Genomic DNA, 72089 nt, shown 5'->3' with positions numbered 1-72089 from the left:
AAAGCATCACCGTTAACCTCTTGAGAGATCCTCTTGTCCCAAAAAGCACGACTGAAATTAACAACACAATTTAGTTAACAGAATAACAAATCTTGTGAATAGAAACAACATAAAAAGTGAAATAGGGGAAGAAAGTATAGCTTCATGTCATCATAGATTTCCAGCTTCTTCTAGAATCCACTGGTGGGATTTGCAACGTTGAACTGCAAAAACGAATTGAATATGGTTCAGTGGAAATAGCAATAAATCAAAATAGGACGGAAATGTTAGGGTTTGAGAGAAGAACCTTCATGGTGAAGTGTGGATTTGGATCTCAGCGTCTTCGTTTCGCGTCACGGCGTCTGAGATAAAGGAAGACATAAATTAGGGTTTTTTTGAGTACTCCCTCATCAGAACCATAACAGGTCGGTGAAAAACATTCTTCATATCAAATCTCTATCATCTCGTCGCAATGAAACGAAACTAGAGTTTGATATTAAGTGGAGATTTTGATGCTAACCTTGTGTGACGGTGCAGTAGGATGATGTGTGGGACCTTCGTGCTCTTCTTCTTCTTCGACGACTGGATTGGCCAGAACCGCCATGCGCTTCGACGACTGGATTGCTACCTCGATTAGACTTCGCACACCAAAACTCTGCAACTTACTCGTTCTTCGCCTCCATTGATGAATGAGGGTCTAAGGTTACGATTGGATTTGGAGGAGAAGGAGGTAAATCTGACAAGTCTAGGTTTAGACGATAATGGAATCGAAGAATGTTGGGTTTTGTTTCCAGGTTTGTTTGAAGGTTGAACGATTGGGATTAGGGTTTTACGCTGGATTTTAGTTTCCTTTTCTTTGCTTGAAGTTAGTACTTGGGTCTCTTCTTTCATTTTAATTAATAAATTTTTATTTAATTTTTAATATAATAATAATAATAATAATAAAAGGAGGGAAACGAAAAATTTGAGGGAAACGAAAAGAGGAAAAATCTGGCGGGGTAAAATTTTTTAGGCTTGGGCCACAGTTTGTAGTCAAAATTATAAGGCCGCGGTTTTTCTTTTGCGGCTAAAAATATCTGCAGTTGTCTGACCGTGGAAATTGAAGGAAAAACCACAGTTTCACACTCCGGATTCAATATTTTATAATATAATTCTACGCTTTGAAAACCCTGGCCAAATCATATATGTGGCCACAGTTTCTGAGCTGTGGAAAATTTTAGCGTGGCCGTAGGCCAAAAATGTAGTAGTGGTTGTTTCACATGAGTAGTCATATGATCATATCACAAACGAGTTTTCGAAGCAAGAACAAACAAATATGGACCAAATCATATCAAAAGACAATTGTTTGACTATGTCCTAAGATCAATCTAGTCGATCCTGCGAGTAACCAAAATATATTTTATAGTTTGGAGGACTAGCAGTTGTTTACCGGAAATCACCGTAAACAAATTGGCACACCCAGTGGGATAGTGTCTAACAGATTGTTATTAATTGATTGTTTTGTTTTGTCTAGAAAATATCAAGACCTTGTATGAACCTTAGGAACGGTAAATTAACCAACAGCGCACAGCCGATTCCTAAACGAAGGTACAACAAGAAAATGGTCAATGTGGCCAGTGGAGGGAGAGATCAAGATCCCCCACATGGATCAGGAACAGTAGCGGCAAATTCTACGCATGTTTCGACTTCTACTCAAGGAGCGCAGGATATACTAGGTTCGACAGGATCTGCACCCATAGGTAGTTCCCAGGCTATGCCCGAAAATAATCAGGGACAACAGAGACTGTTCCAGTCTCGAGTTCGACTACCGTGCCTCCACTCACAGGCGCAAGCGAGATACCATCTTTCTCGACAAACGCTGCAAGTCAATTATTTACCCCAGGACCATCCTCATCTGCTTTATAAAGTTGGAGACCAAACAACCCATATGGAATGCCATATTCATACATGGTAGGATTACGAGGGGCAGGGCCCACATACACTGCACCTAACCCAACGGCGTTTTCGCCTAATGTCGGTTCGATAGGTCGAAGCGCACAAAACACAGGCTTCTCTGCCCAAATACCTCCCTTAACTAACAATAGTCAAGCGGCATTTCGACTGGAAATGGACGCAAGTAACCATGATATGTTAGGTGTCCTTGCTAGAGAATTAGGGTCAATTTTTAATCCATTAGCGACAAACATTGCCAGGACTAACCAGGAGAATGTAGAAACATTTCAAAAAATATCTTCGCAAATAGGACGAATGGCGGATTTCTTAGGAGTCCCGCAAAATAGGCGAAGAAACAACCAATCAACCTATCAAGAAGGGGACCCAGTTCTAGAACAAATTCGGAATGCAGTTCCACCACTTAGGCCGACGCCAGTCGAAAGAAATCAAGTGGTAGATTTAGAAACTCAAAATCAAACGACTAACGTTGGTCGACAAGCAGTTCCCCAACAACAGCCTAGAGTAGTGGTAGTGGGAAGAGACGAACATCCTGACGAAGTTGTACATAGGGTTAGGAGAGACAATTTGGCAACAGAAAACAATCTCACTGCATTGATAGAGAGAATAGTGGCTAATAATGGCCTTAATACTAGACTTCGACGTCCAAACTACACATCCCCCGTACCCGAATATATTATGCAAACAGAATTGCCAAGAGGTACCAAGGTACCCAAATTCACGAAATTTTCAGGGGACACTAGTGAATCAACGGTGGAACACATAGCCAGATATTTGACGGAAGCAGGGGATCTAGCAGGGAACGAGGATTTGAGAATTAAATATGTCCCTAGTTCGTTAACAAAAAATGCTTTTGTTTGGTTCACTACCTTACCCCCAAATTCCATAGACACATGGGCACACCTGGAGAGGTTGTTCCATGAACAATTCTACATGGGTCAAACCAAGATAAGTCTGAAAGAATTGGCTAGCATCAAGAGGAAGTTCACGGAGCCTATAGATGATTACTTGAACATGTTCCGTTTGTTGAAGTCAAGATGCTTCACAGTTGTCCCAGAACATGAATTAGTCGAAATGGCTGCGGGCGGCCTAGACTATTCAATCAGAAAGAAACTAGATACCCAATACCTAAGGGATATGGCCCAATTGGCAGACAGGGTTCGATAAGTCGAACGACTAAAAGCAGAAAAGGCCAGAGCAAATAAAAATTACAAGAAGGAGAGGGTAGCATATATTGAAGCTGAAGACGTTGACGACGAATCTTTCGAAGATTCATACAACGTGGAAGAGGTCGAAATAGACCTAGCTGAATTAAAAGAAGCACCACCTTATTCTTGCAAGTTGCTCACCCCTTCTAATGGAAAAAATCCAGTTGAGAATGATAAAAGCGATAGATTTCCTAAGAAAACTTATACATTTGACGTCACTAAATGTGACAAAATATTCGATTTGTTAGTAAAAGATGGCCAGATGATAGTGCCTCCTAATTCCAAAATTCCTCTGTTAGAGCAACGGAAGAAGCGAGGCTTTTGTAAATATCATGGTTTTTAAGGCCATAAAACCTCACAATGTTTTCTTTTCAGGGATCTAATTCAGAATGCTATCAAGGATGGATGTCTGAAATTCGCTGTAAAACAAAGAGTCATATGAAGGTTGACACAGACCCTTTGAATGTTGCTGACACTAACTTGTGTGAACCACTTGACGTCAACATGGTGGAAGTGTCTGAAACTGATGTTGCTGAATCGGAGATAATTTCAACTCGAAAGCAGGCTACTGAAAGCCTAAATGACAATACTGTCCTCAATGCTGATATTAAAGAATCCTTTGATGCAGAGATAACTGAAGATCTGAAAGGGAAAACTAGCGAGGCCACTGAAAACCTCAGGGCGAAACTTCAGCAGATACAGATTTCTGAAGCCCCTCCTGCAGTTGTTAACATGGTCAATGTTAGGAGACCTTTATCTGAAATAGAAGAACTAGAAAAATGGCTGATAAGGGAGAAAGGAAACATTGAAATCCCACCGAGAGGGGAGAGTCTCAAAGATTATCTCTGGAATTGTCATGAGAAAAATGGTGGAAAAATGCTAATGTGCCCAAGGTGTTCGATTATGCTGAATCGAAGGTTTCAAGCTAACATTGAGAGGGCCCTACGAGAAAGAATGGAACAACCCTGGAGAGGAGGAAACCTATTGCTGAAGGTATATCCAAAGACTAAAGAAAGTTTAGTAGGCTTTTTGGTCAGATGTCATAAAGAAAACACTGAGGTTGTATTGTGTCCCAGATGTGGAGCAGTCTATGACGAACTGCTAGCGCGATCATTCGAAAGAGTATATTTCTACATGGGTCGAGACACTCAGGGTCTCCGTCCCAACATGTATGTGTTCGACAACCGGACCTCATCGAAGAGGCCTGACAACCCCCACCCTAGAGCTCGAAGGGTCACATTCAAAATTCCTGCAGACATACCCAGGGGTAGATGGATGCAAGTTGGTGCCAGAACCAACAAATGGCGAAGCTGGGACCAAGGGGGAAGAACTGCAATGGCATATAGGAAGCAATTCCAGACATCAAATCGAGAGATGTACAGGTTGGAGAATTACAAAGGCAAAAATCCTATGTCTAGATCCCAATGGAGAAGACAGCAGAGGATGAAGAAGGCCCAGAGGGAATATAAACCAAAGGGGATTGGAGAGTCTAGTAGCAACCAAATCCCAACGCAGGGGGCAAGGACAAGTAAACCACCGGTGGAACGCAAGTTGTTCGACTCTGAAAACGAGAAGCAAGAAGAAAAGATGCATTCCACCCCTTGGAAAGAAGACGATAGGATGACAAATGATTTCGACTCAGACGGAGTATCGTCTATAAACTTCAATTGCAATGTTGTGTGAGTACTCCCTCATGAGGTTAATCAAGAGACAGAAGCTGAAGATTGTGAGGAAGCTGATGCAGAAGAGATGGCAGGAGACTGACCTGTGTGTTACTATGTTCTAAACAATGGGGCAGTCGAAGAGCAGAACGCCTTCTTCGAAAGGCGTGATGAAGGTATGAGAAACCACCTAAAACCACTATACATAAGGGCTAAGATTGAACCTAATGCCCCAGTACATGCTGAAGAGAATTGGTATGTTCGATACTGATATAAGGCCACATAACATGGTTTTGTCTAACTATGAAGGCAAAATAGGGCAAACTTTAGGAGTCATTCAAGTGAATTTGACTGTGGGTTCGGTCACAAGGCCGACGATGTTCATGGACGTGATACCAGCAAAGGCGAATTACAATCTTTTGCTAGGAAGAGAGTGGATCCATGGAGTTGCTGCAGTGCCTTCGACAATGCATCAAAGGTTAACCATTTGGAGGGAAGATGGTATAGTGGAAAACATTGAAGGATATCAGAGTTACTACATGGCTGAAGTTAATCAAGTCAACAAAACCAGTTTCGACAGGAACTTGGCAAAGATAGGGCCTTGCCATGCCGCAGAAGATATATACACCCCAAATAAGAATGCTTTATACTATTTGTCTTTACACCCAAATGGGTTCCAATGGAATAGAGAAATAATGGACGGTCCAGAAGATACCGCACCAATGGAGCATTTGCCAAAAATACGGCCAACAGGCTGGGATGACGACGCTGATGATGTCTGAGTCATCCTTCTTCGAAAGGATTTCGGCTTACATAGCCGAGAACAAAAGAAAAACGACTCTCGAAGCCAAATTATTAAACATGACTGTCGATGCAATTCAAAGAGAGGCAGAAACGACGGGTTCTGGAATACATTTGATCCCTCAATCTCTTGAAGACACAACTCAAGTTGAAAAGATCTCAGGTGAAGAGGCGAGTCAAAGGCTGGACGTGATCTATGATAAAGAACCCTTGGGATTCGAGAAAGACCCAATGGCGTCAAATATAAAGATGTTAGCCCAAGATCCACTCGAAGAAGTAAATCTTGGAGACGAAGACCAGAAGAGGGTAACATACGTCAGTGCAAAATTAGAGCCAGCTTTGAAATCTAGAGTCGTTGCGTTATTGAAGGAAAACAAATAATGCTTCGCATGGAATTACGACGAGCTGCCTGGTTTAGGGAGAGACTCGGTCGAATTAAAGCTGCCCATAAAGGAAGGAAAAAAGCCCATCAAGCAAACTCCTAGGAGGTTCGCACCAGAGATTCATTCGAAGATCACAGCAGAGGTCGAGAGACTTCTACGTTGCAAGTTCATCAGAACTACAAGGTATGTTGAATGGATTGCTAATATTGTGCCGGTTATTAAAAAGAACGGTTCATTAAGAATATGCATAGATTTTCGTGATCTGAATGCAGCAACTCCTAAGGATGAATATCCCATGCGAGTGGCAGAAATGCTAGTAGATTCAGCCGCAGGCTTCGAATATTTAAGTATGTTGGATGGATATTCTGGGTATAACCAGATCTTCATTGCAGAAGAAGATGTGTCCAAAACAGCTTTTTCGTTGCCCAGGGACAATAGGCACCTACGAATGGGTTGTAATGCTGTTTGGTCTGAAAAACGCTAGAGCAACTTATCAAAGAGCAATGAATTCTATATTCCATGATTTTATAGAAACTTTCATGCAAGTATACATAGATGACATTGTTGTAAAATCTGTTTCAGATCACAGTCATCTGGACCATCTGAGCCAATCATTCGAAAGAATGAGAAAACATGGCTTAAAGATGAACCCCCTTAAATGTGCTTTCTTTGTGAAGGCTGGAGACTTCCTAGGCTTTGTGGTCCACAAAAAGGGAATAGAAATTAATCAGAATAAAACAAAGGCTATTATGGAAACAAAACCTCCATCCACGAAGAAATAACTACAATCTTTACTAGGAAAGATAAACTTCTTAAGAAGATTTATCTCTAACTTGAGTGGACGCACGCAAGCTTTTTCCCCCTTACTTCGACTCAAGCAAGGAAGGTTTGAATGGCATGCTGAACATCAAGAAGCTTTCGAAAAAATCAAGCAATACTCGATGCATCCACCAATATTGTCTCCCCCAAATGGGAAGAAGCACATGCCCCTGTATATTTCAGCTTCAGATAATACAATAGGTAGCATGTTAGCTCAAGAAGACGACAATGGAGCCATTTATTACTTAAGTAGAGTACTCAATGATGCAGAAACTAGGTATAGCGCAATAGAAAAACTCTGCATTTGTTTATATTTCTCTTGTATCAAACTCAAGTATTATATAAAGCCAGTTGATGTTTATGTTTCGTCTCATTGTGATGTTATTAAAAATATGCTATCAAAACCAATATTGCATAGTCGAATTGGCAAGTGGGCTTTGGCACTTACTGAGTACTCTTTAATATTTCAACCCCTTAAGGCAATGAAAGGACAGATCGTATCAGATTTCATTGTTGACCATGCAGTGGTTGAGAACCCTCAACAATATGTAGAATTGAAGCCTTGGAAGTTATACTTCGATGGTTCGACCCATTAAGAAGGAAGTGGCGTTGGAATACTAATAATTTCTCCTGATGGAATTCCAACAAAGCTCAAGTACAAGATTGGAGGTCCCTTATGCTCCAACAACGAATCTGAATACGAAGCACTGATCGCTGGACTTGAAGCTTTGTTGGAATTGGGGGCAACCAGAGTCGAAATTAAAGGAGACTCCGAACTAGTGATTAAGCAACTGACGAAGGAATACAAATGTATCAAAGAGAACTTGATCATGTATTTTGTCATAGCAAATAGGCTCCTTAAAAAATTCGAGTATGTGGAGTTAAATCACGTTTCAAGGTTGAATAATTAAGAAGCGAATGATTTGGCACAATTAGCTTCAGGATACAGGGTATCAAAGGAAAAACTATAAGAACTGATCGAAGTAAGAGGCAAAGCAATGGCCACGAAGCTTTCTCCAAGTGATTTGGAGAACTCACAATTAGGTCTCGCTAACAAAGAGGAGTTTGAGGTTTTAAATGTAGACTCTTTGCTAAAATGCCTGGGTGAAGCGGAAGCATATTTGGCTCTCTCAAATGTACATAGTGGAGCATGTGGAGAACACCAAGCGGGGCACAAAATGAAATGGCTTTTGTTTCGGTATGGAATGTATTGGCCCTCTATGTTAAAAGATTGCATAGAATTTGCAAAAGGATGTCAAGAGTGTCAAGAACACGCAGGTATTCAACATGCTCCCGCAAATGAATTAAGTTCAATAATAAAACCATGGCCTTTCAGAGGTTGGGCACTAGACTTAATTGGCGAAATTCACCCCAAGTCTTCCAAAGGTCAAAGATATATCTTAGTAGGAATAGACTACTTCACAAAATGGGTCGAAGCGATACCACTTGCAAATGTGGATCAGGAGGCTGTGTTTGAGTTTATTCAAAGACACATTATATACAGATTCGGAATCCCAGAAAGTATAACCACAGATCAAGGATCGGTGTTTACTGGTAGAAAGATGCAAGAATTCGCCAAAGAAATGGGGTTCAAATTGTTTACTTCTACACCTTACTACGCTCAGGAAAATGGACAAGTTGAAGCAGCAAATAAGATAATAATTGGCCTCATAAAGAAACACGTAGGGAAAAAAACTAAGAGCTGGCATAAAACTTTGGACCAAGCACTTTGGGCCTGTCGAACGTTGCCAAAAGAAGCTACAAAACACTACACATTTCCAATTGACGTTCAGACACGATGCGGTGCTCCCAGTTGAGATATACTTGTAGTCAGTCCGGAACCAAAGACAGGCAGAAATTCCTCCAAACATGTATTGGGAATTGATGATGAACGAATTAGTGGATTTGGACAAAGACAGACTTCGAGCGTTGGAAATGATAAGAAGACAAAAAGAAAGGGTGTCGAGAGCATACAATAAAAAGGTGAAAGGTAAAAAATTTATTAATAATGACTTAGTTTGGAAAGTTATTTTGCCTATAGATCGAAAGAATCATGTTTTGGGCAAATGGTCCCCACACTGGGAAGGACCCTTTCGAATTTTAAAAGTATTCTCAAATAATGCTTATGAGATAGAAGAGTTGGCAGAAGATCGCAGGATCTTAAGAGTGAATGGGAAGTATCTAAAAAGATACAAACCAATCATGCACGAAGTAAAAATTGCAAAAATGTAGATATTTAAAGTATGTTACGTAGGCCAAAATGGTTAAACAAACACCAAAATTGCTTAGTGTCCAAGTGAGATATGTAGTAAATAAAATAAGAAGACAAAGCAATGTCAAAATATATTTCATTACGATTAGAAGAGTACATTCCCTTTTGGAAGGATGTGTTTCCATGAACAACAAAGGCTACAAAAATAGAAGCATACTAGAGGCTATCAAAAGGAACATTCAAAAGCATGAATAATAAAACTAAGACCTATAACGCCTCCATCAAAGCCTCAAACAACGCACCCTTTAGTTGATCCTTTGTTCCATACCTTCCAAGGACAGCAGGGGCAAGCTTTCTGCTTCGAAGAGATCTAGAGATCCTTCCTTACGCATTCTTTTCACTATACCTTTTTTGAGAAACATGTAGGACAACAATCTTCCATAAGGAAGACATGTCACTACGCCTTGACGAGAGGCAGCCATAGCAACAGCTTCGACAAGCTGCTTGAAGATCACCAATGGAAAGTTGATTTTCCTTCCCCGGAGAGCACAAAGTATGAACTCCAGATCTTCCACCATGATGCTGTCTTGGTCCTGGTTTCGTGGACGAAAGTTGCCCACTAAAAGTTGATGCCAAATCCTAATGATCTTAGCACTAAAAGGATCATTAGCCATGAGGGCCCTCAAGACATTAGAGGTAGTCATGTTAATGATGTTATCATCAAACGCTTCTCCAAGATTATCAAACCTCAGTAGTTCAAAGATAGTTGAGGGAGTAATGGTAATAGGAGCCCTTCGAACCTGAGACACAATGGTGGTTCTCCCTTCTGGATCTATGCGGAAGGACCCAAAAATCAAGAAGTCTGCCAGCATGTTAGGATAAACGGACCCCTCCAGGATTCCATGGTAAAACTGAAGTTGTTGGTTGGCAAAGAGTGCGTCAACATTGATGTGGTTCTCATCGAACTCTTCCACAGAGAGTTTGAATTCCTTTTTAATGGAGGACCTGATGGTAGCATAAGTCAAAGGTTGTGCCATTTTTAGGAAGAGAGTACAAGAAGTTCTTCAAACTCTGTCTTTAAAAGAGTATAAGGGAAGGAGAGGAAACTTTGATAAGAATTTGGTAAGAGAATGAAGAAATGAGTAGAATACTAAGCCTTATATAGAGAACATTGGCCATAAAAGAGTGGTTATTTTTTAAGTTTTGATTGGACCGCGTTTGGTTTCCCCAAGAGAAGTTATGGAGTTCGCCGTTTCCCGCCTTGGAAGTTGAAGTGTAATCATTTTAGAAACTGATACACGCACGTCCCAAAGTAGAAGTTTTGAAAAGTGATGTCATCATTTAATGACAGTTGCGGCTAAGGGAGTGGAAACGTCAAATCTAGGCTTAAAGAGGCTGCGAGGAGTAATTATGCCACATAGATACACTATCAAGGTCATTATGACAGCTAAAAAAATAAATAATAAGTAAATTTTTGACAATTTAAGAATTGTTAAAATATTGTTTATGATGGTTGCAAAATATAACATATAGATAATTGGAATGAAAAGTGTGCATATATTCCTGGACTAATTTTCAATACAAAAAGACAAAGTGCTAAACTCAAAAGATGTTACAAAAATTGGAACAATTAGTAAAAGTCCTGAGGAAGACTATCTTTCATTTTGGCATATTGAGAAGCCCACAATGTCAAACGACGTTCGATTAGTGCTTGTTGTTTGTTCAGTTCTTCGATCTCTGGCACTAACTTCTATACCATCTCGAGATGTTGAATTCCTGACTTCGCCACTTCGTTCAACTCATGTTGCTGAGATTGTTTGATCTCTTCTTGACGGGATTTAGCGTTGCTTATTTTTTCTTCGAGGCGTTTAATTTTCTGCTCCCAGGATTTGATGTTTGTCTCACAAGTTTTGTATTCTTCTTGGCGTTTTGTGTGCTCAAGCTCAAGGACACTAGCCTTGTCTGTGGCGTCGTTGGCAGCTTTCCACGAAGAATTGTGAGGAGTCATTTTCGCCTTGAGTTTTTCATCAACATCCCGTTTGCAAAGATTATTAGCCTGAAGTTGATCCAGAAGAGAACTTAGCGAGACAATTACGTCGGAGACTTCGTCCGAGACCTGGAGTAGATCCACTTTCTTCAAAAGGTTGATCAAACCAAAACAGCTGGTGGAGTCCTTGCGCAGAGTTTCAATAAGATTGGTCTCAAAGAGCTTTTCCTTTATTTGACGAAGGTGCGTTGGAATGTCATTCTCCTTACCACCATCCTTCAAAACAGTCGAAGAAGGCTCGAGTCGGATAGGCGAAATACCCTTAGCATTCATCATAGCCTTGAGAAAGCTTACGGGATTAGTATCTTTGAGTTGCTCCAGTTCTGTAGGAGTAAACACTGCAGTGGTCTGCTTCGAAGTAGCCACAGGAGTAACTATGTTCCCGAGAGTCGAAGTTTCATTATTGCCGGGAGGAGGCAAGTTGGAAGTTTCATCTACATCTCCATGTTCAGAGATAGTGTCTTCGCTCTCGATTGGCTGGTCGACTATGTTGCCACTATTTGAGTCTTGTGGGTTCTCTTCCATGTCCTTATCTCGGTGGGTAACTGGAGAAGCGTCATTCGAATGACTTTCCTCAACATGCACAGGAGAGACGTTGGTCGTGATAGGTTGAGCATCTTCGAGGATTTCAGAAAAGACAGGGGATTTACGTTGAGGGAAACCTGTTACATAAATCAAAGTTTGTTAGGACAAGAAGCCATCAAGGAGTTGCTTGTCAATCGAAGAGACAAATGCATACCTTGAAGGTTGCCAAGATCAATGATGAGGTTTGAATTGTTGAGATCAGAAGTAGCGGTGCCCACGTCATCCTGTATCGACAAGGTAAGAGATAAACTTGGTTGTTAAAGTTAAGTATGAAAAGTGATTATGTTATAAGGTCCAAATACCTTGTTTGGGACATTATCTGGGCTAGAGTTATGGCTTTCCACAACTGGAATAGCACAAGTGACCTTTAAAGGTGATTCATCAGAAGATATCTTATCACTCGATGAAGTGAGTTTCGAAGTTCCAGATTCCTTTTCTTTGGTTAAAGCATTAGTAGCCTTCTGTCTTTTCTTAGCTGCTTGTCTGGTACGAGGGGGAGATTTATCTTCATCATCTGAAACATTGGTAGGAGAAAATTTCCGCTTTGAAGGGGTCGGAGGCTTCGAACTCTGAAAATGCACAGTAATCAAAGTAAGCAATATTCATACAATTTCACAAGTCAGAATGTAAGGTATGAATATACCGTGAGTTTTTTTCCAGTAGTGACGGAGTCACTCCCACTTGTCTTGGTGCTTTTCGAAGCTCCAGCGCCTTTGTGTGCAGGGGCTTCCTTGATACTTTTCTTTCGAGTAACAGCTGTGAACAAAGATACAAATCAGTGTTTGAGTAAAGAAGGAAAGTTAGTCGAAGGATTGTCTAAACCCCAACCTTCGGGTATTGGAGTCAAGACACGAACGTGCTCAAGATCTATATGAAGATGTCCTTTGAAAGTATCCAGGGTATGCTTAGTCGGGACCACTCGTCCAGCGCGTTTTTTAGATTGTTCCTGAAGGATTTTAATGGCATTCCCACACACAAACCAATCTGGAAAACGAGGACTTAGAGCCACACCAAAATCAGCACTAGGTAGTGGAGGGAATTTTGGAGGATTAAGTTCAAGAGCCACTTCATAACGTAGTTCAGGTCGAACATACGTCGGCAATTTCAACTTATCCAGTTAAGCAGAAAACTTTTCACGTTAAGTGACTGCAGCTTCACGAACGGTCCGACTAAGGTCATCAGGCCTCTAGATAGTTTCAAAGAATTTTTGAAAGGCTTGGATTTCTTTAATATGAGTCGAAGTACCTTTATGGAAGTTCTCCTCCACATCAGCAAAAGCTTTAGTTAGTTCTTGAGTAAGGCTCTCAGCATCGAAGATTTGCGTAGTATAGTAATTTGTCCACCATTGATGAAAATCTATGGTAGAGTAAAAAGCAGGTTCGAAAGAGACGGGAGAGAGAGTGGTGATGCCAACATATTTGGAGATTTTGGACTCATATTCATCTTCCGCTAGATGCAAAGTGTGTAGACACGTGTGATTCCTTTTGTCGTACATACACTTTGGTTTCAGTTGAACCAATCCAAATTGTCTCGATACCAAATTTGGTTGGTAGCAAAGAAGACAACAATGACTTTTGGGAGATCGAAGTCGGTGGTATAACAGCTTTGGGGTAAGGAAAGCCTCCCAGATAACCATGGATTCGGCTTGTTGATCTGGAGACATTGCTGGAAATTCTCGAGTAAACCACTCAGGACCCACTTTCCTTTGCACAAATGGAGCCATGGAGGGGCTAAATTGATAACGTTTAGCGAACATCATCATGTATGCTAAGAAGGTTTCACGAAGCTTGCCCGTTTCTTCTTTTGGAGTCAAGAGAGCCAATCTAGTTCCTTCTACCGTTCGATTTTTTATATCCGGATCTTCTTCATTTACAACAGCTTTGTATGGGAGATGAGCTTCGAAAGTGGCATTGAGCCATAACTGCAACAACCAGAAGGGACCAGTAAAAAGAAGAGATCCTGTTTTGTAGTTCTTAACAAGGTCTGTTTCTTCACCAAGATTCTCGTAGAGAAATCCTAGAATTAATTGGCTTAGGTTTAAATTTTTCCTAGCATTTATCTGGTTAGCCATACAAAGATATCTCTTTGCTACTTGTATATATCTAGAACAAAAAACGCATCTCGAAAGCCAGAGTGCTAGAAATGCATTGTGTTCTTCATTTGTGACTTCTGTGGTCGTTTGGACATGGTATCTTTGGATAAAAGCAGTACAAGTGACTGTTGCTTCATTAAAGTGGATAGTGTATGTATCCATGAAGTTGGGATCGAAGGTTTCTCCAGTTGGTCGAAGCCCTGTGATAGCGGCTACGTCGAAGAGAGTAGGGGTAACCATTCCACATGGAAGGTGGAAAGTATTATGAGAAGCATCCCAGAAATTAACTGACGCTACTAGCATGGTTTGATTATATTCTAAACCTATTTTGGATAGCTGGATTAGGTCATAAATCCCTAGTTGTTTCCAGAAAGAAGCCTTTTGTTTTTCCACTTTAGTTAGCCAAGCGTAATACAGGTCGGGATCTTTTGCTAAAGGGATTGACCTAAAGACTTTCACGAAATTGGTTACATAGTTTAACCTAATTTTTTCTAAGGTCATAGTGGCTTCAATCAAAGTACCACCTACATTGTCAGTCTTAGCTAAGATTGGGTGGCCATCTTCATCTACATAGTAGCCCTTTCAAATCTTTTGGGTAAAGGTCAAAGGACACGCGGCAAGCGTTCATTTAATCTAACGGCGGTCGAACAGTTGTTAGCCTTACTCCTAGTATATAGGAGTAATGATCATAAAGTAATGATAGAACGTGGGAATGCAAGTTTCGAGGAGACGTTTTTGAGAATGACAAGCCTTTTTGAAAGTGGAGTCATAAATGATTATGACGTTAGTCAGTTGTCTAGGAACTTTAAAAAATGAGTAAAACGAAATCTCGTCATAACAAGAAACGCCTATTTCTCTTATTTTCAAAACAGGCATTTATTGGGGGCAATTTGTTGGCTGGAGATTTCGTTTAGAGAAAATATTCTTTTAAGAGTTAGAATTCGAAGAAAGATGGTTACTGATGACCATTTCGGAGATTGAATATGACTATTGATGGCCATGTTTCGAGGATGTTGTTTAAGTTGAAGTAAAGATGGTTAGAATCGGAGCTAATTCGAAGTGAATTATCTTTAAGACTTAAATGTTTTGTGAAATGCGAAGGGTACTGAAGCTTGACGGGTTTTCGTGGCATTCTCGGTTCTGATCACGTTGCCACATATCGAAAGAGGATTCAGGCGGGAGGATTTGAATTTCGAAGTAGTCTGTGTAACCGAACAAGGACAGATGGCATCCCAGGGATTCTTGTGAGCAACGTGGCATCAGATTAGTATAGGACCGTTAGGGTCGAAATTAGTATAAATAAGGGTCTTAATGTTAGGATTCCGTGTGTTCATTTTGTACAAATCACTCACAAATTACTCAAGTATCAAGTGTTAAGAGAACGAGTTCGCTGAGAAATGTACGTATGACACCAACACCATTTTAAATACATTTGTATCTTTCTTTAATCAAGTATCTTTCCAATTCCTTTATTATTTTCGTTTAACTTTCATTTCGAAGCATTTTACGTTTATGCATTTAACATTCTTGCACGTTATATTCTTGCACTTTATATTTCTGCATTTTACACGCTTTTTATGTTTTCTTTGTCGAAGTTATATTAACATGTATAACAAGTGTTGTTTCACATGAGTAGTCATATGATCATATCACAAACGAGTTTTCGAAGCAAGAACAAACAAATATGGACCAAATCATATCAAAAGACAATTGTTTGACTATGTCCTAGGATCAATCTAGTCGATCCTGCGAGTAACCAAAATATATTTTATAGTTTGGAGGACTAGCGGTTGTTTATCGGAAATCACCGTAAACACAAGGTAATTGTTCTTTTTTCCAAACTGAGTTTGGTGTAAGCACATATTAAACTCACATATATGACACTCTTTATGTCTCTTGACGTTTGATACAAGAAATTCTTCCAATACGTAGGGCTTAAAATCGTTGATAACTGAAAAATCCGTGGGTAATTATTTATTACCAAGGGATTACTGAAGAACCTAAAGCCCTCTATAAAAGTTGCCTTGGTAACAATCACCTACGGCCACGTCTTCCCACGATATTACAGGTGGATAAACCTTGGAAACATCATGGATAATTTAAACAAATAAGTGATCTTATATTACCCAAGGCTAAAGTTGTCACAATACCCAAAAATAGTAATTTATACAAAGCTTTACTATTATTACTATTTTTGCCCTCATTACTATGGTCCACCAAATTGTTATCTTTTGGAAGCATTCAATTCAAACAATTATGTAATACATTAACTGTCACCCACTTTTTCCTTTAGAATAAACAATTTTAACTCCACAAACAATTGTGTAAAATTTATGCACTCCTTATATAATTACACATCCTTGTCACTACATAAGTATCGTAAATATGGACCTTCATAAAAGAATATTCTCCAATATCACGAGTCATATCTTCTAGGCAATCATCCATATCTATGTCAACTTCATGTATTTATGACAAGGCATTATGGTTTTTATCTACTTCAGCATGCCACATTCATATTATATAATTTTGACAAATTACATCACAACATAGGTGATGAAATATTATGTTCTTTTCATTTTTTATATTCCCGCATATAGCACAAGAATAATAAAAGATTCCATTTTTGCCAAGAAGATCTTTTCCAAGAATTCAAGAAATTCCACAACTCCTTTTTCATACACCGAATCAAATCTATCGACTTTCATCCCACTGCAATCCATAATACATTCTGAAATTTATATCAAATGCTTTCAAAATCATTTAACAATAAAATAGTACAATAACACAACGACATCATTCTTAGAAACACAATAACAATCTCAATACAACAACTTACTAAGTCACTTTTCAACAATATGAAATAAAATAAAAAATAATATTAATACAACATACAACAACATACTCAACAACACAATAACAATCTCAATACAACAACATAATACAATTCATTTTTATACAATATGTAAAAATAATATATAACAATAATACAATATTAAAACAACAACAACAACAACATTGTCAATAACACACTAACAATGTAACAACTAAAACATCAATATATAACATTCGTAATAACATAAAAACTATCTCAATCTCACTCAATCACAACAACATATAACATTAAACAACAACAAAAACTATTACTATCTTGACAAAATATAACATTCAATCACAATCAAAATAATAACATCCATCATTAAAACTCAAGACGCCTTCTATCATGAATAGCAATGAAATATTTCATGTATCATAATTATGAAGAATGAGAAGAATCAAAGAAATGAACGTCACATTTCACTGCGGTTGGAAAACATGCACCATTTCAAAAAGACATATGACATCAGTTGTGATATACATATAATAACGGATGTACGTTTGTTGTTAGGTAGTGTGTGATTTTATGTATACTGGTTTCTACCACGGGCGTGTGACCGTGGTGATAAACTAGGTAGCACGGTACCTATAACTAAGGTTATTGTAAAGAACCATTGCGATATATATTTAGGTCATGGGTATGAAACCCAGCAGCCACAATTTTATTTAGAATAAAAATAACATTTCACTTCGATTACAAGAGAAAACCGTTGTAATCTAAAATTGATGTCTTTTCCTACACTTCACTAAGCATATACAACCATTAAAATTGATGTAGAAGATAATAATCTAAAACATTAAATTATTCTAGAAAAACAACTTAAGAGAACCACCATTTTTCAAATTACATGCATCTCGTAATTCATCTCTTGCAACTTAACACATTGAATTTGGTTCAATGCTCCAAAATTTTCAAATCTACAATTCATTCTCTGCTGGTTTATTAGCAAGAAATTTGATGTTTTGCAATATAATTATAAGAGAATGTATCGTTGCTTTGAAGAGTTTGGGACATTGAACCAAGTTATATGTGTTAAAGAACGATAGATGAATTACGAGATGCATGTAGGTTTAAAAACATTTATTGATCTAAGTTGATTTTCAAATATGATTTAATTTTTCAGATTATTATTTTATAAATTAATTTAAATGAATGCATATTCAGTGAAGGGATAGTGAAACAAGTAATTTGCATGTGATAAACTCAATTTTGAAATATTATAAACAGCTTTCAGAATGTTAACTTGATTTGGAAACATAAACTAGCATGACATTAACAACATATTAACAAGAACGAAAACATAGCCCAAGTACAGATAATCCAAAAAACAAGAAAATCATGCCAAATTAAAAAACCCTCTATAAGAACTAGTGTCATACATGGACAAATATGGACAACTTGGAAGAAATCTTAAGAAGAAGAAATATGAAGCGTATGAACTTGATTACCTTTTAGTTTGAAGAAGCTTAAGAGGATGAGTTTACTACATGTGGACGAGAGAGATGTTAGGGTTTTGTTTTGAGAAAATGGTAGAAAGCGTATGAATAACATGGAAGAAAACTTATAAAGAGAAGAAGAACGATAAAGCGTACAAACTTGATTACCTTTTAGTTTAAAGAAGCTTATGAGGATGAGTTCCCTGAATGTGGATGAGAGAGATGTTAGATTTATGTTTTGAGAGTGACATAAAATTTAGGTAAGATATTCCTTTTGGTCCCTTAATAATATCCTTGGGTTCAGATTGGTCCCATAATTTATTTTAGTGTCGCATTGATCCCTTAACTTTTAAAACGTCTCATTTTAGTCCTTTTTGACTAATTAGAGACAGATTTAGCGACAGATTTCAAAGTTTTTTCTATCGCTAATTAGACAAAAGGGCTAAAATGAAATATTTTGAAAGTTAAGCGACAAAAGTGGTACGAAAAAAATTGAGGGACCCGTATGAACCCAAGAATATAGTTAAGGGATCAAAATCAATATTTTGCCTAAAATTTAAGTACTACTTACAATGGCTTTTAGTAAGAATCATGGTAATAAGTATTTTAATTTTATTATATTTATAAGAGTATAAGGACAAACCCTATTTATAATGAAAATAGGAAAAAATTGTTGGTGTTGGGAATGGAAGCAAGTAACATTTCGTCTATCACAACGGTTTTTATTAAGGACTGTGATAAAATGTATTTTAATAAAATATTAAAAAATTCATGCATGTAAAAATTAGTTATTTTTACAGTTGTTAAAACGGATGTAGTAAAATTGTGTTATCGAACGTATATTTTGTAGTAGTGAAGACCTTGATAAAATGTTAATTTTAATCTTAAAATTGAAAAAAAGAAACACACAATATTTCACCACAGTCATATTTTTCAACGGTGATAAAATATAGCTTGTTTTTATTTTACTACGGTTTTCGAATGGTCGAAGTGAAAGTTATGAAATCTATAATTTTTAATAGTGAAAACTAAACAGATGCTGTAAGTGTTGAATATAGGGAGTGTTTTATAAGAGTCTCGATTATGCAAGATGGTGAATAATGTAAATTATATTTCTGAAGGAGATAAATGCAAAACGAGGGTCTCTCGAGAGCTGAGAGTGAAATTATGATTGATTAAATGAATGTATTAGATAGATGTTGATTATTAATGATTCTAATACATGAATGATACTGAATTTAACGATGAACATTGCACTGTGATCTAAAGATATGTAAGGTATTATATTGAAGAGTGCATGATGAAAATCAAAACCAAATCCAATATTTAATTTAATACTTGAATGAAAATCTTTTTTAATAACCATATATTCATAAATTCATAAACCTAGTGTAGATTCACTCCCCATCAATTTACACCATCGTTAATTTATGCCATTTCATTAATTAATAGGAAATTGAAATGCTTTATCATGAACAGGTTCTTCATTGGCTACATATGATCGATAGATCAAGTCACAACTATCATAATCACAGTATGCATCATACAAAGTGAATACCAAATAAATTGTTGTAAACCATTATACGAAATTAGCAAAAACAAGTACTACACACCAAAGTTATTAGGGAAAAAATTGTTCTATTAGGGAAAAAACCAAAGTTATTTTTTTATTGCAAACCAACCAAAGAGTACTATTAGGATTAACAGTACTGCGCACCTTTTCACCATTTCTATCACAGCTTTGAATATTAGTTTCACCATATTCACCAATTTCATGACTTGACAAAGTCTTACCATTTTAACTTACTTCATCATCCGAACATTCCATTTGATCTTTATCAAACTTTACTCCCTTGTTATCTCTTTCCCCGCTTGATTTCAATTGCTTCCTCCAATCATAGTATTTGGAGGAAACATTATCAGAAATGTCTTGATCCACACCAAATTGCATAGCGACACGATGTGGTAAATACTTCTCTCTACATCCGATACCAACCAACTCACATGCCTTCAAACACTGCGCAAACGACAGTAACTTTTCATCTAAACAAGGATTATAACATTTCCACATATCTCTTTCATTATAAACCTCAGCCGATGGTGAATTGTGGTATGGTTGCCACACAAACCCATTTCAAAAATCCTGCACAATCCAAGTCCTTTTCAAGTGTTTATTTTTTAATACTGTAACTCCACCCCATGTAACCACCATTGATAAACCATGTCCTATTTTATAAGGGCGTGGATTAAGAGAAAGAAACCTCTCAAAATCCCATATTTGAACCCATTGAAAAGGAGACCAAATAGTTTTTTCATACCTGTTGTTGCATATTTTGTAATGATGTTCTTAAGCAAACTCAAATCCATATAATTACTAGCTAAAATAGCATGTGCAAGAGATATTCTATTTTCATGGGCTAAATGTATTGAAATAGGAATAACACTTTTACAAATAGTGTCAAAAAAGAATCTGAAGGAAAAACAAACCTTGACAACCAAAAACTCCAACTAACAAGCTTCATGCTCCACTATGCTATTTTCAGCCCCCATAAAATACATCATCCTTGCCCTTTGATTTACTTTTTTAGCTTTAGAACTATTAAACTTTCTTCTTGCTTCCATTAATCCCAACCAAAATTCTTAATGAAAGACAGTATCGTCACGCATCTAAACTTTTGGATTAACCACAAACTCCAACTAACAAGCAACCAAAGAAAAGAATAAAAAGAAGGAAAAATGAAACAACAAAACCTTTAACCTTCAACAAAAAGTCAATCGGAAATAAAGCGTCCACCAAACGCCACCAACCTCAAAAGCCTCAACCATCACCACCCCCAACCAACGGAACACTGCCTGCCACACCGAACCAGAAAAACTGCAAGAAAAAAAGAAGCACATAAAGAACACAATTTATTCATTAAAGGAATAGACACACCTCTCAAACAAAGCTCACGTTTTGTAGGAAGACTATTCAACAACAACCTCCAACTAAAAAGTTTTACATGACTCGGAACACGCGCTTTCCAAACCTCTCCTAACTTAAGAAGACACCTATAAACTGCCACCAAATTATGAGCTTTTAACTCATAAATCCGCTTAAAACTATTCTTCACTAAAAAGCCATCCACATCCCTCCACGACACCCCTTTATCCAACTCCGTCACATAAGGATGAAAGTATCGTAACATAGATAACAAATCCAACCATTCATCCTTATGGTCCTCGGAAAGATGAAAATCAACCACCCCCACATCCTAATGCCAAAACCATCCAACCAAAACCCCTTCGGCCCCACTTTACTCTCACGAGAAACACAAACCTCATTGACATGAGGAAAAAGCCCATTCAAAGGCCTCGGGCCCAACCAACAATGATCCCAAAAAATAATCTCCACCCCATTTCCTATTTTACAAGAAATGCTAGTATGGAACCAAGCTTACTCTCCAACCCGAAGATTGCACACCTCTACCACATCCCTCGACCAAAGCGATGATTTTAAAACATTATGGTGAACCTCTCCTCCAAGAAGATTTACGAAACAACTTCCATATCAAAAATTAATAATCTTCGACCATAAAGCTTCCTTATCCAAAAAAATTTCCATCCCCACTTTCTCATCAAAGGAAGGTTAAGATCCACCAAACTTTTAACCCTCCAAACTACACTCATCTTTAGAAAAACACACGTTATCCCAACTAACCCAGCACATGTTTCTCGTACCATCAACAATCCCCCATAAAAATTTCTTTTAATACTCAGAATCTCCTCCAAAATACATAAAGGCACTTTGTTAAAGGGCAAAATAAAGTTGGGAATGTTGTTAAGATTAGAATTCAAAAGCGTTACCAGCTTCCCACCCGAAGAAATGTTATTTCCCCTCCATGAAGAGAGCATATTCTTAAATTTAGTAATCACTAAAGACAAAGTAGCTTTGTTTCTATGATTGGCCCCTACTTGAATACCAAGACAAAGAAACGACAATTTTCTAACTTCACAAGTCAAAAAATCGGAAGTGGCATTAAGACTGTAGATATTACTCTTGGTCAAATTAGTACATGAACTGGATGCCAACTCAAAACCTCAAAGACTTGCTTTAATGTACCATAAATTTAACAAAGAGCCATCACGAATAAGCATCGAATCATCAGCAAATTGTAACATTTCAATGTGAATAAGATCATTGAAATGAAAACCTCTAAAACTCCCAAACACACACGCATTCCTTATCAACCCCGCCAACCCCTTCGCCACTAAAAAGGATAAAAATGACGATAATAGATCCCATTGTCTAAGCCCTTTAGATGCCATGGAATCACCCGTATGATTACCATTCACTGAAATCTACAAAGAGCTAGAAAAAACGGTCGCTTCCAACAAAAACAACCACTTAAAACGAAAACCCATTCTATAAAGAATGTAATGTAAGTAATCCCAAGTCATAATCATAAGGCTTTTTGATGTCCAACTTCACCACTAAACACTCCTTGAACATTTTAGCATAATCCAACATCTCATTTAAAACCAAAACTCCATCCACCATTTGCCTCCCTTCAATGAATGTCGTTTGAGAAGGAGAAACTAACTTCTTAATAACCACTTTGAATATTGCCAACAAAAGCTTAAAAATGAGACAATACAAACAACCCACAAGTTAAACAGGTCATAACTCATCAATGCCTTTCGAATTATCCGTCTTAGGAATCCAAGCAACAAAGGAAGTCGTAACTGCTTTAGGAAGAATGTTAATGTTGATTCTCCCCAAGGGAAAATAAATGTATTTGTCTCGGAACACCATATATTAGTAAGTTCAAGAATCAAGTTTTCATCCACTACTAGAAATACACGTATTACCTGCGGAATTTGCTGCGGAAAGTATTCCGCAGGTTTATCTGCGGATTTTCCTGGGACTTTCTTAAACAAAATAAATTTTCCTACGGATCCAGAATTGGTAGAAAATTCCGCAGGATTACCTGCGGATTTTGCTGCGGTTTGTATATTACAAACAGTAAACGAAACAATAATGCAGAATCCGCAGGAAAGTTTCCTGCGAAGTTTGCTACAGATATCTATTTTATTAAAACCAAACTATTATACAGAATCTGCAGGTAATTCCGCAGGAAAGTTTCTTGCGGATTTTGCTGCAAAGTTAACTATTTTCTTAAAATAATAATAATGTTTGTCTAAATTTTTTTAAATAATAATTATATTTAATGGTTAATTATTTAATATTATTATATTAATTAATGTTTTAATGTGAATTGTGTTATTTTTAAATTTTTATCTTATTTTTTAATGAAATAAAAGGTATAAAAAATTTGAAAAATAAAATTAATAAAAGGTATTAAAATATTTGAGAATGGGTATTGTAGAATTTTTTTATAATAACCAATTTTTTAAAAAAATCGATAAGTATTTCATATTTTAAAAATTATTACCTCAATAATCATGTTTGGCCATTCTATATTTCGCCTCCTATTTTTTTTAAAAAAATTCAATAGCCCGTGAAATTACAATTACTTATAGATTTACCTGCGAATCGGACATTAAAATATTTTACCGTAGGTAACTGATTTTTTTTTTAAAAAACGAAGGTCGCGCCATATGAAATAGCGACTACGTGAAAAACACCCCAAACTTGGTTGACAATTTCTCAATGCATCCCATAGATCTTTTAGACACCAAACAAAATTTTATTTATGCCCCCAACTTTCGTAGATGCATCTGCGGAAGCACCTTTTTTTAAAAAAAAACTTTGTGGGTATTAATTAAAAAAATTAAATATATTTTAGTTAAAGATTCTAGTACACATATATATATATATATATATATATATATATATATATATATATATATATATATATATATATATATATATATATATATATATATATATATATATATATATATATATATATATATATATATATGACAAAATAGATGGTGCACTGACACTGTCAATTATTTTTACACTGTCAACTAATGACAACCATGTATCCTGCCAACTATATATATTAACGTGAGTTAATAGTATATTAGAACAATACAATAACATAATATAAGTCACTTTTAAACAATATGGAAAAACAATATATAAAAATAATACAATAATACAACAACAACATTATCAACAACACAATTACAATCTCAATACAACAACACAATAACAATGTAACAACTACAACAACATTATATAAAATTCTTAATAACACAAAAACTATTATATACCCACCCAATCACAACAACATATAATATTAAACCAAAAAAAACTATTATTATCTTGACGAAATATAACATTCAATCACAATCAAAATAACAACATCAATCCTTAAAACTATTACAAACATAAAACATAAAGTTTTGGGGTTTAGAGTGTTACATAGTGGTATCAGAGCTAGACTGTCCGTCCGATCAGGTTTTTGTATAATGTTTTTCCCTAACATGTGATATGTGTGTGAAACATGGTCGAAACTCGTTTGTTTTTCTAACCGCTTGCCAGTAGAAACGGGGTTGAGACAAGTGAGGGAGAAGCTTCTACTTCTCTAAGGTGTTTCATTGGCAAATAGATGTATTGGTAAATTTTATAACAAGAGACAACGAAAATAAAAAATGGATGAATATTTTGCACATGGGAGATGTCACTCTTCTAATCGCAGAAGGAGATAAACCTAATAGAAGTATAGTCACTAAAATTGTGAATTCTTGATAAGAACAATGTTGGTTCAATCCAAAACCAAAGATGAGTTTAACTCACTATTCTCAAAAAGAAATATTTTACTAAAAATCAACATTTTTTATTAATTTTTTCACACATATGGACTTGCACATAGAATTCTTGTCTTTCTTTAAATATAGAAAGTCAAAAAAAAAAAAAGAAGAAATAAAACAAAAAATTGAAAAGAATGGACACCAACATCCGATGCAAACTTAATCACAATTTAGGTTAGAAAGTAAAAGAAAAAACCTTTTCTTCGTGTGATGGAATTATACAAATGATCATTTTCTCCTCCAAATCTTCTAACATTGATCTTTTTTCTATGATAATATTCACAATTTATATTATATTTTCTTATCTTTTTTTGGCATATGCTTTTGTCATTGATCCTCTTAGTCTTTAAATTGATTCTTTATCATCCTTGATAATTATGTCCTCATCAAAAATATTTTATGAAGGATTATAATTTTGAATAAAACTGTTGCCCAAAAAAGTCAACAAAGTGGTAGGAAAGAACTACTTACGGTAGAACTTATTCAAAAAGTTGACTCAAACTCTGCGTTTGAGTATTTTATTTAATCTTTAGTTTGAATAAATATATTATTTTATTTTACTTACAAAAGTTGTCATAATTTGTTTCCCTAAGTAACGCACTTTCTACTTACCAACCATCAAGCAATAACCCTTTAAAAATAAAAAATAGATAATAAAAATATGACTTTATTTTCCATTTATAAATTTCACTAAAAGACATCAACTTTTTCAGACGGCTTATTGATATAATCTAACTCTCCATTATAGAAAGATTAACAAAATAAAAACTCCTCCATGTAGTTCTTCAAGTCTTATTCACGATCTAATCCTAATGTAGAATCATTCAATCCTGGAGATTTTTAAAATAGATAAATTAGAATAGTAATAGTAATAATATTATAGAAAAACAAAATATTTTAGTGTGTATGAATTAATAGGAATAGAGGAAGAGAAACATACTTGCTACAATCAGGAGAAGGACTAATTGGAAAAGGCAATTGAATGTGACAAAGTTGTGGAAGTTGTGCAGCCCTGTCTGGTTTAACTCCAAATTTAGCAGAAGCATCTTTGAGACACTGGCAGACTTTTCTCTTAATAGGAGTTGTGTTTGCCTTATTGAACAAATTTGTAGCTCCAGTGCAACAATCAGCAGACGGTGTTGGTGGAAGAGAACCTTCCAGAAAAGGTAGACATGGCCATAGAGATAAAATTGCCTCTGAACATGATACATCATCCATTTCACTTGCATGTAATGTTGTCGTCATCACCATGCATAAGACCAACATTACACCGACAGTTTTTTGGCTTGACATCTTATTTTCGATAAGTCTAACTTTGGTTTTTCAATTGAGTTTTGATTATGATTTCTATCAAAAGGCTCCTTAATTTATAAGCAGAGATGACTGTTAACTTTATGTCGTAACAACTAAGCGACTTATTATTTTATTTTTATTTTGATTTAATGTCCTCTTTAAATATTATTTAAGTGATTAATCATCCTAGTTATTAAAATCATTAAAGCATTTAAAGAAAAATATTGTTTTAAGACTTAAAAGAAGAGTTTGAAGATAATGCATAAACAGTGTAAACCAACATTATACATACAATCAATTAATTTTTTTTTTACTTGTCACGCCATATAATTTAAAATTAAAAAACGTGTTTTACTTAAATACATGTCTATCATTGGTTGATAGTGTAAAAATATTTAATACTGTTAGTATATATTCTTTTTTCTTTTGAAAAAAAATATAGTATTCAAATTTTTCCCAGCTCAATTAATTAGTACATGCTGTTGAGCAAGCATATCCAAGTTATGTCTAAAATAAAATAAAAAATTTATTATTTTTATTTAACTCATATCATTTTCTAATATTCCCTTCCATCTTTATTATAAAATAAAATTTATTATATAAATTTGTTAATATATTTTATCTATACATACGTAGTTCAAATACATTGATTATATAATAAATTCAAAAAAATAAATTAAGTAATTTCAATATATTGATTATATAATAAATATCAAAAATAAATTAAGGAAGAGATACAAACATAAAACATAAAGTTAAGTAAGATAGAAGAAAAATATGAATTTATGTTTATCTTATTTAAGTAACATTATGGAGTCAAACATAAAATAAGGAAGAGATAGAGATGGATAAAGAATGAAAAGACAAAAAAAAAATTAAGAAAAAACTCAGAATTTTAGAATTATTTTTAAACATTTTAAATTTGGAGTTAAACATAAAATAAATAAAAAAAAAGAGATAAAGATGGATGATTAATGAAAAGACAAAATTAAGATAAACTTCACAATTTTAGAATTAGTTTTAAACATTTTAAATTAGGAGTTGAACATAAAATAAAAAAAACTTATAAAGATGAAGAATTAAAAGAAAAATAAAATAAAATTAGAATAAATTTAAATATTTTAAAGTTAAAATATTAAATTTGGAGCCAAACATAAAAAGAAAAGAAATAGATAAAGAAAGATAAATAATGAAAAAGGCAAAAAAGATAAATTTTAAAATTTATGAATTAATTATTAATATTTTAAATTTGAGTCAACCATAAAATAAGGAAGAGATAAAAAGGAATGAAGAATGAAAAGAAAAAAAATTATTAAAATTAAGAAAACATTTATAATTTTAAAATTATTTTAAAATAGTTTTAATTTAGGGTTAAACATAAAATCAAAAAGTGATAAAGAATGAAAAGACATAAAAATATAACTAAAAATTAGAATAAATTTTATAATTTAAGAATAAAAACATTAAAATTAGAGTCGAACATAAAAAAAAGACAAAAGAAATTAAAATTAAAATGAATTTTAAAATTTTAATATTGGCTTAAAATTAATTTTTTTGGAATAAAAATGATATTATAGAAAAGAAGAAGAAGTTACAAATATATACAAATTTTGAGTCAAGCATAAAATTAGGAAGAGATAAAGATGGAAGATGAATGAAAGACAAAAAGGGAAACGAAATTAAGATAAATTTCATAATTAAAAAATTAATTTTAAACATTTTAAATTTGGAGTTAAACATAAAATAAGAAAAAGATAAAGATGGATTGAGAATAAAATGACAAAAAAAATTAAAATATAAAATTTGAAAGTAAAAATATTAAATTTGAGTCAAACATCAAAAGAAAGAAAAAGATAAAGAAGGATGAATAATGAAAAGACAAAAATGAATTAAAATAAAATAAATTTTAAAATTTCAGAGTTAATTTTTATAATATTAAGTTAGGGAAACTAATTATAGGAATTTGAATTTGGGCGTGCTCAAACTTTTCCCTTGAACAATAGACTTCATACCAAGCAATGTTAATTAAACTCTTGCTTTGATATAGGTGAGGATTCACACTCTCTCTAGAATATTGGAGGCTCAAAACCATATTTATCATTGCTAACTGCATTGACACTCCAATATGTATAAACTACACTTAAAATATATCACTTTTTGATTAAGCTCTCATATAGTATGTAAGAATCTTAGTGGATAACGATCTACTCAAAAAACTAAGACAAAATCTTGGTTGAAAAACTAAGTTATGCAATCTTTATGTCACTTCAGCAAGGCTATTGGTTATTTAGACAATAGTTATAGAAGAAAAATTGAAAAATAAACCGAGAGAGGTAAAAGCATAAATGGTAAAATGAATAAAGCGAATGTAGAGCAAAAGGTGACAAACATATATGATGTTGAGTTGAATATTGAAAACAAAATTTATTCCAATGTAGGAAAACATGTTGGGCTGAGGAAAGAGGATACTAATGTTATCATGTGGACCATGGAACAATCTTTGTTCCATATGACTTGATATAACCGAGTATTGGACACATATTTGGAGTCAAATGCATGTCTTGTTCCCATAAATTACATCTTCAACCCCATATGTAAAGGTGCCATCGTCGACTAAATCCAACAAGTTTATTGTGGATGCTTTGGGAAATGTATGCAATAATCCAACAAATCAACTAATAGTCTAATGTGTTAAAGATTATGGAACCCTATTTTACAAATTAAGTAATCGAGAAAGCTATGATATTCCTAAATGATTGATATTATTTTGATGATGATAACTAAATGCATAAATAATAAGTGGTCCAAGTTGCGAATAGACTAAGTAGACTCTACTATTGCATCAAAGCCTAACGATCATACTATGTGCCTCCCATCTTTTATATCTACGCACCAAGCCCAACAAGAGTATTGGGCTTGATAGAGTGTATTGGGAAAAGTCCAAAGTTCCACATTGGTGTGAGATAGAACTTTAAAAGAGTTTTTACAGAGTGACACCCCTCACCTTATAAGACAGTTTTGTAGAAATGAGTTAGGCCAAACTCTAATATGGTATAAAAGTCTATTGATCAGATCATGGTTTATCCACCAATTATATGCACGCACAAAATTCAAAAGAGTATTAGGCGTGAATGGTTGTATAGGGAAAACCCCATGTCCCACATTGGTTAGATATATTGCGTTGAATTAGTTTATATAGAGTTGCACCCCTCAACTTATAAGCCTATTTTGTAAGGAAGAGTTAGGCCAAACTCTAATATGGTATCAGAGCCCATCGATCAGACTATGGGCCACCCACTATTTATTCCATTCACCAAGTCCAAAAATAATGTTGGCCGTGAAGGGATATATTTTGAAAAATTATAAGTCTCACATTGGTTAGAAATAGAGCCTTGAAATAGTTTATATAGAGTGATACCTTTTAACTTACAAGTCGATTTTGTAAGGATGGCTTAAACCAAAATCCGATGCCTAAAGCCTGAATCCATCCATCATTGGATTGGAAACCAAATTTAATACCAAGGCTCTAAAGCATAAAATATGGAGGACCAAACAAATCTCTACCATAACAAGTATATATGACAGGAGTCCTTGATAGAATAAGAAAAAAAGCAGGTGGAACCACGACATTTTTCTTGTTTTCCAACTTAAAAGATTTATTCTTTTTAAAACACTTTACATGGCTCACTTTAAGGGGAAGATGACTGAAGGTAGCACCATGTAATAACACTTACATCTTGTAATCTTTAACCTCGAAAAAACGTACAAAACGAAATATTTTCTTCTTTATTAAATTTATATGGAACAAGAGCATCTTTAACGCACCTACACTTGTTGAAACATGGTGCACAAATCTTAGAGTTAGATGAAAAATTAAAAAATATATAATGAGGTTAAATCCTTGTCTAGCTCTCCCCTCTTTTCCACCACTAACAACAAAGAGAGGCAAAATAGTAAGGAGAATCAAGGAGAAATGGAGAAATTCAATAACATGAAGGAGGAATTCTAGAAAAATGATGTTGTCTATTATAAACTTCCTCCCAGATAAAGGCTTAGGAGCAATATCAAACTCTTACTCTGCATTAAATGCCTTTCGCAATCTACTATATGGATAATTGTGTTTTATAAGTTTTTGATGCCCAAGGTGTTGGCTGGAGATTTCGTTTAGAGAAAATATTCTTTGAAGAGTTAGAATTCGAAGAAAGATGGTTACTGATGACCATTTCTGAGATTGAATATGGCTACTGATGGCCATGTTTCAAGGATGTTGTTTAAGTTGAAGTAAAGATGGTTAGAATCGGAGCTAATTCGAAGTGAATTATCTTTAAGACTTAAATGTTTTGCGAAATGCGAAGGGTACTGAAGCTTAACGTGTTTTCGTGGCATTCTCGGTTCTGATCACGTTGCCACGTATCAAAAGAGGATTCAGGCGGGAGGATTTGAATTTCGAAGTAGTCTGTGTAACCGAACAAGGACAGATAGCATCCCAGGGATTCTTGTGAGCAACGTGGCATCAGATTAATATAGGACCGTTACGGTCGAAATTAGTATAAATAAGGGTCTTAATGTTAGGATTCCGTGTGTTCATTTTGTACAAATCACTCACAAATTACTCAAGTATCAAGTGTTAAGAGAACGAGTTCGCTGAGAAATGTACGTATGACACCAACGCCATTTTAAATACATTTGTATCATTCTTTATTCAAGTATCTTTCCAATTCCTTTATTGTTTTCGTTTAACTTTCATTTCGAAGCATTTTACGTTTCTGCATTTAACATTCTTGCACGTTATATTCTGGCACTTTATATTTCTACAATTTACACGCTTTTTATGTTTTCTTTGTCGAAGTTATATTAACATGTAGGCAAAATACCCTTTTTGGTCCCTTATGTTAACCTCAGAGTTCATTTTGGTCCCTTAACTCTAAAAAGTGTCACATTGGTCCTTAACTCTTCAAAATGTGTCATTTTAGTCCTTTTTGTCATATTAGCGACGAAAATAGCGACCAATTTTTGAGTTTTTCCGTCGCTAATGCGACAAAAAGGACTAAAATGACACCTTTTGAGGAGTTAAGGGACCAATGTGACACTTTTTGAAGTTAAGGGACCAAAATGAACTACGAGGCTAACATAAGGGACCAAAAAGGGTATTTTGCCTAACATGTAGAACAAGTGTTGTTTCACATGAGTAGTCATATGATCATATCACAAACGAGTTTTCGAAGCAAGAACAAACAAATATGGACCAAATCATATCAAAAGACAATTGTTTGACGATGTCATAGGATCAATCTAGTCGATCCTGCGTGTTACCAAAATATATTTTATAGTTTGGAGGACTAGCGGTTGTTTATCGGAAATCACCGTAAACACAAGGTAATTGTTCTTTTTTCCAAACTGAGTTTGGTGTAAGCACATATTAAACTCACATATATGACACGCTTTATGTCTCTTGACGTTTGATACAAGAAATTCTTCCAATACGTAGGGCTTAAAATTGTTGATAACTGAAAAATCCGTGGGTAATTATTTATTACCAAGGGATTACTGAAGAACCTAAAGCCCTCTTTAAAATCCCTCTATAAAATTTGCCTTGGTAACAATCACCTACGGCCACGTCTTCCCACGATACTACAGGTGGATAAACCTTGGAAACATCATGGATAATTTAAACAAATAAGTGATCTTATATTACCCAAGGCTAAAGTTGTCACAATACCCAAAAATAGTAATTTATACAAAGCTTTACTATTATTACTATTTTTTCCCTCATTACTATGGTCCACCAAATTGTTATCTTTTGGAAGCATTCAGTTCAAACAATTATGTGATACATTAACTGTCCACCCACTTTTTTCTTTAGAATAAACAATTTTAACTCCACAAACAATTGTGTAAAATTTATGCACTCCTTATATAATTACACATCCTTGTCACTACATAAGTATCGTAAATATGGACCTTCATAAAAGAATATTCTCCAATATCACGAGTCATATCTTCTAGGCAATCATGCATATCTATGTCAACTTCATGTATTTATGACAAGGCAGTTTGGTTTTTATCTACTTCAGCATGCCACATTCATATTATATAATTTTGACAAATTACATCACAACATAGGTGATGAAATATTATGTTCTTTTCATTTTTTATATTCCCGCATATAGCACAAGAATAATAAAAGATTCCATTTTTGCCAAGAAGATCTTTTCCAAGAATTCAAGAAATTCCACAACTCCTTTTTCATACACCGAGTCAAATCTATCGACCTTCATCCCACTGCAATCCATAATACATTCTTAAATTTATATCAAATGCTTTCAAAATCATTTAACAATAAAATAGTACAATAACACAACGACATCATTCTTAGAAACACAATAACAATCTCAATACAACAACTTACTAAGTCACTTTTCAACAATATGAAATAAAATCAAAAATAATATTAATACAACATACAACAACATACTCAACAACACAATAACAATCTCAATACAACAACATAATACAATTCATTTTTATACAATATGTAAAAATAATATATAACAATAATACAATATTAAAACAACAACAACAACATTGTCAGTAACACACTAACAATGTAACAACTAAAACATCAATATATAACATTCGTAATAACATAAAAACTATCTCAATCTCACTCAATCACAACAACATATAACATTAAACAACAACAAAAACTATTACTATCTTGACAAAATATAACATTCAATCACAATCAAAATAATAACATCCATCATTAAAACTCAAGACGCCTTCTATCATGAATAGCAATGAAATATTTCATGTATCATAATTATGAAGAATGAGAAGAATCAAAGAAATGAACGTCACATTTCACTACGGTTGGAAAACATGCACCATTTCAAAAAGACATATGACATCAGTTGTGATATACATATAATAACGGTTGTACGTTTGTTGTTAGGTAGTGTGTGATTTTATGTATACTGGTTTCTACCACGGGCGTGTGACTGTGGTGATAAACTAGGTAGCACGGTACCTATAACAAAGGTTATTGTAAAGAACCATTGCGATATATATTTAAGTCATGGGTATGAAACCCAGCAGCCACAATTTTATTTAGAATAAAAATAACATTTCACTTCGATTACAAGAGAAAACCGTTGTAATCTAAAATTGATGTCTTTTCCTACACTTCACTAAGCATATACAACCATTAAAATTGATGTAGAAGATAATAATCTAAAACATTAAATTATTCTAGAAAAACAACTTAAGCGAACCACCGTTTTTCAAATTACATGCATCTCGTAATTCATCTCTTGCAACTTAACACATTGAATTTGGTTCAATGCTCCAAAATTTTCAAAGCTACAATTCATTCTCTGCTGGTTTATTAGCAAGAAATTTGATGTTTTGCAATATAATTATAAGAGAACGTATCGTTGCTTTGAAGAGTTTGGGACATTGAACCAAGTTATATGTGTTAAAGAACGATAGATGAATTACGAGATGCATGTAGGTTTAAAAACATTTATTGATCTAAGCTGATTTTCAAATATGATTTAATTTTTCAGATTATTATTTTATAAATTAATTTAAATGAATGCATATTCAGTGAAGGGATAGTGAAACAAGTAATTTGCATGTGATAAACTCAATTTTGAAATATTATAAACAACTTTCAGAATGTTAACTTGATTTGGAAACATAAACTAGCATGACATTAACAACATATTAACATGAACGGAAACATAGCCCAAGTACAGATAATCCAAAAAACAAGAAAATCATGCCAAATTAAAAAACCCTCTATAAGAACTGGTGTCATACATGGACAAATATGGACAACTTGGAAGAAATCTTAAGAAGAAGTAATATGAAGCGTATGAACTTGATTACCTTTTAGTTTGAAGAAGCTTAAGAGGATGAGTTTACTACATGTGGACGAGAGAGATGTTAGGGTTTTGTTTTCAGAAAATGGTAGAAAGCGTATGAATAACATGGAAGAAAACTTATAAAGAGAAGAAGAACGATAAAGCGTACAAACTTGATTACCTTTTAGTTTAAAGAAGCTTATGAGGATGAGTTCCCTGAATGTGGATGAGAGAGATGTTAGATTTATGTTTTGAGAGTGACATAAAATTTAGGTAAGATATTCATTTTGGTCCCTTAATAATACCCTTGGGTTCAGATTGGTCCCATAATTTATTTTAGTGTCGCATTGATCCCTTAACTTTTAAAACGTCTCATTTTAGTCCTTTTTGACTAATTAGAGACAGATTTAGCGACCGATTTCAAAGTTTTTTCTATCGCTAATTAAACAAAAGGGCTAAAATGAAATATTTTGAAAGTCAAGCGACAAAAGTGGTACGAAAAAAATTGAGGGACCTGTATGAACCCAAGAATATAGTTAAGGGATCAAAATCAATATTTTGCCTAAAATTTAAGTACTACTTACAATGGCTTTTAGTAATAATCATGGTAATAAGTATTTTAATTTTATTATATTTATAAGAGTATAAGGACAAACCCTATTTATAATGAAAATAGGAAAAAATTGTGGGTGTTGGGAATGGAAGCAAGTAACATTTCGTCTATCACAACGATTTTTATTAAGGACTGTGATAAAATGTATTTTAATAAAATATTAAAAAATTCATGCGTGTAAAAATTAGTTATTTTTACAGTTGTTAAAACGGATGTAGTAAAATTGTGTTATCGAACGTATATTTTGTAGTAGTGATGATGACCTTGATAAAATGTTAATTTTAATCTTAAAATTGAAAAAAAGAAACACACAATATTTCACCACAGTCATATTTTTCAACGGTGATAAAATATAGCTTGTTTTTATTTTACTACGGTTTTCGCAATGGTCGAAGTGAAAGTTATGAAATCTATAATTTTTAATAGTGAAAACTAAACAGATGCTGTAAGTGTTGAATATAGGGAGTGTTTTATAAGAGTCTCGATTATGCAAGATGGTGAATAATGTAAATTATATTTCTGAAGGAGATAAATGCAAAACGAGGGTCTCTCGAGAGTTGAGAGTGAAATTATGATTGATTAAATGAATGTATTAGATAGATGTTGATTATTAATGATTCTAATACATGAATGATACTGAATTTAACGATGAACATTGCACTGTGATCTAAAGGATATGTAAGGTATTATATTGAAGAGTGCATGATGAAAATCAAAACCAACTCCAATATTTAATTTAATACTTGGATGAAAATATTTTTTAATAACCAAAGAGTACTATTAAGTTTAACAGTACTGCATCCCCTTTTCATTTGATGATGTGAAATCATCAATTTCATGACTAGAAAAATTCTTACCATTTTAACTTACTTCATCATCAGAACATTCCATTTGATCTTTCTCAAACTTTACTCTATTGTTATCTCTTTCCTGGCTTGATTTCAATTGCTTCCACCAATCATAGTATCTAGAGGCAACATTATCGGAAATGTCTTGATCCACGCCAAATTGCATAGCAACACGATGTGGTAAATACTTCTCTCTACATCCGATACCGACCAACTCACATGCCCTCAAACACTGCGCAAACGACAGTAACTCTTCATCTAAACAAGGATTATAACATTTCCACATTTCTCTTTCATTAAAAACCTCAACACATGGCGAATTCTCGTATGGTTGCCACACAAAACCATTTTCAAATCCGGCAATATCCAAGTCCTTTTTAAAGTTTTTATTTTCCAATAATTTAACTCCACCCCATCTAGCCACCTTCGGTAAACCATGTCCTATTGTATAACGGCGTGGATTAAGAGCTAAAAACCTCTCTAAAGCCCATATTTGAACCAATTGAAAAGGAGCCCAAATAGTTACTCTTAAACTCGTCATGCTTGTTGTTGCATTTTTTGTAATGATGTTATTCAGTAAACTCAAGTCCCTGTAAATACTAGCTAAAACAGCAGGTGCAAGAGCTATTCTATTTCCATAAGCTAAATGTATTGCAATAGGAATAACACTTCTCAAAATAGTACCACAAGAATCTGCCGAAATAAGAAAGTCAAAAGAGGAAAGGAGGGAATCATTTGGTTGGCTATTATTTGGAGCTTGTGGCTTCGTAGGAATGATATAGTCTTCAACAATGCTTCTTGGAACTCGAGGGACGTGGTTTGGAGTTGTAAGGCCCTAATTTGGAGGTGGTCGTTCATTGGAAAAATTACTCATTCCAATTGTAAGTTCTATGAGTTTAGCAATAACCCATTATTTTATTTATCTTAAAGTTTCAATCGGTTTGTAATTTTCTTTGTTTTTAGTTTTGTACCTTTTGAACTTGTTGGTGGTTGAAATATAATATTTATCTCTTGCTTTCAAAAAAAAAAAATATTATTAAAAAATGAATTAAAATGCATCAGTGACTCTTAAATCCTCAAAGCAATACAAAATGAATTATTACACAAGAATGTTAATTGTTTGTTATTCTACCTGCGGCATTTATCACTCTTACACTAGCACAAGACTGTTACTGTTAATTTCTTGTTATTATACAACTCAAAATGACTCACATTACTCTTACTGAATTAATGTTCAAGTAATAAAAAAATGCAGCATTTTTGGTGATAACATGAAAGAAAAATACAACTCATATAACTGTTATTATGCCTTGGGTTTAGTTTGCTACCTAATCGTGTTGTTTTCTTTTTAGAGTGTTAATTATTGAGCATCAGAAAAAATTGGGAAGAGTTTGTACAAAACCATGCAGTACACTCGTGGTCTTCATTACTACATGGTGTGAATATATTGCCATGGTTAAATAAATTAACTAAATAATTATCCTATTTATGTATTATTGTCATGATCTTATTTAGTTCCCAAAAATTAGAATTTAAGACCTATGCTAAAATAGAAGATTGTCCCCCATTGATCTTTGTTGTTGTTGAATTATTCTACTGTTGGCAACTTGATTCTTAATCATTGGGTAACGATTACAACGTTGGAAGGTAAAGTGGGAAGGGTGGAAGGTGTTGACAACATTAAGGAAGAGGTTAGAAATCATTTCCTTGATTTCTTTAAGGAGGAAGATAATGGTAGACCGGTGCCGGAGGCACTACAACACGGAAGACATACAAAAGCACTTTTTTTGGCCTTTAACAGCGCTTTAAAGCGCTGCCAAAGCCAGCGCTGGCGTAGGTAACGAAAGCGATTTTAAAAGCGCTCTGGTAGACCCCCCTATAAGAGCGCTTTTTCCAGAAAAAGCGCTCTGGTAGACCCCCCCTATAAGAGCGCTTTTTCTGGAAAAAGCGCTCTGGTAGACCCCCTATAAGAGCGCTTTTGCTGGAAAAAGCGCTCTGGTAACCCCCCTATTAGAGCGCTTTTCCAAAATCGCTTTGGTAGGTTGCGTTTTTTTTCTTCTTTTTTTTAATCTTTAGCAGCGCTTTTTGTAACAAAGTGCTTTCGTATGTGGACCTTTAAGAGCGCTTTTTAAAAGCGCTGTCGTTGCTAAATGAGGTATTTTAAAGTGCAGCCTGTAATTTCAGCCTCCCAGTTCGACCTGTAATATTTTCGACCTGTAATATATTTTCGACGATATATTTTCAACCATAGGTAGGACTATATATATACTAATATAATACCATTATAATATCCAAAATTATATATATATATATATATATATATATATATATATATATATATATATATATATATATATATATATATATATATATATGTCAAACAAACTAAATCTCTAACATCAACAATATTATACTTCAAATATTAATTGGCAACAATATGAGAAAAGTTAGTAACCATATATCCTAGAGTACTATAATATTCTCTTCAAATCGACACAAATCCTACTACATGAATAGCTGATGAATATAAAATTGACACAAATCCTCTTTGATTTCTTCCAACTTAAGTCTCGTGTAAGAAGCAGCACGGAATTCGTCAAAGTACTACAAAATAAAAACATAATATGAATGATTTAGTTAAATGTAATAAATTATAACAAGTTATCTAATTAAGTTATAAATCCACACCGTGATTGGAATCTCTAATTGATTCATTTGAAGGATTTCTTTCATAAACCTCAAAACAAAGTATCCGCAGTCTGAACTGTTTCGCTGTATCGGACACTACATAGAAAAACAAATAAGATTTTATAGTTGTCTTGTTTTATCAAGTAGCATAAATATTATAAGCAAAATTGTGAAAAATAATGTACCTGCACTTTGATCCAAGTAATGTTGTTTGATTTAGTCTGGGATACCTGTGCGTCTCGTTGACTTCGGAACACTTGTATTGATCTAACAAAAATATAAAAGCATATATTTAGATCAATCTCACAAATAATTAAATATATAAATATACAAGAATATTTAGAACGATCCCACTTACAAATCAATAATTTCCTTCATAGCCGGATAATTGCTCCACTCACCATCTACCGAATTCAGAAAATATACCACTTCTCTTATCGGGTTGATAGCAAGCAACAACCAGTGTGCTCTATAAATTAAAACAATAGGTTATATGAAAATTTTGCTACGCAAAAGAAACAAAGATTAAATGAACCAAGAATGAGAAACTAACCCTACTGGTCGGGTATTATACGCCCAAAGAATCAGACTTTCTGTATTTCCGGATGACATGAATCTATCGACTAAGCGCTGTCTAACTGATTCCGGTTCCGAAGCAATTGTCATTCCGCTGCAATGGGCGGAAGACACGAAACAGAATTTGTTTGACAGTGCAGTCCCGCGCAACACTCTACCATGCAACAACCTTAAATAAAAACATTATAAACATATTAGCGGATGAGTGAATAACCGGATGTATGAGTGCATATTAGTGTATATTACCGGATGAGTGAAAAACATAATAAACATAATGTGTAAATAACTTGTTCGACTAATTAAATAATATATCGGATGAGTGAATATTACCGGATGTGCGAGTGCATATTAGCGACGCCTAGTTGTGCTTGCGTAAAAATCTCTTCCAAGTCATCTATTGCAATATGTGACATGAATTCAACACCAAAGATACCTTCATCCATATTGATTTGACGGAGAGCACCTTCCTTCAAATCGGACATATCAACAAGTGTTCCGAGCGTCGTCCGGTATCGAGGCACAAAAGCACCACCTTTTTTTGCCGCTTGCTTCGGAGGACCCTTAGGTGGTACGCTAGGAACTTCCTGTGTCACTTGTTGTGACCCCCGAGCAGATGCCTAAAAATCATATAACGATCGATAAAATATAAAATCATGCAGTTTTAGATTCAAATTATATCTTAACACCTTAAATGTACCTCTTTTAGTGATGCAACAGACTTCTCCTCCTGCAAAATCCATTTGCCCTTAATTGCGGGTTTTGTAGGAGCAGTCTAAAATTAAAATGTAAAAAATAATTAACGTAACCGTGCAGAATTGAAATTCGAAAACTAAATGATTCATAATGGTTTTCAATATACCTCATCACCAATGATAATGAGCTCCGAGGGCCATGCAACAAATGACCCTATTGCATCTCGCATCAATGTTGTCTCTGAGACCATGTCAGGTACCGGTAGCACCGCATCATGATCTAATACAACATCAACTGATACTTTCAGGTGTCCATCCGGGAGCGGTCTATGGTGAAGTAAATCTCCCACAGTGCTGTGCACTTTTCCCTTGCCAACTAGGCGATAATTCGGTGACGATAAGTATAGTTGGCAAGAAGAAATGCCCTAAACCAATAGTAAATATAAAGTCATTATCGTTAACAAAATAGAACAATTTGTAAGGAAAAGAAATTTATAATTACCTCGGGAAGTTTTCTTTGACAGTTGAAACTAGCTTTATCACTAGTTTCTTTCACCAATGCAGTATTTCACTTTTCTCTCATATACATATCTTTATCTCTTTGCAATTCAGAGACTTGTGCTTGCAATTCCTGCAATTTTTGCAACACTTCTTGATTGGTAGGATTTCTTCTCCTAGGATGCTTGTAAAAAGAGGTTGGAGTCACACCATGACCCTTACCACTCACCCGACCGGGATACTCAGGAGCATCTAGTGCTCTACTAAGTACGCTCCTATCATCCTGGTCCTCACCGGTGGACACCGATTGCGACAAGGTCTCCTGTAGTTCATTTACATTTCAATAATTATTAGTGGAGATAAAAAATCATTTATATATTAAAAAGCATTTGATTTAATTAAAGACACAGTATTATACTTACACATTCAGTATAAACTCTCTGAACATCGGGATCGACAGTTTGATTCTTGCCCACACGAGCTTCCTTCCACAACACATGTACAGGAAGTGAGGTTTCCTCACTTTTAGTCTCCTCTAACTATGCATTGACACAAATGATAAAATCGTCAAATAAAACACATTTAGACAATTAATTAAAACGCATTTCTATTTACTTACAATTTTATCCTCTAAGCGTGCATATCCCAAACGCCCTTTTTTGTATGGATACGCGGGTTTTGATGCTCTCGCACTATTTGTGACACTCCTTTTCGGAAAATCTTCATCTCTTTGATTTACAAACTCAACCCAATATTTTTCATCAATGAAGATCTCATACTTTTTTGGCCGTCCCGGTGCCTCTTCAAGAAAGTTTCCATCTTTATCCTTAAGATAGGTGTTTGTCAAAAAAGCTTTCCACCCTCTATATCTTTTTCTAGCCAAACTAAGTATGTAGCGTCTACGCTCATCTGATATGTCAAAAGTCCTCTGCAAAAAAACATATGCATAGTGTGTTAGTATAAGTAATTTAAACAATTTATCGTCAAGATAATAACAACAACCATATATGATACCTGAAGCTCGTCCCAAATCGCTTTTTTTTCGCATCCAACTCTTCGCTTTTCAAATTCCATTTAGCTACGGAGACTGGAATATGCATACGAACAAGTGTACCAATATAGCTTGTCAACTTTGCAGAATTACGACCAATTGGTTGGTTATCAGAATTCCATTCCAAATGGTATACTAATCCGTGGTCTCTATGTCGAATGATTCCCTTCATTATGGTGATGTCTCGTGCAACTTCTTTTGCTTCAGTATCAGGTGGAGCATTTGTATCCGGAGCATCTCTTTCTTGAGCATCTCTTTCTTGTGAGTTTTCAGGTGGAGCATCTCTATCCGGAGCCATTGAACCTGTATCAAACAAACTAAAGCACATTAGTACACTATTAATAAGATAACAATCTATACAAGTCAAATTGAAGTCAAACCATGCATGTACAAGTAAATCGGAAACGAAATCGGTGAAATCAAAATAAGCGTCAAAAAAGAAAGTTGTCGGAATTGAACGAAATTTACATGGCTATGGTAAAACGTCCCCACGGACTCAAAAATAAAGTCGGTTTTCCGAAATTAAGACCCTAAGCCCGACTTTTGATTACGGGCAGAAGCAAAACCGATAAAAAAAACAGTCCCGAAATGTAAAGATAAGTGCATGAGCTGCTCCGGAATCGTCAAAATAGTATAGTTACATGTATAGAAGTCGACAAACGGATACATGGTTCAAAAGTTATGTATAAAAACGAGAATATGCACCAAAATTGAATAAGTATACTATTGAATAAAACAACCGGTACAAATTGAATAAAGCAAATTAGTCGGAATATGTATACTATTACCTTTATCACTAACGTCTCTTTCTTTTCTTGGTAGGATTGTGTTCTACGCGTCTCTTAACAACGCGGACGGTTGGATTGATCCAAATACCCTCATTATGATCATTTCTAGTACAAGATTCATTCTCATTTTGATCGTTTCTTGTACAAGATTCAATGCCAACACCAATATCACCTTGATCTTCAATGTTTTCATCAACTATTTTGTTAGATAAAAGCACTATAGACCATTTCGTACTTGTCGGATCATTGACATAGAACACTTGTTTAGCTTGAGAGGCTAGAATGAAAGGCTCATCTTTGTACCCTACCCTATTGAGATCCCAATTCAGTTCTCATTCCCATGTTTACCATCTTCGTCACGGGTCCCAATTCAGTTCTCATTCCCATGTTTACCATGTCCTTCCTTATGTTAAGGCCATCCTTAGACTTTTCTTGTATATTGAGTAACGTACCTATGACGCTGTCAAATACATTTTTTTCAATATGCATAACATCCAGGAAATGTCTTACGTACAACGACTTCCAATATGGAAGTTCAAAAAAAATTGACTTCTTCTTCCACCCACCCTTGACAAGTGAATGTGCAAAAGGCTTGCTAAACTGAGTGCTCATATCTTTCACCTTTTCAAAAATTTGATCACCTGACAAAAAAGGCGGGGCTGTACGATGTTCGGCCTTTCCATTGAATGCTTTTCTCCACCCACGGTAGTGATGATTAGAATTTAAGAATCTACGATGGCCGAGAAAGACATTCTTCAGACAAAGCTCCAATCGTGTCGTATCGGTTTCATCTTCACAAACAGGACACGCCTTTTGACCTTTATTGCTGTACCCGGATAGATTTCCGTATGCTGGAAAATCATTAATTGTTCCAAACAACATCGCCCTCAAGTTGAAACTTTCTTTCCTATACCCATCGTAAACCTCCACACTGTTCTCCCACAAAAACTTTAAATCTTCGATTAAGGGTGCCAAGTATACGTCTATGTCATTCCCTGGTTGTTTAGGCCCAGAAATTAGCATAGATAATATCATGTACTTACGCTTCATACATAGCCACGGAGGTAGGTTATAAATCATAAGAATCACAGGCCATGTACCATGCGGGTTCATTCCATCAGTAGACAATGACAAGCGGATGTTTCTTGCTTCTTTTCCAAATTCAGGATAATCAGTATCAACTTTCATCCATTGTGGTGAGTCTTCCGGATGTCGCAACTTTCCATCAATAATTCTTTCATCTGCATGCCAAGTCAAGTGTCTTGAATCGGTCTCACTATGATACATGCGTCTAAATCTCGGAATTATAGGAAAATACCATAAGACTTTGGCAGGAGAAAACTTTTTCTTATATCGAGGGGCACCGCATTTAGGACACTCATTCAACACTGCATACTCGTTTCGAAACAAAACGCAATCATTTGGACATGCATGTATCTTATCATAGCTCATGCCAATAGAGGACAACATCTTTTTGGCTTCATACGTTCGATTGGGAAGAACATTATCCTTTGGTAGCATATCTTTCATAAGGGCTAATAACTCTGTGAAACTTTTATCCGACCATCCATTGTCCGCCTTTAAGTTGTACAACTTTAACACCGCAGACAATCTTGTGAATTTTGAACAACCATCATACAACGGTTTCTCTGCACTGCTTACCAACCTCTCGAACATTTTGGGACAATCCTGAAGATCTTTTTCAAGCGCTTCTGCAATCTCTTCGACTCGATTGCAATCGTATGTGTCTGTGCAATCGTCGTTTGAAGCATACTTCCTATTACACCTCGACTCAGCATTCCCGTTACTTTTCTCACCATGCATTGTCCAACATGTATAACTTCTATCAATTCCAAACCGTAGTAAATGCGATGCCAACTTATTCCCGTCAACCTTATCCCCATAACAGCAACCCAAGCAAGGACACGACATTCGAATCGGGTCTTCGGAGTGCGCAACCGCAAACTCAACGAATTCCCATACCCCTTTCTCGTACTCTTTCGACAATCGGTTTGAATTCATCCATGTCTTATCCATGTCTTAATTAAGCTAAACAAATGCTTCTTGGTTTCTCTACCAGGTACTAAGGAATTCTGTCAAGATAATAAATAACTATCATCATTATGTCTTGATCAGAATACCTAATGAGATCTTATAAAGTGTGAATAATAGAATACCTAATCAGAATACCTAATCAGAATACCCGATTTCTTAAAGAAGACATTACCTTATTTCAAGGTAATATAAGTCCACAAACCAAAAAACTGGTTGAGAGACACTAAATTGATATTAAATAGAACCATAAACAATAAACTATAAGCAGAAAACAACAAACTATAAGCAAGAAGAAAGGGATAGTAACCTGAGTTAGACTTGATGTGGGAGATGGGTAGGTTTGAATCGGTGTTGTACAAGTAGAAACCAGAGACTTCAAAGTAACTGTAAAATTAAACACACACACGATGCAGTTAAATACAAATATCATAAAAGTGAAGGAACTATATGCAAACTGTAGCACAAACTACAACCTAAAACCATCGCTGGACATACACTAACCTATATAACACAGAAAGGAAACAGCTATGACACCAATTTCAAAGATAGCATGGTTACATCTTCAGCAATTATTTAAACAATGCAAGTTTAACAAACCCAAGGTCTAGCCTTCAAATATTGATACAACTCAAACAAATTGATACTCCATCACATTATGTAGTTCTTCAATAATGTTATTCAAAACATATTTAAAATTCAGCTATTAAATTATATGTAGATTAATGTCTAAATTTTGTAAAATCATGTATACATGAATGAACATCGAGATACTACAACATGCCTATGTGGTTAGATTTAGTAAATTCACGTTCTACAAAATTGATGGAAGAGGTAAAGTAATAGTATGCCAATTTACACACACAACGACAAAAAAACCCAAATAAGAAAATTATCAATTTAGAAGAGCATGTACCTATTTCAACAAATCAACAAATGACTGCTCATAAACAGAAATTTCAAAGATAAAAACAGAATTTTCACAGCAACAAACATATCGATTCGGCAGCATAACGACATAGTAATCTCTCAAGCTGAATGGGTACACAAGCTGAACTATACAGTTATGTTACATTGTCCCTGAATACAATATATATTCATTGGTCTATTCCATCCCCAGCATCACTCAGAGAACACAAAAATGCATTATTTCTAAAGAAACATACACTGTCTTTTTTGAAAGGTTTGAATAAAATACCTATAAACACTAATCTTTCAAATGTCAAAAACAGAACTATAAATCGTGTACCTTCGTCTTCTCTTCGTATTCGTTTTCTGGGCAGGGTTTCTTCTTCGTCTAGCTTCGTATTCTGGGCAGCAATGGAGTTTTTATGGAGATTAAGTGTTGCGGTTTTGAGGATGAGATACGGTTTTGAGGAGTTTTTATGGATTTTTTATGGAGTTCTTCGTTCTGGGCAGCGATGGTTCTTCGTTTCTTCGTTCTGGGCAGCGATGGCAGTGAAAGAAGAATTAGGGATTATGAAACAGCTATTATTTTGATTTTAAAAATTTTAATTAACGAAACAGCTATGAAAGCGCTTTTAAAAAGCGCTCTGGTAGCCCTGCCTTTACCAGCGCATTTTAGGGTAAAAGCGCTTTCGCACCCCCCCCTTTAAGAGCGCTTCTGAAAGCGCTTTCATAAGCCCCCTATAAGAGCGCTTTTTGAAAGCGCTTTCGTACCCCACCCTATAAGAGCGCTTTTTGAAAGCGCTTTCGTACCCCCCTGGTCGCGACTTTACGTGTCTATTAATCTGATGACTGCAAGTGCACAGTCGTGTCGTGTAGTTTTAAAAGATATCGAATCCACAGGGACTATGAATCGATCTACCGTTATCTAACGTTACTATGTAAAGCTAAGGCTACTAATATTTTGATTGTTCCTAAGGGAAAGTGATTGTGAATATTAAGAAATATAATAATAGAAAGATATCAGTATGTATTTCGTTTAACTTAAGGCGATCCGAAGGTCCATTGGCTAATGCATAATTCGATTAAAAATCTTTATTAATTCAATTGATTAAAAATCCTCCTCTCAAACTTTCGCTCTGTTGATTTAGATTACTATCCTAACTCGTAATGTACGCTTTCGCCATCCCATTAGATTTTAGAAAAGCTTTTTGGAAACAACGTAATTAATAAAATGCTTGTTTTATGAAGTCGTTATCTATTTAAATCCCCTAATCTCAAACTTTCGCTCTGTTGACTCGGAACATGCTAATATCCCTAACGTACGCTTTCGCCATCCCGCTCGGGTGTAAAAACATTTTTTGAAAATAAATAAGTTCTAATTAGTTTTAATACGCTTTCGCCATCCTTAAAACTAATGTCCTATGTCTACTATCCAGTTAAAGATCTCAAACTTTCGCTCTATTGAATTTAACCTTTGACCGTCTTAACCCCTCAAACTTTCGCTCTATTGGTTTTAAGACTTACTAATTAAATTAGACATACAAACCAAAAACAAGTGATATTTAATAAAATATAATTAAGCCAATTTATTTCGGATCCCACAGTTAACTTACTTTACATACCGATATCTTAGTTAATTAGCCAGACATATTAATACGGTTAAGCATGCATAAATTAATTTGGTTTATAATAAAAGGCATGTTAAATGGCATATAATATATCATGCAATAATAATATAAATAAAGGCGGTAAATAATAAACCTGAATAAAATAAATTTGCAATTGAATCTTGAAGTATGAACCTCCACCACATGTTAGCTGGATCGTTCTTCGGAATTAAACGGACAGAAATTAAAAACAAGGAATTAAAACGATAAATCTAACGTAAGGCTAGATTTATATAAGGTTCACAACAATTTCCGGTGTAGAAATTGTTATGAGAAAATAAGACTGTTTGAATGAAAGCAGGAAGAAAAATAGCAATCGGGGAACAATTTCGGCAGCACTTCGTTAGCAGGAAATCAGACAGTTTGAAGTGAAGTGGCTGCCTCTATTTATAGGCGAGCCTTTGTAGTTGGAATGCGTGAAAGTAGGAACTTCTCAGATTGGGGCTTGGAGACGCACGTCTCCACTTCTTTAGGGAGACTCAGCACACGACTTGAGACGTGCGTCTAAAGTGGAGAAAATATAGGGAGAGCTGGAGACGGGCGTCTCCTCTTGGTGACGTGGCAGAAGAACGTTGGAGACGTGCGTCTCCACTTGCTTGGATGAATTGGGCCACGCACAATTGATCCTTCGTGGGCTGGGTCATGGCTTTGCACATTTGGGTCTCCTTTTTGCACCTCTTTTTCACTTCAGCACCCCTTTTCTCATCTTTTAGGCACAAATAGTGGTCATTTTAGCTCCATTTCCTCTCCTTTTCACAAATAGTCTCAATAAGAGAGTAAAACCTGAAACAATGCAAATACTCGCATAATATCGTAATAAAACAATATAATAAACTGAAAATGCTATAAATATCTACGGATTTCAAGCTAAATATATGATATAAAATCTTGTTATCAAATTCCCCCAGACTTGAACCTTTGCTTGTCCTCAAGCAAAATAATAAGATAAAGATAGGAGGACAGCAAAATGAAATACGCTTCCACCACGTCGTTCGGTCATACTCAGCTACATAATGTTCTTGTTTTTAAAATAATGTTGCAGATCCTAGCAATAAACTTATAGTAGCGACACTAGACAACTCCTAGCGTGCATACCAATCCAAATCATGCCATTATAGCTTGACCTTGACTCGTCATCATGTTTTAGCCTTTTCATTCGCGCGCAATCACATTAAGCCCATTATCTTGACACGGACATAGCAGAGTAGTCGGTTAGTGACTATGATCCTTCTTATGGAGTTCTGGCACATTTATGTGGTATACTCCTTAGCGCTCATTTGTAGATTGTGGGGAATCGGACAATAGTCCTTCCTACCAAGTTCAGTACCAGATAACTTCTAAACCAATCAACAATGAGTTTTTAAATCCTTTGTATTTGAGATTTGTAACCGTTAGGTTAAATGATCTTGTGAGGATCACCTTACTTAGTAGGCACATTTCTTATTAGCGGTTAAGCACATAATTATTATTATAAGGATCATACACTTATATTCATCGACTCTCTGCGTAGTTGGTATCTAAGACGGTGCCGACTGCTAGAATAAACTACTAAGGGTTACTTCAAAAATTAAAGTCGATGGTTTTGGTATAAAGGGTATTCAAATCGGTTACGCACACTTGGGGGTTTTAGAGTGTCGGGACAATAAGGGTATTGTCTTGAATCTTTATTGTGATTTCTATGTGTTAAGTATTTGAGTAACTTCGTACTTCTCGAACGTGTGGGGTTATGCGTTTATCGTTTTGGAGTAAAATTTTTGTTATGGCTCAAGAAAATGGAAGAAATTGTAATAGCCACGGAATTATACATATAAGACTTGAAATTCCATAAATATGCTTTATTGAATTAGAAAAGGAACATTACAAGGAAGGGAAATACAAGGAAAGGAAATAAACTTAAAAGGAAATAATAAAGCGAGTAATACGACTCCCTCAGACATAAATGATGCAGTGTCCTCAATGCATTTGAACTACTCCTCATTGTTGCGGTTGTGGGAACTGCTTGCGCCTCTTGTACGAACACGGTGACGTCTATCAGTAGGAGAGCCATTTACACGAATGTTAAGATCATGCAATTTTGTAGCAATTTCAGTGTATTGACCTTCGTTCCTAATAGCGTAGTCACAATGCTCTTGTTGCATCTCTCGAATAAGCCTTAGTGTTTCGTTTTGATTTGTCTACATAGCTTGAAAGAGTTGGTCTTGGCGTTGAATAGCAGCATACATGGCATCAAGAGTGATAGGCGGAGGGTTGTTTGGAGGAGGTTGGTTGACATCAGCTTGTTCTTGGTTGAATTCTTCTTCCATTGCATCCTCAGGCTCATTATGATGTTCAGGTTGGTTATCTTGAGGATTTTCATTAATAAGCCTCCAACGCTAAACACAACGGATGTTGATTTGTTCTGGGCATGGCAGGATGACATAAGGAATTAGAACTTTGTTGATGACCAAAGTGTAGTGGCCATCATGGCGGGGTGAAACCAAGTGTGAGTCACGGGAGTAAGTGAGATCGAGGGATTGAGCAGGCATCATAAGATGAGAGAGGGAGATGAGGTCATCACCGAGACCTAAGGCACAGGCCAAGGAGGTAATAATTCCGCCAAACAGGAAGGGGTTTGTCGCGGGGGCGTTGATGCAGCCTTGGATGTGTTGGAGCATAAAAGGTGCGGCATTGAAACGGATATTGTTAAGCGCACAGTATAAGAAAAATAATTCATTTTGGTTTACCTTGTGGTTGTTGGATCTTGCAAAAATAGTGTGCCCCAAAACACGTTGAAAATAGCGTATAGCGGGGTTTTGAATATGAGAAGCATGTAGAGACCTCCAACCGGTAGGAATTTCGCCAGTGAGATTGAACCAAAATTCGAAAGCGAGTTCCTCCCAAGATCGACCATTGAGTTCTTGAAAGATTGTGCGGTGAGCATTTGGAGCATTGTTAAAATGCAAATATGTAGCGATCGCTTCTTGGTCCAGAGTAAATTCACGGTTAAACATCCGAAATTGGATGCTACCGGTTAAAAGTGGTTGATCAGAAGGAGTGTCGTAATTAAAAGAGCTCAAGAACTCTAAGACGAGCGGCTCATAAGTTGGTACGGGTTCGGTACAGAGATGATGTAGGCTAGATTTTGTGAGCAAACGGGTGACACCATCTATGAGACCCAGACTTTCTAGACATTCGATGTTCACGAATTTCGTGGGAACAACCGAACGTTCATAGAATGCGAGGTATTTGGTTCTTTGAGCATCGTTGTCTTCTTCTCGAAAAATAATATGTGAAAGGTCGGGAGGTGGCCTCTCAGGACGCACACTACGGATGATTGAACGTGGAGGCATGATGTGTTTTGAAGAAGATAGTGTGGAGAGTAGAAGAATGGAAAAATGGTTTAGAGGTTGTGAAGAAAAAGAGTGGTGGTGGTGTGGTTTTATAGTGAGGTTTGAAAATGGTGGAGTTAATATAGAATTAAAATGGAGTTATGGTGGTGTTTGAAGTTTGAATGGAATGGAGAAATGGGAAATGATGTAGAGTTAAAGAGGTGAATGATGGAGGATGAATGAGGTTTATGGTGTTTAAATGGAAGAAATAATGGGGAGAATGAAGAATGTTGAATGATGAATTTTGAAATTCAAATTCAAAATTCAAAGAGGGAGTAAAGATGCTTCTGCATGGTCAAATGCAGTGCAGACTGCTGCCCTTGGGAGACGCGTGTCTCAGGAAGTCAGTCTGCTGGGGGACAGAGTATGGAGACGTGCGTCTCCTGTCCTTTGCATGCTGCGTTCTAGTCCCACAGAGGTGGAGACGTGCGTCTCCTAGCTTAGGGAGGTGGTCTCCATGCATGCAATGGTCTAGACAGGTTCTGACAGATACCATTAAGTATAGAATAATAGTTCAGAACAGTGTCATTGTTTAATACTATTAACAGCAAAAAATAATGGTAATAAGGAATATATAGCAGTTAATAGCAGTGCAGTATAACACAGTAGCAGTAATGAATAAAATAATGCATTTGGAATTAAAACTGGTACTGAGTGTTGATAGAAATAGAATGTAAAAGTGCAGAAAATGAAATCCTAAACTAGAAATTTGAAATTGCTAAAACTAGAAATAAAATCTAATAATCTAAGCGTTAACATCTAGCCACGTCTATTGTTGTGCACATTAGATTAAATGTGTTTGAAAACTTCGTCGAATTGAGCATTGACGGTGTCGATGAAATCGAAGAAGTGCATTTGCAGAGTGTGTAGCTCGTTGCGCACATGTTGTACTTCATGTTGCAGTGCATTGATGGCTTGCTCATGTGTGTTCTGATCAGGAGCAGGCTCGATCCTTGGAGGAGCATTTCTTTGGTTCACCGATTCGGTGGATGCAGCAGGTTGTTGTGGTTCAAGCTCGACATCAGTCATATCTTCAGTAGGAGTCTCAGGCTCATACTCAGGAAATGGTTCGTCTTCATGAAGAGGCTCATACTCAGGCATGGGTTCATCTTCAGGAAGAGGCTCATATTCAGGTTCAAGGTAATCTATGGGTATATTTCCATGTTCATAGAATCCAGGAGGAGTGTCAGGCTCAGATTCCGATGCGTGCATTTCATCATTAAAATGTTCATAAGCTTGTGGGGTTTCAGGTGAGGATTCTCTCTCAGGAATCTGACCATAGTAAAGCCAGTTAGTAGGGTTATGTACACTCGTCCTTGGACTTGGTAAGGTGAACTGATCCAGTACTTTGTTATCAATGAGTAAATCAAACTGATCAGGTCCAAGGTTACCAATGATACCTCGATTAAAGCAGAAGTGAATGTCCATAGAATTGTAGGAACCAAAAGGTGTCAATCTAAGTAGAGGTGTTCTCAGACCTATGGCATTTGCAATCATAGTGACAAATCCGCCGATCAGAATAGGTGAAACTTCGTCTTGCGTGATGCGCTCGAAGTTTGTTAGCATGAATGTGATGGCGTTGACCGGACGATTCTGAGAGGTGCAGAACATGATGAATAACTCTTCTCTAGAAACTTCAGTGATATTATCGGGTTTACCGAAGATGTAGTGAGCGATGATCTTATGCAAGTATCTGAAAGCAGGGTTATGGATGTTCTCGGATTGAAACTCGTTCTCTTCAGGGTTATCGTTTCCAGTGATCTTGCCCCAAAATCTTTCCAACTCCCAGTATGCAAGACTGTCTTCAGCTACTGTGGTGTATGCATCTGATCCATTAGGTAGTTCTAACATTTCAGCAAAATCTCGGATGCAAAACTGATATTCCAAACCAAAGAGTCGAAATAGGATAACTCCTTTCCTCAGCCCTTGTCCACAGTTAGGAAGATAAGTCAAAGAGCTCAAGAATTCCAGAGTGAGCTTTCGGTAAGTACTAAACTTGCGGAACAGGTGAGAACCGGTCCAACCAATTTGGTTCAGCAAGTGCATGACTCTTTCTTCGATACCGAGTCTTTCCATAGTCGGGTGGTGAGGATAGCGAGTCAAATCCATTTGCCTCTCAGCCAGCTTAGCATATCTCGCTTTTTGTCCTCTACCACGGAACACAACTTCCATATTGTCAACTTCTTGCATCTTGATGAGTTAGTAGTTAAGAAAGCCTATAAGTTGAAAATATTAAGATTAAGTTAGAACTAGGCTAGTGTTATTTAAAAAAGGGAAAAATAAAGAGAAAGATAAAATAAATAGTGTAACAAGTTATAATAATAATTATAATTATAAAACGGAAAGATTTTCACGATTTAAAAATAGCGGTTATAATTATAATAATTATTATAAAATGTAGGAAAAATATAAAAACATAGAAAAATTAAAATAATTCAAAAATAGAATAGAATATAAAAATAAAAAAAATAAAAATAATTGTGGGTTGTCTCCCACCAAGCGCTTTCTTTTATGTCGTAAGCTCGACGATTTAAAAATAGAAATTATTTTTTCGAATGAGCGGGCAGCTCGTCAAGTTTAAGAATTTGAATGTTTTCATCGTGTTCGAGATGGTGGTAATACTTAAGACGTTGCCCATTTACGACAAAAGGTTTGAAGGTTTCTCCTTTGATTTCTATCGCTCCGCTCGGAAATATGTTAGTGATTTCGAAAGGACCAGACCACCTAGATCGTTACTTTCCAGGAAATAATTTTAATCTAGAATTAAATAGAAGTACTTTATCGCCTATGCTAAAATTTTTCCTAGATATACGCTTGTCATGCCATTTTTTTGTTCTATCTTTATAGATTTTGGCGTTTTTGTAAGCATCTTGTCTAAGTTCGTCTAATTCGTTTATGTCTAGAAGTCGTTTCTCACCAGCGGCAGTGTAGTTTAAATTTAAATTTTTAATGGCCCTATAGGCTTTATGTTCTAACTCTACCGGAAGGTGGCATGATTTTCCATAAACGAGTTTGAATGGGGTGGTTCCAATTGGAGTTTTGAAAGCTGTTCTATAAGCCCATAAAGCTTCATTTAACTTGGATGACCAATCCTTTCTAGATATAGCAACAGTTTTCTCCAATATTTGTTTTATTTCGCAGTTAGATACTTCTACTTGTCCGCTTGTTTGTGGATGGTATGGTGTAGCTATTCGATGATTTACTCCATATTTTCGAAGGAGTTTTTCAAGGATTCTTGAAATGAAATGAGACCCACCATCGCTAATTACCAATCTTGTTACACCGAACCTAGGAAAGATGACGTTTTTGAAGAGTTTGATAACTACTCGTGTATCGTTTGTAGGAGAAGCGATGGCTTCTATCCATTTCAAAACGTAATCGACAGCTACGAGTATATATTGATTTCCGAATGATGATGGAAACGGACCCATAAAGTCTATTCCCTAGACGTCAAATATTTCTACTTCTAGAACGCCCTTTTGAGACATTTCGTCACGTCTCAAAATATTTCCGGTTCGTTGGCATCTATCACAATTTAATACAGCAAAATAAACGTCTTTCCACAGGTTGGGCCAGAAGAGTCCAGATTGAAGGATTTTGGCGCAGGTTCTAGATGTGCTATGGTGTCCTCCACATGGTGCAGAATGACAGTGTGTTATTATGCTTCTTATTTCTTCCTCGGGTACACAACATCTAAAGATTCCATCGGGGCCTCTTTTGAAAAGTAGGGGGTCGTCCCAATAGTAATGTTTTAGGTCATGGAAGAATTTCTTCTTCTGTTGGTAACTCAGATCAAGAGGAAGTACACCGGCAGCTAAGTAATTTACGAAGTCTGCATACCAAGGTGTGTCAGAGCGGACTAAAGCTACTTCTGCGAAGTTATCGGTTTCAGTGATTGGATGGTATGGTTCTAATTCGTTAGCTTCTAACTGAGCGATGAGTCTTTCATAAGGGAAATCATCGTCAATTGGTACTTGTTCGGGTTTCAGATTTTCCAGTCGAGAGAGGTGATCTGCTGCGACATTTTCAGTTCCCTTTTTATCTTTAATTTCCATGTCGAACTCTTGTAATAACAGGATCCATCTTAACAGTCTCGGTTTGGCGTCCTTCTTGGTTAAGAGGTACCTAATAGCGGCGTGGTCAGTGTATATGATTATTTTGGCTCCTACCAGGTAAGAACGGAACTTATCTAACGCGAATACGACAGCTAATAATTCTTTTTTGGTCGTGGCGTAATTCATTTGAGCTTCGTCTAGGGTTCTACTCGCGTAGTATATGACATGTAGTTTCTTATCTTTTCTTTGCCCTAGAACGGCTCCTACAGCATAATCGCTTGCGTCGCACATTATTTTGAAAGGCTCATTCCAGTCGGGAGGTTGCATAATCGGCGCAGAGATTAATGCTTGTTTAAGCGTACGGAATGCTTCAGTGCATTTATCGTTAAAAATGAATTCAGCGTCTTTCATCAGTAATTCGGTTAAGGGTTTGGTTATTTTAGAGAAATCCTTAATGAAACGTCGGTAAAAACCAGCGTGTCCTAGAAAACTCCTTATTTCTCTAACTGTTTTGGGAGGTTGAAGGTTTTCGATAATTTCGATTTTAGCTTTATCCACTTCGATCCCTCTATCGGATACGATGTGTCCAAGTACGATTCCTTGTCGAACCATGAAATGGCATTTTTCCCAATTAAGGACTAGGTTAACGCTTACGCATCGTTTAAGTACCATTTCAAGGTTTTCTAAACATGTTTCAAAACTTCCTCCACAGACAGAGAAGTCGTCCATAAAGACCTCCATTATTCCATCCAGGAAGTCGACAAATATTGCCATCATGCATCTCTGGAAGGTTGCGGGTGCATTGCAAAGTCCGAAAGGCATTCGTCTATAAGCGAATGTACCATAAGGACAGTTAAACATGGTATTTTCTTGGTCGTCAGGGTGGATAGGAATTTGGAAAAATCCGGAGTATCCATCTAGATAACAGAAATGTGAGTGTTTAGCTAGGCGTTCGAGCCTTTGATCTATGAATGGTAAAGGGAAATGGTCTTTTCGGGTGGCTTTGTTTAGCTTCCTATAGTAAATGCACATTCTCCATCCAGTTTGGGTATGTTGTGCTACAGATTCGCCTTTTGTGTTAGTGATTACAGTAACTCCTCCTTTCTTTGGTACGACATGAACAGGACTAACCCATTTACTATCGGATATTGGATATATGATTCCGGCTTCTAGCAGTTTTTGGATTTCCTTTTTAACCACATCGCTCATGATAGGATTTATTCGTCTCTGATGTTCCCTAGAGGTTTTACAATCTTCTTCTAGCATAATGCGGTGCATACAGAGGGAAGGACTTATTCCTTTCAGATCTGATATGTTATATCCTAAAGCGGTTGGGTATTTTCTTAGCACAGTAAGTAGTTTTTCAGTCTCGGTTTGTCGTAAATTGGCGTTAACTATAACTGGTCGGTTATGTTCTTCGTCTAGGAATTCGTACCTTAGGTCGGTAGGTAGTGTTTTAAGTTCTATAGCAGGTTTCTTAGGCCCAGGTATAGGATCAGGAGTTAATGCTAAACATTCACTCAGGTGGTTATCTTGATATTCCCCACGCCAGTTGTCATCTTCAAATATTGGCGGTATAGGAATTCTTAAGATCTCGGTTTCCTTATGTGGTTCGGATTTTATTTCATTAACACACTCATCGATTATGTCGGCAGAGCAGCATGTGTCAATTAGATAAGGTGCTTTTAGGAATTGGGAAAGAATAAATTCTATTTTCTCTTCTCCTACTTCGAAGGTAAGCTTTCCTCGCTTGACGTCTATAATTGCACCAGCGGTTGCTAAGAATGGTCTTCCTAATATGATCGGGATGTTAGAATCTTCTTGGATATCCATTATGATGAAGTAAGTTGGGATGTAGAATTGGCCTACACGAACAGGGATATTTTCTAACATTCCTACAGGGTATTTAACTGAACGGTCGGCTAGTTGAAGAGACATTCTCGTTGCCTTAAGCTCACCCAGATTTAGCTTCTTACAGGTTGAAAGAGGCATCAAACTAACACTGGCTCCTAAGTCGCACAAGGATTTCTCTATAATAGTCTTTCCTATTACGCAGGGTATAGAAAAGCTACCAGGATCTTTCAGTTTGGGAGACATGTTATTTTGGATGATAGCGCTACATTTAGCGGTAAGTGTTACAGTTTCGTTATCCTCGAGTTTCTTTTTGTTCGATAGAATTTCTTTCAAGAATTTACCGTACGAGGGCATTTCAGTTATGGCTTCTATGAACGGTATGGTTATGTTTAACTGTTTCAGAAGTTCTACAAATTTTTTAAATTGCGCTTCGGTTTTTGATTTGGCTAATCTCTGAGGGTAAGGAATTTGTGGCTTATAAGGTGGTGGTGGAACGTATGGTTTTTCTTTTTCAGGTTCCACTTCGTTGTTGTTCTCATTGGTCTTAGCAGTTTGATCATCAGTTGATGTCTTTTCGGTTTCTTTTGGCTCTTGTTGTGACATGGGTGCGTTTTGAGTTCTAGGATCGATAGGTCCATCGTAGTTCGTTCCACTTCGTAGTGTTATCGCGTTCGCATGTCCTTTAGGATTAGGTTGTGGGTGAGCAGGAAACATGCCAACAGGGGCAGCAGTAGGTGCTTGTTGTTGGGCTACTTGTGAAATTTGAGTTTCTAACATTTTGTTATGCGTAGCTAAGGCATCTACTTTGTTCGATAATTGTTTTAGTTGCTCGCTATTGTGGATGTTTTGATTTAGGAAGTCCTTATTGGTTTGTTGTTGGGAAGCTATAAAGTTTTCCATAATGATTTCTAGATTCGACTTCCTAGGGGCGTTTTGAGCAGCTACAGGCGCTTTTTGATAGCCAGGTGGGACAGCAGGTGCTTGTCTAGGCGCGTACAACGCGCTGTTGTTCTTATACGAAAAGTTCGGATGGTTTTTCCATCCAGGGTTGTACGTGTTAGAATAAGGGTTTCCTTGAGCATAATTTTCTTGATCAGATGGGATTCAAGTCAAGAGTTGACATTCGGCAACTGCGTGTCCAGTTAATCCACAAATCTCGCAGTTAGGTGCTACGGCAGCAGCGGTGGCTGAAGGAGTGATGGTTAAGTTTTCGATCTTTTGAGTTAAAGCGTCTACTTTAGCGTTAACGCGGTCTATACCACTTATTTCGTACATTCCTCCTTTGGTTTGGGTCTTCTCTAGAGAGGCTCGTTCTCCACCCCATTGGTAATGGTTTTGTGCCATGTTCTCTATGAGGTTGTATGCTTCATCATGGGGTTTGTCCATTAGTGCTCCGCCAGCAGCGGCATCTATAGTCATTTTAGTGTTATAAAGGAGACCACCATAGAAGGTATGGATGATCAGCCGTGGTTCGAGTCCATGATGAGGGCATAGTCTAAGCATGTCCTTGTATCGTTCCCAAGCTTCGAAAAGTGATTCGATATCTTTCTGGGTAAATCCGTTGATTTGACCTCTTAGCATAGCGGTTTTGCTAGGCGGAAAGTATCTTGCTAAGAATACTCTTTTCAGTTCGTCCCATGTAGTTATGGAATTAGAAGGTAGGGATTGAAGCCACGCTCTAGCTCTATCCCTCAAGGAGAAGGGAAAGAGACGTAATCGAATAGCTTCGGAACTAACGTTATTAGCTTTGACAGTGTCGGCATATTGCCCGAACACAGATAAATGGAGGTTGGGGTCGTCTGCAGGGCTTCCAGAGAATTGATTCTGTTGAACAGCTTGTACCAACGAAGGTTTCAGTTCGAAATTGTTCGCCTCAATCGCAGGTGGTGCGATACTTGAGTGCGGTTCAGCGCGTGAAGGAGCGGCATAGTCTCTAAGAGGACGAATAGCAGCCATCTCTAACTTCGGGGTAATTTGATTGATTTGATCAGTAAAGATCAATTCCTGATTAATCGGAATTGGTGCTACTTCGGGAAGGTTGCGAGCTCGACGTTTGACGTTAATGAAACGTTCGATCTCGTTAATTCGTTGTATTAAATCTCCTCCTTGTGAACGAGTATTTGGCATACAATCGTCCAGAAAGAAAGGAAAGAATTGCCCTAGTCTCTACGGTGTAACAGTGAGTTACGATATCGAATTAATAGTCCCCGGCAATGGCGCCAAAAACTTGGTCGCGACTTTACGTGTCTATTAATCTGATGACTGCAAGTGCACAGTCGTGTGGTGTAGTTTTAAAAGATATCGAATCCACAGGGACTATGAATCGATCTACCGTTATCTAAGGTTACTATGTAAAGCTAAGGCTACTAATATTTTGATTGTTCCTAAGGGAAAGTGATTGTGAATATTAAGAAATATAATAATAGATGGATATCAGTATTTATTTCGTTTAACTTAAGGCGATCCGAAGGTCCATTGGCTAATGCATAATTCGATTAAAAATCTTTATTAATTCAATTGATTAAAAATCCTCCTCTCAAACTTTCGCTCTGTTGATTTAGATTACTATCCTAACTCGTAATGTACGCTTTCGCCATCCCATTAGATTTTAGAAAAGCTTTTTGGAAACAACGTAATTAATAAAATGCTTGTTTTATGAAGTTGTTATCTATTTAAATCCCCTAATCTCAAACTTTCGCTCTGTTGACTCGGAACATGCTAATATCCCTAACGTACGCTTTCGCCATCCCTCTCGGGTGTAAAAACATTTTTTGAAAATAAATAAGTTCTAATTAGTTTTAATACGCTTTCGCCATCTTTAAAACTAATGTCCTATGGCTACTATCCAGTTAAAGATCTCAAACTTTCGCTCTATTGATTTTAACCTTTGACCGTCTTAACCCCTCAAACTTTTGCTCTATTGGTTTTAAGACTTACTAATTAAATTAGACATACAAACCAAAAACAAGTGATATTTAATAAAATATAATTAAGCCAATTTATTTCGGATCCCACAGTTAACTTACTTTACATACCGATATCTTAGTTAATTAGCCAGACATATTAATACGGTTAAGCATGCATAAATTAATTTGGTTTATAATAAAAGGCATGTTAAATGGCATATAATATATCATGCAATAATAATATAAATAAAGGCGGTAAATAATAAACCTGAATAAAATAAATTTGCAATTGAATCTTGAAGTATGAACCTCCACCACAGGTTGGCTGGATCGTTCTTCGGAATTAAACGGACAGAAATTAAAAACAAGGAATTAAAACGATAAATCTAACGTAAGACTAGATTTATAAAAGGTTCACAACAATTTCCGGTGTAGAAATTGTTATGAGAAAATAAGACTGTTTGAATGAAAGCAGGAAGAAAAATAGCAATCGCGGAACAATTTCGGCAGCACTTCGTTAGCAGGAAATCAGACAGTTTGAAGTGAAGTGGCTGCCTCTATTTATAGGCGAGCCTTTGCAGTTGGAATGCGTGAAAGTAGGAACTTCTCAGACTGGGGCTTGGAGACGCACGTCTCCACTTCTTTAGGGAGACTCAGCACATGACTTGAGACGTGCGTCTCAAGTGGAGAAAATATAGGGAGAGCTGGAGACGGGCGTCTCCTCTTGGTGACGTGGCAGAAGAACGTTGGAGACGTGCGTCTCCACTTGCTTGGATGAATTGGGCCACGCACAATTGATCCTTCGTGGGCTGGGTCATGGCTTTGCACATTTGGGTCTCCTTTTTGCACCTCTTTTTCACTTCAGCACCCCTTTTCTCATCTTTTAGGCACAAATAGTGGTCATTTTAGCTCCATTTCCTCTCCTTTTCACAAATAGTCTCAATAAGAGAGTAAAACCTGAAACAAAGCAAATACTCGCATAATATCGTAATAAAACAATATAATAAACTTAAAATGCTATAAATATTTACGGATTTCAAGCTAAATATACGATATAAAATCGTGTTATCACCCCCTATAAGAGCGCTTTTTGAAAGCGCTTTCGTAACCCCCCCCCTTTAAGAGCGCTTTTTTTGCGTGTTTTTTTTATTTTGTTTTTAGCGAAACCTATACCAGCGCTTTCTCCTAAAAGCGCTTTAGTAGGGGTGCTGCTAAAAGATAAATTTGGCATAGTGAGGGATTAGAGTTGAAGTGGTTAACCGAGGTGGATAGGGATTACCTTGAGTGTCCTTTCTCGGAAGAAGAGGTGAAGGAGGCCGTGTGGTCTTGTGATGGGAACAAAAGTCCCGGGCCGGATGGTTTTTCGTTGGAGTTCTTTAAATTATCTTGGGAGGTCATTAAAATGGATGTTTTAAACTTTGTGAAAGATTTTCATGAGAAGGCCACTCTCACTAAAGCTTGTACTTCTTCCTTCATTATTTTAATTCCAAAGGTGACTAATCCTCAATCCTTGAGGGATTATCGCCCTATTTGTTTAGTGGGAAGTTTGTACAAAATTCTAGCAAAGTTGATGGCGGCGAGATTAAGAAAGGTTATCGGGTGTTTGGTTTCGAGGAACCAATCGGCCTTTATACCGGGAAGGAACATATTGGACGGAGTGCTAGTGGTTAACGAGATACTTGATCTAGCCATGAGGGACAAGAGAAATTGAATGGTTTTAAAGGTGGATTTCGAGAAGGCGTATGATAGAATTAGTTGGAATTTTGTGAGGTGTATCTTGAGAAAGATGGGTTTTGGGGACCGTTGGATGCGATGAATGAAGGATGTGTCTTTTCTAATTATTTATCCGTTCTAGTTAACGGTAGTGCTACGAAAGACTTTAGGGTGGAGAAAGGCCTTAGACAAGGCGACCCTCTATCCCCGTTTTTGTTCGTCATAGTCATGGAAGTTCTAACGGCCTTAGTGAAGAAATCTAAAGAAGTGGGTGATTTTTGTGCCTTTAGGATAAACGGGGTGACGGAGTTTGATATCTTACAATTCGCGGATGATACGATTATTTTTACCGAGGGAGATACCGCTAATTTGTGGGGTGTGAAGGTTATTTTAAGAGCTTTCGAATTGATGTCCGGCTCTCATATTAATTTTCACAAGAGCAACATTTATGGTTTAAATGTTGACCAATGGTTTTTGGAAGCCGCCTCTAATTTTCTCTCTTGTAAAGTTGGAAAGCTTCCTTTCAAATTTCTTGGGGTAAAGGTGGGGGGTGATCCTAGGAAGATTGCGACGTGGAAAGATGTGTTGGCTTCGGTGAAAAGAAGATTGGCGGTTTGGAGAGGTAAAAATCTCAACATGGCGGGTAGGGTGGTTTTGATAAATTCTGTTCTTAGTGCGGTGCCGTTATATTCCCTCTCCTTTTATAAGGCCCCTAAGAAAGTGTTGAAAGAGATAATAGCTATCCAAAGGAACTTTCTTTGGGGTGGTTGTGAGTTAAGAAAAACGGTCAATTGGGTTTGTTGGGATACGGTTTGCAAACCACGAGAAGAAGGAGGGCTAGGGGTGAAAAATGTAGAAATCATGAATGTGGCGTTACTTAGCAAGTGGAAGTGGAGGATACTTACGGAGAAGGAGGCGTTTTGGAGGGACATTCTAGAGCCTAGATACGGTAAAGTGAAAGTGAAGGTCTTAATTGGTGACGTTTCAGTGGTGGGGAAAAATGACTCAATTTGGTGGAGAGACATCTTAATCTCGGATAATTACGAGAACCTCAACAATTATCACTTTTCCGGGGCTATCAATTGTAAGGTTCGAAGCGGCAAAGACATACCTTTTTGGTATGCTAGTTGGTCGGGCAGTCAATCGCTAATGGAGGCATACCCAGAATTATACCGTTATGCCAAGAACCACCTTGCTGATGTTTTTTCTACAGGTACTATGTCAAATGGAGCGGCTGACAGTGTTCCTACCACAGATATAGCTGGTACTTGGCTATGGCAGCTGCATAATATGGTGGAGATATGCAAAGGCGATGACATCGAGCTGGCTGACAGCGGTGGAGATGCTATCTCAGTACAGCAGCGCCAGTTTCTTATTGCTGACTTATTGGCCGAGTTACAGCAGCAAGGCATTCGTGTGCATGGCAACGGTGAAGATACTTTCCTTTGGAGTACGGAGGCGAGTGGTGTTTTCACGGTGAGTTCTTGCTACAACCGATTTAGGGAGAAACTTTCTGGTCCCCCGCTTGATAATTTTACGGTTTTAGCTTTATCCCAACTTTGGAAAGTTAATGTCCCCTCGAAAATCCTTTTATTCGGTTGGCGTTTCATTATCAATAAACTTGCAACGAAAGACCTTTTGGTCAAAAGGGGCATTCTTTCGGATGGTATTGACTCTAGATGTGTTCTTTGTGCTAAGGAGGATGAGTCGCTTCGACACTTGTTTGCTCATTGCGAAGTGACAAAAAGGGTGTGGAGGAAAGTCTATGATTGGGTTGGCGTTGACACTTGTTTATCTAGAGAGGAGTTTGTGAATTATTTTCATTATTGCGGAAAAATTACGTGTGTCAAGACTAGAATCATTGGGGCGGTGGTGTGGCTATCAACGGTTTGGAATATTTGGCTATCCCGGAACGCTATTGTTTTCAAAAATGAAAGCTTTAGTTTCCTTGATTGTTGGTCGGAGACCGTTTGTAAAGCTTGGAGATGGTTAGGCTCTTTTTATAATAGAGTCAATTCATGTAATTTGTATACTTGGAATATTCTACCGTTCTCGTGTTTTGAGACGTAGGAGTTTTCCTCTTGTTTTCTTGGGCGGAGTACCCCTTTTACTCCGATTAATCCATTGCCTATTAAAAAAAAAATCATTGGGTTATTCTTTGGTGAACTGATTTCAAGATTGTGACTCCTTTGACATGAGTGCATGGAATCAAAATACATTGAAACACACGTGGCGGAGTTATATGTAATTAAATACGTAAATGCAAAATTTGATTGATGTTATTGTTCTTAAACTAGTACTGTTAGAATATTTAATTTTGATGCAGAGCTTGCGTGCATATGCGTGATGAAGAAAGAGCCACACGTGAGGTGGTGGTAGTTTGCAATTTTGATGTATATTTTGTTGTATAATTAAAACAAAAAAAACTGCAGCGCAGTTGGTAGAAGAACTATTCTACTATAAGGAAGGTTGATGGGTCTGTAACGCACAGCCTATCAAAGTAATATAAAAGATTATCGAACCACGGAGACCGATTGTCAATCTATCAACTCTATTGTTAAGGTGCTTATCTAAGGTGAACAGGAATATTGTTGTGAGTGCAGTGCAACAATGTAAGTGAGCGGGGTGAATAACAGTTTAAATTGCGATAGGTTGGAATGTAAATCATGAAACCAGACTATGTTCTAGACATGCATAAGTGAAATGACTCATGGGGCAGTATTTTCTAATCGTAGCAAAGAACCAATTTAACAGGAACTTGTAACTTTTGGCTACTAAGAACCGAATTTACTCTTTAATTTAACTTCCTTTATTGTCACATATAAAGGGTGCCTTCCGCGTTATATAATAAATCTATTTTTAAGAAATTAATAGTTTTGACTCTACAGAAAAGTGATTTTTACTTGGAAAGATTGACCTAAAGAGACTCTTGGCTTTTGACCAAGAGTCAGATTTCAAACCTACAAACGCGTCAGAATATAGTTTCAAAATCATTTTCTAAAAAGAGTTAATGATTTCTATTTAACCAACCAAATCGCTTTCGCTTCTTTTGTTTGGTTAAATAATAATAAAGTCCTATCTTTGATATGGACGGCTTTCGATCTTACCCAATAAACATTTAAGCACAATTTGACTTAAGTTAAAAGTAAAACATCCCCAGAGTATTTTCACTAACACGACATTTAGAACACATACATGATCACAATCATTACATTCAAACCTTTATAATTTAGCCAGACATAGTAACTGCGAGTCTATAACACATGTAGACTATGGTAAGTGCGGGTAATAAAAAGGGTGCGAGTCTATAAAACTTGTAGACTATGGTAAGAGCATTTAAAGTCTATAACACATGTAGACTATGGTAAGAGCATTTTGAGTCTATAAAACTTGTAGACTATGGTAAGAGCAAGAAAATAAATAAAGCAAGTAAATTGAACCTTACTCCGATCGGAGATTGAATCTTGATACAAAGTGAAGGCTGGTATGATAAACTTCAACCAAAGTGCTCAGAGACTCGATTACAACTCAATCTACACCGTAGTAACTCCCCGATGTGAAGAGGTTACTACTTTACAGAAACTGATAGTATATGGCTTAAGTTTATACTAAGCTTGGATGAAAAACGAAAATGAAAAACTAAACTATATATAGTGGATTCTGGATCAGCGTAAGGACAGAAGTGCCCCTCAACTCCTTTTGAGGGGGAGCCATTTTGTGAAGGCCGCAGGCGCGAAAGCCTCACCGCGGGCGCAGTGGTCAGTAACGGACATGATCGTGTGATCATGGCAGTTGGCTCCAACATGAAGTGGGCCACGTCATTGCGTCCCCTATGGCCGGCGCGGGGCAGAACGCCACAAGTACAAATCTTCTTGAAAAACCCTATTTTCTTGGTGTTTTGGCTCGTTTCTTCAATAAAGGCTCCGAAAGGTCAAGAATCCTGAAAACAAAGGAAATACAAGCATAATACAAGAAAACGATAATAAAAACTAAGGAAAACATGTGATATTCGAGCCAGAAACATAGTGCGATTCAGTGTGATCAAATCCTCCCACACTTAGACTCTTGCTTGTCCTCAAGCAACAACTCTTAAAAGTAGACAAAGGGAAGTTCTGGTGTTTACAGGTTTTGGGCAAAAAGGGCTTCTAAGTTCGAGTAAAGGTGTGTTGCTAGGCACTATCTATCCGAACTAAGGGTATCGTGGTAACACTAAACGCAAGAATGCAAACATAAGCCTCATAAGCATGCAGACCAACCCCTAATATCCTACTATGCTAAGACTCTTTTTGGTACGAGGTCCTTTTTCATTCAGGTGCACTCACATTAAGCCCGTTATCCGTACGTACTCATGGTATAGTGACTGGTTAGCGACTCTGATCTCAAGTAACGGGGCTCTGGTACAAGAGTTGGTGTAACCCCTTTTATTTCACCCACTTGATGTTGCGGGGGATCGGACAGTAGTCCTCCCTACCAAGTCCAGCACCAGATACCTCTGGACCAACTACAACGGGCGTGCCTTTTATAATTATTATTTTTTCTTTGTTTTTTATTGATGCTTACAACAATCTCGAGTTAAGTAATCTTGTGAGGATCACCCAACTCATAGTTGCACACATGTATATATTTTTTTTACTTTTTGGCAATGGAGATCATTCACTTATATTCATCGATCCTATACTTAGAGCATGCTTAGGCCGGAGCCGACTGCTAAGATAAACTACTTAAGGACCTATATGTACATATTTAAAAGTCATAGCACAATGGGAAGAAAAAGGGTATAATCTAACTATTTCATAAAGCTTAAGGTGCTAAAACAATAACAATTTTTCCAAAAAAACAAGTGCCTAAAACAAAACAAACCCTATCCAGAACCTGTCTCATAGCCCAAATCCTTAAAAACAACCATAATGTCCTTTGAAAAATAAAATTTTGTAAGTCTAAAGGTGGGGGAAAGGGTATACACTACGCATAAGGACTCGTCTATCACATGCATTTTATTATTAACTAACAAAACAAAAACATACTGGAGGGAAATGAAAGCGATAAATGCTCCTCCCACACTTAAATCAGACATTGTCCTCAATGTTCCAAGATAAGGCAGGTAGGAGGTACCTGAAAATGCTAGAGGGGGCCACTAGCTCCCTCACCGTCCTGGTAAGTACGGTCGGAACGACGGCTACGGCTACGACGGCGGAGCTCTCTTCCCAATGCTAGCTGCTCCATCCTCTCTGTCAAAACGGCACTTGCCGTTTGTAGCTCTTGAGTCCTACCCAGGAGGGTACCTTGGGTAGCTTCCATCAGTCGGAAGTGACTACCATATGTGGTTTGATGACGGTGCTGCTCATTCTGGAAAGCCAGTTGACTTTCCATAATGGTTTGCAGAGAGCGGGCATTCTGCACTTGGGATGCTTGCATGAAGGCCATGTTATCGGCCACCTGTTGCTGCATGGTAGCAAGGAGGGTATCCCTCTGGGCCTTTCGGGCCATGTGCTCACGCCACATGTCCTCAGTGACATGGAAAGTGGGAGCGGTATCTGCATGAGGGTTAGAAGAAGAGGGTGCAGTGTGTGATGGTGAAAAGTGGGGTGGCTCCTCCGTACGGTAGTCGAACTCATCATCGGTGTTGTTACCCTCATCTGTAGGTAGATTTGGGGGCAACGGACCAATAAAACTCGGGGCATTTATATCGTAGGTCCAGTTGCGCTCAAATCTGATATCCGTGCGACGGGTACAAGGCATAACAACACTCGGTACGGCGGCACCACCAACCATAAGGTAATAACCACCTTCCTGCCTCGTCTTACACAAACGTATATCTTTTAAAAACTTAAGGTTTGCAATACGAGGGGGAAGTGGGTCGAGAGTGGCAAGCTTGGTGTCCAAACCAATGGCACGAGCAATAGTGGTAACCAGGCCACCAAAGGAAATCGGTCCTCCTTTCCTCACAACATGGTGCATATGGGAAATCATAAACGGGAACGAATTTACTTTGGTGTCGGCTAGGCAACTTTGAATGATAATTAGTTCCTTAGCATTCACCTTGTTCGGGTTTTCCCGAGCAAAGATGGTGGATGCTAAAAGGAAACGGAAGACGCGAAGGGTAGGATTGTGGATATGCGAAGCAAGTAGGCCATCAAAAGAGTTTGCATTTTGTGTAGTAATTCTGGCCCAAAATGCTTCGAATGCCCAATCCGTGTCCAGGGGTGCTTCGCAAATAACACCTTCCCCATAAGGCAACCCTAACATGGCTGCTAGACCGTCGGTGGAGTAGTCATATTCAACATTAAACATTCTAAATTTGACTCCACCTACGGTGCTAGCAGTGTTAGGCGAGACGTTATATATTAAGGAACTCAGAAATTCGAACGTCAGCCTATGGTAGGTGGGTGCTTGTGTGGCAAAGATATCATGCATGCCTAGTTTGTCTAGAAGGAAGAAAACACTATGGTATATCCCTAAAGAGTAGAGAGAGTTTTCATCAATATACCTTGTAGATTGGATAGGTATAGTTGTCAACCTTTCGAGTAGTTGACGTTGCTTGTCGCCCAGCTTGCCTTCTCGCAAAATGTAGCCTTGATATTCCATGGGATCTTCTTGAAAATGAATGCAAAGAGAGTAGGAAGGTTATGGAGTGTAGAGGTGGAGAAGGTGTGAGAAAGAAAGTAGAAGAGAGGGGGTATTTATAGGTGGTGAAAGAAAGAGGTGGTTGATGAGTATTTATGGTGGAAATTAATGTGGTGGAGTGGTTAAAGATTATCATGGGAGTTATGGGGGGTTAGGAATGGTAGAAAATGGGATTGGAAATGAAAAAAAGGGGAAGAATGGTGTGTTTTTCGAGCAACTAGACGTTAGGTGACCGTTGCGTCACCGCGGCCGCGGAAGGCTCACCGCGAGCGCGGCAAGTTGAAAACAGGCATGGCCGGTTCTGTCTCCTTTTGCATTTGGGCCTCTTCTCTTGCATCATTTCTCATATCTTGGGGGGTGTGCCTAGTATATATATTTTTTTGTATATATATATATATATATATATATATATATATATATATATATACTCCTTTATACTTTTTATATATTTAGTGAAAATATATATACATATGTATATGAATATATATATATATATATATATATATATATATATATGTATTAATATTATTTATCATTATTTTTTTCTTTATTTTCGTTATGATGACCAGGAAAACAAAACATTAGTATAATAAGTGAAAAAGAAAAAAACACACACACACACACACACACACACAGATATATATATATATATATGAACGTCGGGTCATCATAATGTAGATAGTGCATAAAATATGAAATGCAACAAGTGTATCGAATAAAACTGAAAGGGAAAAACAACATAAGGGAAATCACACACACACACACACACATATATATATATATATATATATATATATATATATATATATATATATATATCTAAAGAAACAAGAGATCTCGTGAACAACATAGATCTATCACCAACCAGGAGGACGCCCTGCAGGAAGGTCTGGACCACGTAACTCGGTCAATTGACGTCGCATCTCTGCCACCTCGTGTGCTAGGTCATCTAACTCACCAGCAAAGGAGGCATCATTCAGCTCAAACTGTAAATGAATATCGGCCACCTCATTGCGGAGCGTGGCTATCTCGGTACGCATGGCGATCAATAGAGTGCGGGTGTCAGGTTCCTGCAAGTTGAGGTTGTTAGTAAAAATAGTAGTGTGTACAACCTCGGGTCCAGGTGTGTACTCCGGGACGGGATCCTCAGGTCCAGGGGTATATTCAAGAACACGGTCCTCAGGGCCAGGGGTGTACTCAAGAATCGGGTCCTCTGGTGTATACTTAGGAATCGGGTCCTCAGGGCCAGAGGTGTACTCAGAGATGGTGTCCTCAGGTGTAGAATAGGATGTCTTGCCCCAACCCTCCACAGAATAGTTCCAGTTGGCAGGGTTGGAAACACATGTAATCAAGGGGTCTGGTAGGGTAAAGGTGTAAACTGTCTGATCATCTATGAGCAACCTGTACTGACAAGGATGGAAGGAGGCTCTCCTCATGAGTCCACGATTCATACAAAAGTCTAGATCTAGAAAAGTATACCCACAGTAAGGAGTCAGCTGGAATAACATCCTGTCCAAGCCCAGAGCAGAAGCTATATGTCTCACATTCCCTTCGGAATGTATGAAACCTGCAGTAGATTTGGCAGTCTGGTCCAAGCTCTCTATCAGAAAACCTCCACTAGCGATGGGTCTGGACTGGCTAGCATAATATAGGAACAATACCTCCTCAGCAGTGACTAGGTGATCACCATAGCTCCTCCCAAAGAAGGTGTGGTAAAGGATCATCTCAAAGTACCGGAAATCTGGGTTATGGATCTTCCTCGACAGTTGGGCAGAAGGGTCAAGGCTAGCTTCATCAGTAATATCCTGCCAAAACTTGTCAATATCTCTGCTTAAAAAGTAATTCAGTGCCATCTCAGTAATGGCAGTCGGCCCAGTTTGGAAACCAAGTAAATCCACAAACTCCTTGATGTTCAGGGTGTACTCGGTTCCAAACATCCGGAAGTTAATCCGTCCTCAGTCATCTCCTTTACCCACCCATGGGTTATAGTCTAAGGAGCTAAGGAACTCCAAGGTAAGGTTCCTGTAGGTCTTGTGGACATCGTCAGCATAATCATTCCAGCCAAGTTGGTTGCACAGATACCGAATACTCGGCTCAATCCCGAGTGCTCCCATGCAGCTCTGATTGGGGTACCTAGTGGGTACCATAGGTCTAGCAGCTAAAGCAGTAAATCGGGATTTTTGCGCCTCATCCCTAAAAATCGCAACCATACCGTCGAGGTAATTCATCCTGAAAATAAGAAAACACGAGAAATTAGTTCAGATAATATATATATATATATATATATATATATATATATATGTGTGTGTGTGTGTGTGTGTGTGTGCGCTAAAACAAAATAAAAGTAAAAATAAACCATGGGTTGCCTCCCACGCAGCGCTAGTTTAACGTCATTAGCTTGACGGTTAGATCTTACTTCATGTAGGTATTGGAGGGTCTATCAGAATATGACTAGAGTAACCAACGGGCAGATCGCCCCCTTTGTATAACTTAATCTTTGTCCATTTACCACAATTGGAGCGCATGAATCATTCTTAATTTCCACTTCTCCTGACCTCAGAACTTTCGAAACTTCAAATGGACCTGTCCATCGTGAGCGAAGCTTACCAGGGAAAAGTCGCAATCTTGAATTGAATAGGAGAACTGGGTCGCCAATGTTGAAATCTTTCTTTACGATCTTCTTGTCATGCCATATCTTGGTTCTTTCCTTGTATATGATGGCATTCTCATACGCATTTAAGCGGAGTTCTTCCAACTTATGAATGTCCAGAATACGCTTCTCTTCGGCCTTCAAGTAATCTAAGTTCAAGGTTTTAATTGCCCAATAGGCCTTATGTTCCAATTCGAAAGGTAAATGACAGGACTTTCCGTAGACCAATTGATAAGGGGTTGTTCCAATAGGGGTTTTATAGGCCGTTCGGTAGGCCCATAGAGCATCTCTAAGTTTTGCTGACGAATCTTTTCTAGACAATGATACAGTTGTCTCTAAGATCTGCTTGATTTCCCTATTCGACACTTCCACTTGGCCACTGGTTTGCGGGTGAAATGGTGTTGCTACTCTATGTTTTACTCTGTACTTACTTAGAAGTTTGTCAAATATCTTAGATATAAAGTGTGATCCTCCATCACTTATGACTAACCTCGGGGTTCCAAACCTAGGGAAAATGATATTCTTGAATAGTTTGACAATTACCTTGGTATCATTTGTGGGCAATGCAACAACTTCGATCCACTTTGAGACATAGTCAACGGCTAGTAGGATGTACTTGTTACCCATCGAGGAAGGGAAAGGCCCCATGAAATCAATACCCCTAACATCGAATAATTCTACTTCTTGGATGTTACTCAAAGGCATTTCGTCGCGTCTTGAGATGTTCCCAGTGCGTTGGCATCGGTCACATTTTGAAATATAAGTGTCGACATCGCGCCAAACGGTTGGCCAATAAAGACCAGCTTGGAAGATCTTAGCGCATGTCTTAGACGTTCTCGCATGTCCGCCATAAGGTGCAGCATTGCAATGTTCAATGACGTTGCCTACTTCTTCTCTTGGCACACATTGTCTGAAGATATTATCAATTCCCCTTTTAAATAGGAGGAGTTCGTCCCAAAAGAAGTGTTTAACATCACTGAATAACTTCTTTTTCTGTTGGTAACTTAGGTCAAGGGGTATGATATCAGCGGCCAGATAATTTACAATATCTGCATACCATGGCGCGCTACTCAAAGTTGAGATTTCCTCAAAGGTTTCTTCTCCAAGGGTATGTAGGGTGTCCTTCTCAATAGTGTTCATCCCAGCTACTAGCCTTTCATTGGTGGAGTGATCATCTATAGGTATTAGTTCAGGTTTAAGATGTTCTAACCTAGAGAGGTGGTCAGCAACTAAATTCTCTGTTCCCTTTTTATCTTTAATATCAAGGTCAAATTCTTGGAGTAAGAGAACCCATCTGAGCAATCTAGGCTTAGCATCTTTCTGACTTAACAGGTATCGGATTGCAGCGTGGTTAGTGTATACTATTATCTTGGCTCCTACTAAATAAGATCGGAATTTATCGATAGCAAACATGACGGCTAGCAATTCCTTTTCCGTGGTTATATAATTAAGCTGGCAGCGTCTAGGGTTCTACTAGTATAGTAAATGACATGTAGTTTCTTATCTTTTCTCTGCCCTAGTACGGCTCCTACAGCAAAATCGGTTGCATCACACATGATTTCAAAGGGTTGCGTCCAATCAGGGGGTTGTATGATAGGCGCTGAAATCAGTGCTTGCTTTAAAACTTCAAAGGCCTCAAGACATTTCTGATCAAATTCAAACTCGACATCTTTCATCAACAAGTTTGTTAAGGGTTTAGTTATTCCAGAAAAGTTCTTGATGAAGAGTCGGTAGAATCCAGCGTGACCTAGAAAACTCCTCACTTCCCTAACGGTCTTAGGTGGGTTTAGGTTTTCTATAATTTCTATCTTGGCCTTGTCAACTTCTATGCCTCTCTCAGAGATGATGTGTCCTAAGACTATCCCTTCGTTAGCCATGAAATGACACTTCTCCCTATTCAGCATAAGGTTTACTTCCACACATCTTTCTAAGATTTTCTCTAAATTCGATAGGCAGTTGTTAAAATCAAATCCACACACCGAAAAATCGTCCATAAATACCTCCATAATTCCATCAAGATAGTCTGCGAAAATCGACATCATACAGCGTTGGAAAGTGGCAGGCGCATTATAGAGCCCAAAGGGCATTCGTCTGTAGGCGAATGTTCCATAAGGGCAAGTAAATGTGGTTTTCTCTTGATCCTCTAGGTGAATAGGGATTTTGAAAAAGCCAGAATATCCATCAAGATAACAGAAATACGAGTTTCTAGCTAGACGCTCAAGGATCTGATCTATAAATGGAAGAGGGAAATGGTCTTTCCTAGTCGCATTGTTCAACTTTCTGTAATATATACACATGCGCCATCCTCCTTCGGTTCGTTTTGCTACACGCTCACCTTTCTCATTTTCCATGACAGTGATACCTCCTTTCTTTGGTACCACATGGACGGGACTTACCCACTCACTATCCGAAATCTGGTAAATGATGCCAGCTTCTAATAACTTAAGAACCTCTTTCTTTACTACATCGCTCATGATAGGGTTTATTCTTCTCTGATGCTCTCTCGAGGGTTTCGAATTCTCCTCTAGCAAAATTCGATGCATGCATACGGACGGGCTTA

General features: G+C 36.9%; 1 protein-coding gene, 1 long non-coding RNA gene and 1 other non-coding gene across 3 annotated transcripts; 1 reads left to right on the top strand and 2 right to left on the bottom strand.

The window, feature by feature from the left end:
- Positions 1-25463: 25463 nt before the first annotated feature.
- Positions 25464-26136, bottom strand: LOC131656675 (non-specific lipid-transfer protein A-like). The gene is made up of 2 exons (XM_058926319.1): positions 25757-26136; positions 25464-25646 (listed from the first exon to the last, which is right to left on the bottom strand). Exons 1-2 carry the CDS (start codon positions 26107-26109, stop codon positions 25637-25639), a joined length of 363 nt encoding a protein of 120 aa, XP_058782302.1. The 5' UTR covers positions 26110-26136; the 3' UTR covers positions 25464-25636.
- An 11990-nt stretch (positions 26137-38126) lies between these two features.
- On the bottom strand, positions 38127-38596 carry LOC131656674 (uncharacterized). Its single transcript, XR_009300247.1, has 3 exons — positions 38485-38596; positions 38312-38393; positions 38127-38222 (listed from the first exon to the last, which is right to left on the bottom strand). It is a non-coding gene; the product is annotated as an uncharacterized LOC131656674 (long non-coding RNA).
- An 18514-nt stretch (positions 38597-57110) lies between these two features.
- LOC131593757 (small nucleolar RNA R71) lies at positions 57111-57217 on the top strand. The gene has a single exon (XR_009281138.1). It is a non-coding gene; the product is annotated as a small nucleolar RNA R71 (small nucleolar RNA).
- The last annotated feature ends 14872 nt before the right edge of the window (positions 57218-72089 follow it).

This window comes from Vicia villosa, linkage group LG3, assembly GCF_029867415.1.
Source record: "Vicia villosa cultivar HV-30 ecotype Madison, WI linkage group LG3, Vvil1.0, whole genome shotgun sequence".
NCBI lineage: Eukaryota > Viridiplantae > Streptophyta > Magnoliopsida > Fabales > Fabaceae > Vicia > Vicia villosa.
Note: the sequence above shows the minus strand (reverse complement) of the source record. Positions and strands in the feature narration are given on the sequence as shown.

Excerpts from the sequence above, each read along its gene's own strand:
- LOC131656675 (XM_058926319.1), bottom strand. The coding sequence starts at position 26,109 with ATGTCAAGCCAAAAAACTGTCGGTGTAATGTTGGTCTTATGCATGGTG.